At 48.9% G+C, this 71,547-nt stretch overlaps 2 protein-coding genes across 5 annotated transcripts; both read right to left on the bottom strand.

The window, feature by feature from the left end:
- Positions 1 to 383: 383 nt before the first annotated feature.
- LOC147100673 (matrix remodeling-associated protein 8-like) lies at positions 384 to 20,327 on the bottom strand. Of its 4 annotated transcripts, none has more exons than XM_085967171.1 (6): positions 19,875 to 20,327; positions 9,866 to 10,024; positions 8,434 to 8,464; positions 5,588 to 5,682; positions 3,923 to 4,018; positions 384 to 1,635 (listed from the first exon to the last, which is right to left on the bottom strand). In XM_085967171.1, the coding sequence occupies exons 1-6, from the start codon at positions 20,263 to 20,265 to the stop codon at positions 1,610 to 1,612; spliced, it is 798 nt and encodes a 265-aa protein (XP_085823297.1). In that variant the 5' UTR covers positions 20,266 to 20,327; the 3' UTR covers positions 384 to 1,609. The 4 variants fall into 4 exon arrangements, with proteins under 4 accessions (XP_085823297.1, XP_085823298.1, XP_085823300.1 ...); XM_085967172.1 differs by having other exon boundaries at positions 3,923 to 4,015; XM_085967174.1 differs by having other exon boundaries at positions 5,603 to 5,682; positions 19,875 to 20,326.
- Positions 20,328 to 23,551: 3,224 nt separating this feature from the next.
- Positions 23,552 to 51,306, bottom strand: LOC147100672 (segment polarity protein dishevelled homolog DVL-1-like). The gene is made up of 3 exons (XM_085967170.1): positions 50,988 to 51,306; positions 29,455 to 29,524; positions 23,552 to 26,020 (listed from the first exon to the last, which is right to left on the bottom strand). Exons 1-3 carry the CDS (start codon positions 51,155 to 51,157, stop codon positions 25,955 to 25,957), a joined length of 306 nt encoding a protein of 101 aa, XP_085823296.1. The 5' UTR covers positions 51,158 to 51,306; the 3' UTR covers positions 23,552 to 25,954.
- Between the last annotated feature and the right edge of the window lie 20,241 nt (positions 51,307 to 71,547).

Here is a 71,547-nt window from a genome sequence, read left to right as displayed (position 1 = left end):
TATTGTGTTTTTGTGTCAGTTATCAAAATTGTCGCAGTTTCGGATTACCTTGGGGGAGGTAACTGTTTTGCAGCACATTTTAGAAATTATTCACTACATATTGAGTGGAACTTTTCATTTCCTAAGACTTATTACTTGAATTCTAACCAAAGAAAATGAATCTATGAAAGAAAAGAAAATTCGCCTTTGATAGAGACGAGGAGCTGATCAGTAAGAAAGAAGCTCTCAGAGACTGAAGATGGAGGGATAGACACACAGGGATTGGAGATGGACGGAGTGACACACTGAGGGATTGGAGATGGAGGGATACACTGAGGGATGAGATGAGAGATAAAGTCTGTGAAACTGAAGATGTAAGGATAGACACACTGAGGGACTGGAGATAGAGGGACAAACACACTGAGGGACAAGATGGAAGGATAGACACACTGAGGGACTGGAGATAGAGGGACAAACACACTGAGGGACAAGATGGAAGGATAGACACACTGAGGGATTGGAGATAGAGGGACAAACACACTGAGGGACAAGATGGAAGGACAGACACACTGAGGGATTGGAGATAGAGGGACAAACACACTGAGGGACAAGATGGAAGGATAGACGCACTGAGGGACTGGAGATAGAGGGACAAACACACTGAGGGACAAGATGGAAGGATAGACACACTGAGGGACTGGAGATAGAGGGACAAACACACTGAGGGACAAGATAGAAGGATAGACACACTGAGGGATTGGAAATGGAGGGACAAACACTGAGGGACAAGATGGAAGGATAGACACATTGAGGGATTGGTGATAGACATATTGAGGGATTGAAGATGCAGACAAAGACAGGCTGAGGGATTGGAGATGGAGGGATAGACACTGAGGGATTGGAGATGGAGGGATAGACACGCTGAGGGGATGGAGGGATCAATAGACTGAAGGATTGGAGATGGAGGGAGAGACAGATTGTAGAAATTGGAGATGGTGGGAGAGACAGACTGATGAATTGGAGATGGAGGGATAGACAGACTACAGGACTAGAGATCCACACTGATGTTAACTGTAAGCTGCCAAGTTGCTTGGTCTTTTAACTGGTCAGAGCTGGAAAGTAACTGTGCTGAGTTAGTGCATTGAACTTGCAGCCCCCGAGTTACACACTGTGTATCATTGGGTTACGGTGATCATTCCTCCAATTCAAGTAACACCACAGCCAACTATTTTGAAAGGAGCAGCACTTACCCTTGCGATCTTCTACCCTCCCCCCAGCTAACATCATAGCGTGGACAGTTACAGCCAGCCAGGAAATCCATCGTTTCCCTTCTGACCAACAATATTGAAGCTGATTGTTACCAGTGCCTGTCTCCCTCATCAAGTAAAACCATTGCAGGCCTGGAATGGCAGAAGTGTCAGATGAATGAAAGGTTCCCAGTAAGGCAGTCCCAGGTTGTGGTTCTGCAAAATTTACCGCACAGTTTCGTGATATGTTCGTGACAGTACCATTGATATGTATACTTTAATTAAGCGCTGTATTAGGAAGGATATTGATAAAAGGCAACTGATTTTCTCATATAGACCCTTCACTGATCAGCTTCTGGATCCAGCCAGCAGCATCATTCTCTTTATTTCCAATATTTCTTCTCAAAATCTGAGGAAGTAAATCAAGAGGAATTAGTACAGACGCGTGTTTAAATTGGTACAAGAGGCGTTTGATAATTGTCAGGTTTAATTATCAGGGGGACATTTGGGAGCAGCCCTCCTTCCTTCACCTGTGGCATTGAGCAGGCTTGCTGTATGAGTCTCTCGGCCTCCAGTTATTGACTGACCAATGTCGATGTTGATGAGCTGGGATTCAGGGCTGCAACCCTCTCCTCGTCTTTCTCTCCACATGAAGGCACCAAATGTTATCAGGAAACAGGGTTAGCCCAGCATCCATTCAGCAAGTGAAAAGAGCCCATTAAAATGGAACCATTTACAGGAAACTTTGGTTTACCCGGAGGTTAACTGTCCGGAATGCTCGAGCCACCGGCAAAAATCAGGAGCCGTTTCGTTAGGTTTTTTTTCTTTTCGTTGCTTTTTTTTCACCAGTCAGGCTCTGCAAGGTCTCGCTGAAGCTGTTGCTAAGCTACAGAGACGCTTGCAAGGTACAGCCAACTGTTTAGAAGCTGTTGCTAAGGGTTTGTTGCCAGATATGGAGCTCAAAATCTCCGTAGGTTTCAACATTAGCGCTGGCTTGTCCGGCAGTTTTGATGGGACGGCAACAGCTCGGTCCCGTCGGTGCTGGATAGCACAAAGTTTCCTGTAATAGAATTATAGGGGAGGTAGTTCACTCTTCCTATGGACAAACGCCCAGCCTCAACTTATCGACTACCCACAGTGACATGACTGAAATCACCCCATGGAGAAATCACAGGCACGGGCTGCATCCCGTCACTGTGTGGGAATCACAGACATAGACCATGTCCCATCGCTGTGTGTGGGAATCACAGACACAGACCCATGTCCCGTCGCTGTGTGTGGGAATCACAGACATTGACGCATGTCAAGTCATTGGGCAGGAATTTAACTCAGGAGTTGGGTAGGAAGCGGGACTACAACTTTCGGGGTTGTAGTTCCGCCTCCATCGAGTTGCGGCCAATCATGCGATTTTAACTTGATTGACCTTGTTGAGCCCGCCCAGCGGGCTCAGCAGGCCAATTAAGGGCCAACCAGCAACAGGTGACGTCACAGACTGAAATTTTATCTGTCAAGAGATTTTGACAGATGAAATATCAGTGTTTCACAGCTGTTTGAAGCTGTCAAACACTGACAGTCTTACTTCTAACCTGAGTCCTTCTCCACAGACTCAGTTAGAAATCTCTCCTGCACAGAAAGCTGCAGGCTGTCACTTTCGACAGTTCGCAGCCATTCTGCTTTCTGTGCCGGTGAGATGAGGGACTCCCGGGACCTAAAGGAAGGAAGGCTGAAAAGGTAAGAAAAGGTAATTTACAATTCTTTAATCACTTTAGACACACCAAACACACTTACCTTTGCACTCATGCATACATCACTCACCTGAACACCGACATCTCGACCCCTCCAAGTCCTTCAACCCGACGGCCCGCCTCCTCTAACTTGGCGTGGTTTGGAGCCGTCGGGAATCCCACACTTCAACCTTAAAAATAGGGATTAGGCTAAAAACTGCCTGTTAACTACCTGTTAACAGGCAGTTAATTGGCACTAATCCCTTCCCGCCTCGGGTAGGCGGGTCCCAGTGTGGGGCGGGTACCCGCCTCCTTTGAAACTGGCATGGAGGTGGGTTTGGGTGCGGGATGGGGTCGGGACCCCTGATTTCGGGATTTTAACCCCCCCGCACGCCTCTTATCCCGACTCCACGGCACAATGAAAATCCTGCCCCTTGTGTGGGAATAGATACAGACATACATCCCATCATCGTGTGGGGGAATCACAGACACAAACTCACAACTCTTCACTGTGGGGGAATCACAGACATAGACCCCCGTCCCATCACTGTGGAGTAATCACGGACACAGACCCCCATCCTATCAGTGTTGGAGAATCACAGACGCAGACTCACAACCCATCACGGTGTGGGGGAATCACAGACCCCCCCCCGCTCCCATCATTGTGTGGGGGAATTGCAGGCACAGATCCACATCCCATCACTGTGTGGGGCAATCACAGGCACAGACCTTCATCCCATCACCCTGTGGGGGAATCACAGACACAGATCCCAGTTGCAGTCAAGGGGGGTGGGGGAGAAGTCACAGACACTGACTCATGTCCCATCACTGAGCTCCTGGCTGATTATTGCAAGGTAGCAGTAGGATTGCTGATTGTAGGAGGTGAAAGGGTGGAGTCTATAACGAGAATATTTCGAAAAGTGAGAAAAATGAAAACACTAGAAGGATCGAGGGATTTAAGCCCCAGCATACCTCTATCTAAGTTCTTTGGGGGGATCTCCCTGAGCAGCTCCACCTTCTCTATGGACATTGCAGCCTTCTCCTTTAGTATGTTGTTCTTGTAGTCTGCTAAAAATAAGAACTGCATTATTCTCACTCTGCAACAAGCACAATCGTACAGGCCAGCTGCCCTCGCTCTCCCACACAGCCGCCCTCGCCCTCCCACCCAGTCGCCCTCCCCCTCCCAAACCCTCTCACCCTCTCCCTCCCAGACGCCCTCCCCTCCCACCCAGCCCATCCCGTCTCCTGCCTCTAAACTCGTGACTGCTGCAGAAAGTCGCCTTCCCACCTGGTCAGTGATATATCTTCACCCTTAGGCAAGTGTCACACACAGACAGGCTTTCAGTGATACAGGACAGGATAATGCTCCTGTCGGTATAATCTGATGATATAATTCCTGGCTACCATGTTGCATAAACAAGTTAATTAGTAGGGGTCTGAATACTGGGACTGTGTCAGAGATATTTAAGTGAAAACCAGTCCAATGATTGAGAATAATAGTTTTGCTGAAGTGTATCAGTGTGTCCACCTCTCCTGGCAGCTCAGTCTGTAAATGCACCACCTGTTGGAGCACTGAGCCATTCAAACTATGAAGGTCCCATGTTCAATCTCTGCTGTTAGCTGATCTCAGCCTGGGCTGGGGTTAGGGTGCTATCAATTGTCTGAGTCATCTTGGGCTGGTGGGAGGGGGAATTAGCCACAGTTCCTGATCCTGATCACTGTCTGGTGGTGGAAAGTGCAGGTGTTTGGATGTTGGGTGAGGACAAGTTGGGTTTGGGTATCCTGCCCCTTGCAGCCAAATGTCACTAAATCATATAAGTTAACAGAATAAGAGGCTATTTGATCCGTCGTGTCTGTGCTGGATCTTTACTCGAGCAATAAGTATTTAATCACACTGCCCCACTCTCTCCCCATAGCCCATAGAACTATGAAGATGTTTATAGCACAGTCTCCAACTGGTACACTTTGGCTCGGTTCACACATGAAGGATGGCCATTTGGGTGAGGTACTGATATCCATGGAACACATTCCTCAGCATAAGTCAGTGGCTTCAGAACAGGGGGAGAGAAAAATCACAGGTATCTGTAATGGGCACAATGTAAGTGATACATGCATGGCTCAAACTCGTATTCTCTCCTCCACAGTGCGAGGAGTGCATGTGATACGACTGTTTTGCTCCTTGTTACTTCTTCATTGGTTTTCTGGCTTGTGCAGTAAGTGCTGATTCATTGTGTATCTTCAGAGATCATGGCATTTGAAAGGTGGGTGGAACGCTAGTCAATATAAAGCATGGTCAGTGTGGGCTCCTGGACTAGTTTTGATCAGCTCAGCGGGTTGGAGAGGAGTTTTCTTGTTTCCCCCACCACCCACGTTGCCTAAATTGGCCTTGGGTTTTATATCAGTTTTTCTGCCTCTCCCAGAAGATTACGGGGCCGCTGGGCATGGGGGGTTGTAGTGAATCATGATGCTTAAGGCATCACGACTGTGTGGGGCAGGTTCGATGGACCAGCTGGTCTTTTCCTGTCCGCCATTTCCGTATCTTTGTAAGGACAAGGAGCAGGAGATCGGGACCAGGGCTGGATGAGCAAAGGCAGTGAATGTGCACTTTGAGTGTACTGTTCAGGCAGCAAATCTTACCGATGTCACACATACCCAGTTTTATTTCCTCATTTTTGTTTGGTCTCAGGTCAGTTGTGTCAACCACAAAATCGTTGAGGGTAACTCCTGTTCTCCTGTTGATTTGAGGAGAGAGCACAGATTGAGACAGTGACCTTTAGCAGTCAATGAAGCTCCTGAGAAAAGTGCTTATTTGTATTTATTTCTGGTTTCTTTGGAATTTGCTTTACAATTCAGCCCTTGTTCTAGTATAGACCGCTATCTGTATAAAGTTAAAGAAAAATTATTTACTACCGTATATATGCCTATATATAAAGGAACATGAATGTAAAATAAACCACCAGGGAAAAACACTGAACATTCTTACATTCCCTGTAAGCTGCCCATTCTGTAAACAAAGCTCCCCAGAGAGCAGATTTTAACATGCACTGTTTCAAGCAGCACTAATATTGTACACAGACAGGAAGCAGAACATCAAGACCAGAGAGAAGGAGCAGAACATCAGGAGCCTGAGAGAGGGGAATAGGTGACTGGGGGCCTGAGAGTGGGGAGCAGGAGAGTGGGAGTCTGAGAGAGGGAAGCAGGACATCAGGAGTCTGAGAGAGGGGAGCAGGAGAGGGGGAGCCTAAGAGAGGGGAGCAGAAGATCAGGAGACTGAGAGAGGGGAAGCATGACAGAGGGGAGCAGGAGACTGGGAGCCTGAGAGAGGGGAGCTGAAGAGTGGGAGCTTGAGAGAAGGAGTAGGAGATCAGGAGCCTGAGAGAGGAGAATAGGAGACTGGGAGCCTGAGAGAGGGGAGCAGGAGACTGGGAGCCCTAGAGAGCGGAGCAGGAGAGTGGGAGCTCAAGAGAGGGGAGCAGGAGAGGTGGAGTCCGAGAGTGGGGAGTAGGAGACTTTAAAAAAAATATTCGTTCATGGAATGTGGGCGTCACCAGCAAGGCCGGCATTTATTGCCCATCCCTAATTGCCCTTGAGAAGGTGGTGGTGAGCTGCCTTTTTGAACCTCAGAGGGCAGTTAAGAGTCACCACATTGTTGTGAGTCTGGAGTCACATATAGGCCAGACCGGGTAAGGATGGAAGATTTCCTTCCCTAATTAGTGAACCAGATGGGTTTTTACGACAATCTGGTAGTTTCATGGTCACCATTACTGATACTAGCTTTTTAATGACTGGGAACCTGAGAGAGGGGAGCAGGAGAGTGGGAGCCTGGGACAGGGAAGGAGGAGACAGGAAGTCTGAGAGAGGGGTGCAGGAGACTGGGAGCCTGAGAGAGGGGTGCAGGAGACTGGGCACCTGAGAGAGGGGTGAAGGAGACTGGGAGCCAGAAAGAGGGATGCAGGAGAGTGGGCGCCTGAGAGAGGGGAACAGGAGAGTGGGAGACTGAGAGAGGGGAGCAGAAGATCAGGAGACTGAGAGAGGGGAAGCATGACAGAGGGGAGCAGGAGGCTGGGAGCCTGAGAGAGGGGAGCTGAAGAGTGGGAGCTTGAGAGAAGGAGTAGGAGATCAGGAGCCTGAGAGAGGGGAGCAGGAGGCTGGGCGCCTGAGAGAGGGGTGAAGGAGACTGGGAGCCAGAAAGAGGGATGCAGGAGAGTGGGAGCCTGAGAGAGGGGAACAGGAGAGTGGGAGACTGAGAGAGGGGAACAGGAGAGTGGGAGCCTGAGAGAGGGGAACAGGAGAGTGGGAGCCTGAGAGAGGGGAACAGGAGAGTGGGAGACTGAGAGAGGGGAACAGGAGAGTGGGAGCCTGAGAGAGGGGAACAGGAGAGTGGGAGCCTGAGAGAGGGGAACAGGAGAGTGGGAGACTGAGAGAGGGGAACAGGAGAGTGGGAGACTGAGAGAGGGGAACAGGAGAGTGGGAGACTGAGAGAGGGGAACAGGAGAGTGGGAGCCTGAGAGAGGGGAACAGGAGAGTGGGAGACTGAGAGAGGGGAACAGGAGAGTGGGAGACTGAGAGAGGGGAACACGAGAGTGGGAGTCTGAGAGAGGGGAACAGGAGAGTGGGAGCCTGAGAGAGGGGAACAGGAGAGTGGGAGACTGAGAGAGGGGAACAGGAGAGTGGGAGACTGAGAGAGGGGAACAGGAGAGTGGGAGACTGAGAGAGGGGAACAGGAGAGTGGGAGCCTGAGAGAGGGGAACAGGAGAGTGGGAGCCTGAGAGAGGGGAACAGGAGAGTGGGAGACTGAGAGAGGGGAACAGGAGAGTGGGAGACTAAGAGAGGGGAACAGGAGAGTGGGAGCCTGAGAGAGGGGAACAGGAGAGTGGGAGACTGAGAGAGGGGAACAGGAGAGTGGGAGACTGAGAGAGGGGTGCAGGAGACTGGGAGCCAGATTGGTGCTTGGGAGTCCAGAATAAGAAGGTGAATGAAACTGACACAGGAGCAGATTGAGTGCACTCCCAGGTTGAACCATAGTGTCATCCAATGCAATGTCTTGTGTGTAAGAAGACCCCTTACTCAGGCAACTAGGGTTGGGCAATAAATGCTGGCCTTGCCAGCGACGTCCACATCCCACAAATGCATATAAAAAAACGTTCCACCACACAGGTTCCTCACCCGGCAGGGTGCAACCTCTGCAGCCAGAATCCTTGAGTTCTCCAGGAAAGGAACATGTTTGCTGCAGGCTGAGATGCTTGCAGCTTCAGTATTTGGTTTTCCCTCACCACAAGATGTCCCGCCCAGGATGCAAAGGGGATGTTAAGAACTGCAAACACCATGGTTGAGATCCCTGCAGTACATGGCTGCAGACCTCTATCCAGAGGCCTTTGACCTGAAAGCTGAGTTTCTCTGGTTAGCTGCTCAGGTCATGTGATAAGTGTACAGTTTGTTTGTGCTGGTAGCGAGAAGAGAGCGAACGATGAGTCAAAACTTACGGTTGTGACGTCTTCACATTGTACTGAAGACCTGAAAAAAGGAAAACACAGTTTTGTGCCACTAGAATTCAAAGAGCAGACATGCATCCCACAGCTGTTGCCTGTTCAGTGTGTCTGTGTGACAAAGCGCATTTTGAGCCAAACTATCCAGAGTTTAGGAACATAGAAACAGGAGGAGGCCATTCAGCCTCTCAAGCCTGCTCTCTGCCATTCAATTAGATCATGACTTATCTGTACCTCAAATCCAAACTCTTACCTAACAAAAATCAATCAATCTTGAAAGCTCCAATTGTCCCCCAGCCTCCATGACAATTTGGGGGACACAATTCCAGATTTCTACTACCCTTTGTGTGAAAAAGTGCTTTCTAATTTTGCTCCTGAATGGCCTAGCTCTAATTTTAAGATTGTGGCCTCTTGTTCTTGATGTTTTCAAGATAGGACAGTGGTGCGGTGTACTGATACACACACACACACACAGCCCATGAGGTGAATCTCTGATCTCTTCCAACTTTTCAGGGGAAGGCAGAGAGCACAAGCCAGTAGCTCCCATACAGGAATGGAGGAAGGGGAGAGCAGTAGGAACCTTTCCCACACATCTCCGAGCAACTGGTGATTGAGCAGCACAGAAGGTCCTTCCCCGACCTACCTTATTAACCTTTATACCATGTGCGCTGGGCAGGGGTCTTAAAGGGGGAAAGAGGCAGGGAAATATAAAAGGACACGACTGCTGCCAACGGCATAAAGTAGTTGCGCATACGCAGTTCCAGTGGTTTTTTGTTTGTTCTCGCCGGATTTCCCACAGATTAGTGAGAAAGGTGAGGGATGGAAATTTCAGGTATTGTAAGGTCTGTAATGTGACCTGAAGGTGATATTAGGATGTTGTCAGATTGTAAGAGTTTTATTGTACTCTCACGGAGTGTGTTTATCGCTATCAGGTCCTCGGTCTGTGTCTGTTGTGGTTTGAACATGTGGCTGAACAAAATGCAGGCGCAGGATGTTAGGGTTTAATCAGCTGGGAAAAGGATCATTGAGAAAGAGTAGAGACAGTGCAGAGAGATAGAGGAGCGCTAGACAAAGCGACTGGAGAGGAAAATGAGAGGGAGGGCGGAGAAGGAACGCGAGAAGAGAGAGTGGCAGCAGTGTGATTAATTCATCAGAATGAACTGCTCAAACTTCCAGTACGATTTAACGAGGAAATGTGACTTGAAGGTGATATTAGGATGTTGTCAGCTTGTGAGAGTTTTATTGTACTCTCGCCGAGTGTGCTTATCGCTATCAGCTCCTCTGTCTGTTGTGGTGAACTTTACTTTTTCATATTTGGGACCTGACATTTATGCGCAGAATGCTTCTGCGCAGCTTCTGGTTCGTTGGCAGCAGTCACTCCGAATATAAAATAGGTAACGAGAAAAAATAAGGAAACGACAGATATCACCTCTCTTTCTCTGTCGGTGGGTAATCAGGGAAATGATGGTTATCAGAATGGCCAGGAGCAGTAGCGTTGCTAGGATGTATCCAAGTTGATGAAGGAAATGTGAAGGATGTTCCGGAATAAAAACATTGATGACTTTCGGGACATCAACTGATGTAGATGCTAAAAACACACAAAAAAAAATAGTTTCCAAAAATAAAGTCACTCATTCAAGATTGGAATTCATACATTGTCGACACTGCCTGATCCACTTGTGGCATTGGAGCTTGGTTGTGAAGTCTAGCTGCTTACGTGGCCTTTGCCTTTAAGGACTCTGCTCCAAGTAACTGTACATATTTGTAAATTGAAAGAAAGAAAGAACTTGCATTTATATAGCACCTTTCACAACCTCAGGAAGTCCCAAAGCACTTTACAACCAATGAAGTACTTTGGAAGTGTAGTCACCGTTGTAATGTAGGAAACACGACAGCCAATTTGCGCACAGCAGAGTCCCACAAACAGCAATGTGATACTGACCAGATAATCTGTTTTAGGTATTGGTTGAGGGATAAATATTGACCAGGACACCAGGGAAAACTCCCCATCTCTTCTTCCAATAGTGCCATGGGATCTTTTATGCCCACCTGAGAAAGCAGATAGGGGCCTCGGTTTAATATCTCATCTGAAAGATGGCACCTCTGACAGTGCAGCACTCCCTCAATACACTGAAGTGTCAGCCTAGATTATGTGCTCAAGTCTCTGGAATGGGGCTTGAACCCACGATCTTCTGACTCCGAGGTGGGAATGCTACCACTGAGCTAAGTCTGACACCTGTTGAAATTGCGGAGGCCAATTAGAGGCAGGTGCATTGCTTGTAAGTTTCAGACCCCAGGTTAGAAGAATGTGATGGGGACATTATTGGTTTCTATAGAATAGTGAGTGAGATTGGTCGAGTGACGTCCCTCACCTGCACTTTGTGTGCTCTGTCAATTATTCAAAGATCACTTTCACCCTACAGCAAGCGCATATATATGTATAAAATATGTTGCAGCGAATTTTTACATTGTGGTTTCGATCTGTCTATTATATAAAAGTTTTGAGAAGCATCTGTCACACTTCAAGTGTCACACATGCAGATTCCTATGCCACACTTAAAAACAAGTTATAAAAAAAGAGAAAGAAAGCCAGTTATTTCCTGCAAGTTTCGCTTGATCTCTGACTGACCTTAGTATATGCCTAGGATTGTAGAAATTACAGCAGACGGAGTAATGCGGTCGATCCTAGCTCTTCAACCGGAGCAAGCTGCCTAAGAACAGTCTCTAGTTGACCGCAGGAAGGCACCTTGTGGCCTTAAAGGGTAACAGCAGCTTACAAACAGCTGCAGCTTTGCAGCGTGATAATACATTATGCCTCGCACTCCGTATAAAACATTGTATCATCGACTAATTGTGAGCAACAACATGGGAGATCCAATAATATTGTTAACAAAATTAAGCCAGCAGTAATAGATGTGATGTAAAATTGCTTCATTGTACTGATCAGCAAATTATCACACTGCCCTTGGTTTATAAACATGGTCAGATGACCTCCCTAACCCTTGAGCCTGATGACACCACCCCTTAAACTGAGCCTGAAGCCGGGGTGAGTCTGTGCATGGCATGCTGCTATCCAGTGGCCTCCTCTTTTATAATGTTTACCAGATGGTTCAGTGGGTGAGTGCGCCATGCGGTTTGGTACTGAGCCACATGGGAAGGAAGGTCCCAGGTTTGACTCCCAGTCTAATAGCCGATCTTAATCAGAGCAAAGTGGAGGTGCCGCAATTGGACTCAGTACCCCTGGACTAGGGAGAGGGAAAAGCAGCAAGGATTCTCACCCCAATCACCATCTGGTGACCCCCCCACTGGAAAATCCAATCCATTTTGGGTGGGATTAAGATTTATCCCCATATTATTATATGGATCTGAGTGCTGGAACATGTGAAAAGTTGACGAGAAAAAGATACTAACATGAGAGATAAATTGGTTGAGAGGAATACTGGGAGTATCCAGGATGCAAACATTCCAGAATGATGTAATAAGAACATGGCTGAGACAAGAAGCAATACTTATAAGATCCACAAAAGACGACTGCAATGATTTGGGCACGTTTTTAGGTACCATGTGCTCTTGGATGAGGTATAAGAGGGGGTCCAGTTTTTGTGGAAGCATATTCCACAGAAAGTCAGTCCCTTCAGGAGAGGGGGAGAAACTGGGAATAATCATTTGAAAAGCTTATTTTGGTTATTGCCTCATTCAGTGATTAGTGTTGTTGCAATGACAGTTTTAGTTCCGGTAACATGACCCGTTGGTGCTTTGGGAGGTTAAACGCACTCAGAGCCAGAGAGATCTCACGTGACACATTTCTGATGGTCTTCAGCTGGAACTGCAACGTCCAAAATAAATAGTGCAGCTCTGCGCCCCAGCCCTCTCCCGCCAGACCATATTACCAGAGTTCATGTCTCTGTGAAACATGGCACACCAACACAGAGCAGTCTAGTGTTTGCACAGAGCATTCCCAGGTGCTGGTGCTTGGGAAATGTGAGTTAGGCTGGAAGGAAAAGGAGTTAAGGCTGTCCTACTTTTGGTTCAGACGCAAAACTATGCATGGGGGCTGCCAAGCATGAGAGCCAGGATTAAATAGGCAGCATCACAACCCAGGGAGCTTTCAGGCACACAGACTCCCTGACTCATCCCTGCACTGTAATCTCCTGCCACGTTGATGTGTTCAGCTCCGGGGAAAGTCTATGCGGTGACAATTCCTATGCTGTGGATTTTATTTTCTAATTAGTCTAAGACTTAAAAATCAAACAGAGATTGTGACAGATGCAATCGGTGGTACAGGAGTCATGTCACCAATCACAATATCATACTGTCCTCCTGGGCATTAACCTGGGCACTTTTATTGGGCAGTCAAGTGTCTCATGCACGGCAACAGGCACTGAACTGAGTAAAGGTCTTGTCAGATACTTTACCAAACTGAAATGTTCACTAATTAGAGCCTAAAGTTAAAAAAATGTTACTGACTGTTGGACAAAATGATTGTATAATGGGGTGTATCAGTCACACTGCTGCAAAACAAGGTATCAGTCACACTGCTGTATGCACACTTCCCGCACAAGGACTTTCTGGATTTCCCATTATGCGCTGTTACCTGCCTGGTTTATGGCCAGGAGGAAAGTATGATATTGTGATTGGTGACATGACTCATGCACCACCGATTGCATCTGTCACAATCACTGTCGTTCATCTGGGTGGGACTGCACTCGCCTGGTTCCATTCTTATCTATCCAGTCGTAGCTAGAGTATCACCTGCAATAGCTACTCTTCCTGCTCCCACACCATTACCTCTGGTGTCCTCCAAGAATCTATCCTTAGCCCCCTCCTATTTTTCATCTACCTGCTGCCCCTTGGCGACATCATCCAAAAACACGTCAGACTCCACATATACGCTAACGTCACCCAGCTTTACCTCACCACCATCACCTCTCTCGACCCCTCCACTGTCTCTAAATTGTCAGACTACTTATCCGACATCCAGTACTGCATGAGCAGAAATCTCCTCCAACTAAATATTGGGAAGACGCAAATCATTGTCTTTGGTCCCAGCCACAAACTTCGTTCCCTAGCCACCAACTCGATCCCTCTCCAACAACTGTCTGAGGCTGAACCAGACTGTTCACAACCTCGGTGTTGTATTTGACCCCGAGATGAGCTTCCGACTACATATCCCTGCTATCACTATGACCGCCTACTTCCACCTCCGTAATATCGCCCGACTCCACCCCTGCCTCAGCACATATGCTGCTGAAACCCTCATCCATACCTTTGTTACCTCTAGATTTGACTATTTCAACACACTCTTGTCCAGCCTCCCACCTTCCACGCTCCATAAACATAAGGTCATACAAAATTCTGCTGCCTGTATCCTAACTCACACCAAGTCCCGTTCACCCATCACCATTGTGCTCACTGACCTACACTGGCTGCCAGTTAAGCAACGTCTTGATTTTAAAATTCTCATCCTTGTTTTCAAATCCTCACCCCGCCCTATCTCTCTACCCTCCTTCAGCCCTACAACCATTCGAGATATCTGTGCTCCTTCAGTTCTGGCCGCTTGAGCATCCCTGATTTTAATCGCTCCACCATTGGTTACCGTGCCTTCAGCTGTCTAGGCCCTAAGTGCTGGAATTCCCTACCTAAACCTCTCCGCCTCTCTTTCCTCCTTTAGGACACTCCTTAAAACCTGTCTCTATGACCAAGGTCATCTGCCCCAATATCTCCTTATGTGGCTCAGTGTCAAATTTTGTTTGATAACGGTCCTTGAAGCGCCTTGGGACGTTTTACTATGTTAAAGGCACTATATAAATGCAAGTTTTTGTTGTTGTTTAGAGCATTCACTCGGAGGAGTGAAACGGCCGCCAGAAGTCTGGGTTTTAAAATTAAATTCCATTGTTCCATTTGATTACTGTGAGTTGTCCACTATTCATATTTTTGATGCATTTTCATCAGCAGTAAAGACTGGGCTCAAATCCTACCAGCCCCCCACCCCCTCCTCCTCCCCATCCCTTCCACTTTTGAACTTGGTTAAAATAGATAACACTGTTTCTTGGCAGGACACTGAGCAGGGTTGCTATTCCCAAGGGAGGGACTAAACATCTCGGAAACAATTGTGCAAGAGCCCTGGCACATCTCCCAGCAGCCAGTTACTGAGCAATCAGTAGGGCTGCTTCACCTCCAGCTGGAGGAGACCCTAGAATATTTGACCAAGTACAGCACACGGGTAATGCATTTTCTAAACCAGCCCTCAGTAAAACCAAAACACATAAGCCTCTATTGACCACTTTGAATACTGATTTATCCTAACTTGGACTAACTGTAACTAGCATTTTTAGAAATGGACACAAAAATAAGAGGTCATTCAGCCACTCGAGCCTGTTCCGCCATTCAATTAGATCATGGCCGATCTGTACCTCAACTCCATTGCACGTCAGTTACTCTGTCATCAAGTGAAAGCAACATCCTTGAATTCTTATAGTGGTCCTTTGCACAGCTAATCCTCTACTCAGACACCAAGGCCCATGTGTACCGATACCAACAGTGCACACAGTGCAGTTGAACCATCAACTATCAAATTTCTGAATGTATTAGATTTCTAAACTACAGCCACAACACCCTGGCTACCTGGAATGTCCAGCTGTGAGCACTCCCAGTCATCAACACTGCATTATCAATGGTAACTGTTGTCTTTCGCTCCAATTCAAGGAGAGTTCCTGAGTAAAGTGTAGCCTCCTAGTCTCAAAGCCTTGCTTGACCTTTCTTTTGTGTGTGCCTCTGGAACGAGAACCCAATATCCTTCACTCGTGGATTAGAACAAAGATCAATATGGACGGTGATTTGGCAGTTAGTTGTATCATGTCCAGGAGTCCTGGCTATTGAGCCACTTTTGTTTTGAAATGTTTTATGGATTTAAAAGTAAACATTAAGTTTTTACATCACATCACACTCTCATTTTACAAATTAATATGCTCAAATCATTCTTTTCTTTGTTAAAACAAATTTTCCTGATTGTTGTTTTTCCAGAAGGATGAAGAATACTGAGCTTCTGGAATGCAGCCAGTTCCACATGGTTCCCATATGCATCGAATCGACTGAACAGGATGCACTTCATGCCTCAGAAACTTCTGGAAATTCTTAGAAGCAAACTCTCATAAAACAGCTGGGGATGTAAAACACCTTTTAGAGGAACAACAACGCCATGAGGTGTGGATAATGGAAGAGTAACAGGGAGGAGAGGAGGAAGAAATAAAACCCGAAAGGCAGAGGTAAAAAGATAATAAGAACAAGCTTTGAGTGGCTGGTTGGCACAGCGCTCTCTCCTGCCGAGCCTGTACCAATTAGATGTTGGCTGGGATAAATGATCTGTGTTTTGGAGCAACAGAAGCAGTCTCTTTGATTACATGCAACAGCTTTGATGCTGACATTTTTATTTGCTTGCATTTAATTAAAATACAAACATCCTCTTTCACCTGAGGTTTATTTTTTGAAGGGTTTCTTTAAGACTGGAGCTTTGGGCTGGGGATCCTGAGCACAGTATTGTCGAACAGATGGGAAGATGTCCAACACTAGCAATAGCCAGCCCTTGTTTACTTTGGATTTGACTGCTACTTCCTTACTTCTTCTCCTTTCATAGTAGTGTTCTGGATGGAGCTGGAACAACTGATTTCCCTCATCTGGAGACTTCAGACATTTGTTGTAGCACTCTGGAGCTTGTCATAGCTTTGCAATTAATTAAATTACAATATACTCCTTCCTTGGCCTTTACTGCCCTAAATTAACATATTTCAAGGGTTGGGGTCTCACAATTAAACCCCCTGATTATTGGTGTCTCTCTTTGATGTATTTTTCTTTCTTCTCAGTCTTGCTATACACTGTTTTTGTTTCAGGAAATATCCATCGCATGTGATACAATCATTGTCACTCTCCAGTACCCTTCATAATTCTGCAGCACTCACTGAGCAGAAAGACGGATTGCTCATCTCTTAAGAATCTCTGGGGGGAGAAATGTGACCTAGTTTCACCCTTTTCTTGGGTGAAAAATGGTTTAAAAGATCCAATTTAGCAGGGCCCTGTCCCACGCCCCAAAAAACGCTTGAAATACGTCCGACGCCATATTGGCTTGGGCGGTAGCCAGGCGTTCCTGGTGGCAGCCTTAAATAGGTGCTAGGCCCCTTGCATATGTTAAAGAGAGGCCTAACGTCTGCTTAAGGATCCCTTTCTGAAATTGGTCAGAAACTCAGCTATTCCAGTTCCTTAAAGAGATCGATGAAGTCCGCCAACACAAAGTTTTTTCTTTTTAACTTACTTTAATGTGGAGCAAGAGGGGGCAGTAGTGCTCCTCATGGCTCCACACCACTTTTGTGGCCCGCTGCCAGCATGTGCTCTCGCCCCCCCGCCCCCATCCCACCCAGGACCTACCCGAGGGCCACTGCTGGCCCAAACTGGTCCAGAGGAAACTGGCTAGCTGCTTCAGGAAGCCCAACAGGTGCCCAGGCTCACCAGAATTATTTAGATGGGGCCCGATGCCAATTTCGGACAAGCCTCTGGCTTCCAGCTTCTGTCACATGCTGTGAGTGCGATGACCATTTCAGGTCCAAAAACGGGCCTAAATCTCCCCCCATCTGTCAAACTGCCCCAAACGATGTGAGGGCTGGTCCAACTTCTGATTTCTGCCATACACAACATAGCAGCAGTATTGATAATTACAGAAACTGACAACAGTGAGTTCTTACTGCATTAGAAAACATCCTGCTATTCTCACTTTAAAACAAAACTTGAGGTTTTACTAGACAGTAGATCTATTTTAAAATCTTTAACACAGTGTACTCGCAGATATTAAATCCTTCAGAGATATGAGCTCCTGCCTACTATCTATATGGGTTTTTACCTAAGGGGTATTTGTATAACCGGAGAATGACTTACACAAGAGTATGACCCGTACTTCATTCTATACTATGAGCCTCAAAACACTATAGCTGGTGAGGGATGAGAGGGCTGTCCTATGAGGAGAGATTGAGTAGAATGGGCCTATACTCTCTGAAGTTTAGAAGAATGAGAGGTGATCTCACTGAACCATATAAGATTCTGAGAGGGCTTGACATGGTAGATGCTAAGAGGCTGTTTCCCTGGCTGGAGTGTCTAGAACTAGGGAGCATAGTCTCAGGATAAAGGGGTCGGCCATTTAGGACTGAGATGAGGAGGAATTTCTTCACTCAGATTTGTGAATCTTTGGAATTCTCTACCCCAGGGGTCTGTGGATACGCAGTTGTTGAGTATATTCAAGGCTGATATTGATAGATTTTTGGACTCTAAGGGAATCAAGGGGTTTTGGGGATTGGGCGGGAAAGTGGAGTTGAGGTCGCAGATCAGCCATGATCTTATTGAATGGAAGAACAGTCTCGAGGGGCCGAATGGCCTACTCCTGCTCCTATTTCTTATGTTCTTAGGTCAGCCTGGCAGCAATGACAGTACTACATTGCACTTCCAGCCAGGAGTTCAAGCCCTGCCTGTCATTACCGTTAGTATTTAAAGTGACCCCGATCATGGAGTAGTGCAAATTAACGAGGTGTTTGAACCTCAACGGAACAGAAATGGAGAGCATGGCTGAAGCTTGTGAGTGAGTGACTGGCGCGTGCTGGTTTTTCTCCCTGGGACCCAGTGAGAAAACAAGGACAGTCGGGATTCAGCACTGATTTTTTCTGATTGATGCAATTCTCAAAGCTGCCTAGCACAACAGCGTCATCAAGTGCCTTTTATTCTCATGGTTTATTTGGAAGATCAAATATCTCTGGCACACAAACAAAAAGAATCAATCGCTTCTTTATACAAAGAGTCTTAGTGGAGCATTGTCCTTTTCTCTGAGTCTGAAGCGGTGACTGGAGAATATCATACTGCCCACCTGACATTATCGACTAAATAACAAGAAAAATTACCTAAATCTTTTCTGAACACAAAGGCAAGAAATAGTGTAAGGGTAAAGAGCAGCATGCAAATAAACCCATTCACCAATCACAGCTAGCTCACAATTGAACCCATTCACCAATCTTAGCGAGCTCACAACTGAACCTATTCACCAATCACAGCTAGCTCACAACTGAACCTATTCACCAATCACAGCTAGCTCACAACTGAACCTATTCACCAATCACAGCTAGCTCACAACTGAACCTATTCACCAATCACAGCTAGCTCACAACTGAACCTATTCACCAATCACAGCTAGCTCACAACTGAACCTATTCACCAATCACAGCTAGCTCACAACTGAACCTATTCACCAATCACAGCTAGCTCACAACTGAACCTATTCACCAATCACAGCTAGCTCACAACTGAACCCATTCACCAATCACAGCTAGCTCAGAACTAAATCTATTCATGAACCACAGCTAGATCACAATTTTCCATCTTTTGCATTGATAATCATTTGTTTGGAAAGAATAAACTAGAGTTGGTAGGAGTGTGGCAGAGAGATACGTGCAAGGAGGGAGAGTGGGAATGAAGAGAAGGAAGCAGAGAAAGGAAGGTTCAGTGAGGCTGCAGAAGAATGGTAGACACAGGAGGAGGGAGGAGAAAAATGACAGAACAGGAGGAAAGAGAAGGAAGCGGAGAAGAGAGGGCAAAGGGAAGGAGGGAGGCAAAGAGACAACACAGTCAAAGTTTCAGACTATTTTTACGATTGCTTCTAGTACATCTCTGCATTCAGCCAATAGGTTGTGCATCTAACATCTTCAACAGGGTACAGCCAATAAGATGTCATGATCTGTTAAGTCACACGCTTAACATCCACAATGAGGTCACATCAGAATACCTCCTTAATTGGTTGAAAGTTGCTAATGTCCTCTCATAACAACAACTGAATGAAGAGAGGGTGCTGCAGACCCCTGTTGATGTGCGGTAGGGAGGAGACTGCAGGAAGCTTCCTTCATATCCCGGTGCATAAAGGCACTGAATCATAAAAAAAACCAGGAACGTCGCTAATTCAAATCCCAGCCTATGTTGAGTTAGTTGCTCTCAGCCTTGACAGCAGTAGGTGTGTTACAAGTATTAGCATCCCAGAGCTCGTGATAATTCGCCCAGTGTTCCTGCTCCTAATTGCTATCCAGTGACCCCTATTGAAAATATGCATATTGGCTCAGAACAGGACCAGGCTCAACTGTGATAACATGCTGACACTCCCTGCCTAGACAAACACATGGAGAATGGAACTCTACCCAGCAAGGTTCTGTACCTTCAGGAGAGGAGGAGCATAGGAGCAGGCCATTCAGCCCCTATAGCCTTGGGAGGGGAGGAAGCAGAGAAAAATAAAACTAAGAAACAAGAAATGAGACTGCCCTGCACTTTCTTTGTTGCAGAATGTAACACCTAAAGTGACAGATGAGCTCCTATTGATGTGATGTGTACAATATTATGGAAACATGATATGAAAAAAATCTTACGTGTTTTATGTGTAAAGTTCACTTTGACTGGCTGTGTAATAAAGAGGCTGAAGATGCGTCTTTCATGAATCCCGCAGTAATGGTGGTGCAAATCGCATGAGTAGAGTCCTTCATCACCAAAGCGAAGGTTAGAAATGGTCAGCGAAAAATCACCATCATCGAATGCCGTCTCTGATATATTCATCCTTTTCCTAATAAACTGGGGGCCATAAGATCGCTGTTCCCCGGAAGCGTAGAGGTCAATCAGCCGGTCAGCCTGGTCATGCCAGACGCCAGGAGGTGATCTGTCCCAATGGACCACCTGTTGCTCTTCTTCGCTGTGTCTCTCCGTCCAAATGTGATTGTGATTTTCACAAGGCAGCACCACTGTTGTACCAAGTAAGGCCACCATCACTGCCTTCTCTCCATCCCAAAACTTCTTCACCTTTCTTGCTGTAAGCACAAAGCACACTCAGTTAGGGGTTGTATAAATAATAAATACTAGTCAATCTGTGGTAATAAAAACAGAAAATGCTGGAAATACTCAGCAGGTCAGGCAGCATCTGTGGAGAGAGAAACAAAGTTAACGTTTCAGGTCGATGACCTTTCGTCAGTTCTGTTTGAGTGCAGGTAGTGTCCGGGAATTAATTGGACCAAGATGCAGAGACATAATTCAGTCCTCATTTTAAAGTGATACATTGTGACCTTATTTTTATATTTACTTTATAAATGTCTATGTCCCCTTTTTTAAATGGAAACTGTCAATGTAAAATTATCACACTGTAATTACACTTTCCTTCCAATGGTGGCACTGTAATGCCTCCACTGGCGGGAGGTGTAATTACAGTGTGACAAGTTAACATAAGCAGTTTCCATTATAAATGTAGACATAGAAATTTATAAATGGAAAATGTTAACTGGAAGTTCACACAGAAAATAATATTTTATATATACATGGATTGTTAAAAGGTTAAAATAGGTCAGGCCAAAAGACAAAACCATGGAGAGATGTATTTGTTCCAGGATAAGGTTAAGGGTTTGTAGGTGTGCAAGTCAGCAGAATGTGTTTCGAATGCCTGAGTTTAAATGGTGTTTGATGTTGGGGAAGAACCAGGCTCAGTAGGTCCCTATGCATCATAGCTTGTAAGAACATAAGAAATAGGAGCAGGAGTAGGCCATTTGGCACCCCCGAGCCTGCTCCGCCATTCAATAAGATCATGGCTGATCTGATCTTGGCCTCAACTCCACTTTCCTGCTCAGTCCCCATAACCCTTGACTCCCTTATCGTTCAAAAATCTGTCTATCCCCACCTTAAATATATTCAATGACCCAGCCTCCACAGCTCTCTGGGGGAGAGAATTTCAAAGATTCACGACCCTCTGAGAGAAGAAATTCCTCCTCATCTCCATTTTAAATGGGCGACCCCTTATTCTGAAACTATGCCCCCTAATTCTAGATTCCCCCACGAGGGGAAACATCCTCTCTGCATCTACCCTGTCAAGCCCCCTCAGAATCTTATATGTTTCAATAAGATCACCTCTCATTCTTCTAAACTCTAATGAGTATAGGCCCAACCTGCTCAACCTTTCTTCATAAGACAACCCCTTCATCTCAGGAATTAACCTAGTGAACCTTCTTTGAACTGCCTCCAATGCAAGTACATCCCTCCTTAAATAAGGAGACCAAAACTGTACGCAGTACTCCAGGTGTGGTCTCACCAATACCCTGTACAGTTGTAGCAGGACTTCCCTACTTTTATACTCCATCCCCCTTGCAATAAAGGCCAACATTCCATTTGCGTTGCTAATTACTTGCTGTACCTGCATGCTAACTTTTTGTGTTTCATGTACAAGGACCCCCAGATCCCTCTGTACCACAGCATTTTGTAGTCTCCTTCTGATGCACTATCAATTGCTACAAAAGACTGGAGATTGAGAAAGTAATAGACAGGCTTTTATTACCAAAGAACAGAGCATGCCTCTTGTGGTTGCCTGGTATCCAAAAGGGCCGGGGGCTGCCGAGCAGCGACCTTTATACCCAGCCATGAGGGTGGAGCCAGGGGCGGAGTCAGCTGAGGCATGCACAGACAAGTACAACAATATGCAAGAGTGAACAACAGTACTAACAGTGAACAACAGTACTAACAACAGTGGTGAACAACAATACTAACAACAGTGGTTTACCACATTCACCCCTTGTTTAGAATTGAGTCCGGCGGGGTGAAGTGCACTAAAAATTCGTGTACTGAAGTCTATCAGGAGGCCTTGTAAGCCGTCCTGAGCGTCGCAGCAGCGGCGGTGATGGTGCAGCATCCAACGTTGAACCCGGTGTCTCGTTCAGAGGAGGTGTAGCAGGTGGCGGACCCTGGGGCTGCTGCATGCCGTCTACAGGGGTCAGAGCATGGGTAATGGGAGGTAGCGATGGTGGTCTCTCAGAGGCACCCGAAGGTGCGAGGTCTCGTGCGGGGACTGTGTCCTGGGGGTAGGCAGGAGTAGCGGTGGGTGGCGAAGAGGGTGTTTCAGGAGCACCCGCAGGTGCGAGGTCTCGAATGGAGACTGTGTCCTCCCGCCCGTCCGGGTACACCACGTAAGCATACTGCGGGTTGGCGTGGAGGAGGCTCACCCTCTCGACCAGGGGGTCCGCCTTATGGGTCCTCACGTGCTTCCGCAGTAGGACGGGACCTGGAGAAGTCAGCCATGTTGGTAGCGAAATCCCCGACGTGGACTTCCTGGGGAAGGAGAACATTCTCTCGTGAGGAGTGGCATTGGTGGGTGTACAGAGCAGCGACCGAATGGAATGGAGCGCCGCGGGGAGGACCTCCTGCCAGCGGGAGGTCGGAAGGCCCTTAGATTTTAAGTTTAAAAGGACTGCCTTCCAGACTGTCGCATTCTCCCTTTCCACCTGGCCGTTACCCCGGGGGTTGTAGCTGGTGGTCCTGCTTGTAGCAATGCCTCTCGCGAGCAGGTACTGCCGAAGTTCGTCGCTCATAAAAGATGAGCCCCTGTCGCTATGGATATAGCTAGGGAAACCGAACAATGCGAAGAGGTCATTCAGACATTTAATGACCGTGGTACTGGTCATGTCCGAGCAAGGGATGGCAAACGGGAGTACTCATCAATTATATTGAGGAAGTACACATTGTGGTCAGAGGAGGGGAGGGGCCCTTTAAAATCGATGCTCAGCCGCTCGAAGGGGCGCGTGGCTTTGATCAGGCTCGCTCTGTCTGGCCTATAAAAATGCGGCTTGCACTCGGCACAGATCTGGCAGTTCCTGGTCATGGTCCTGACCTCCTCGATGGAGTAGGGCAGGTTACGGGATTTGATAAAATGGAAGAACCTGGTGACCCCCGGGTGGCAGAGGTCATTGTGGAGGGTCTGTAATCTATCAACCTGCGCGTTGGCGCACGTACCACGTGATAGGGCATCTGGGGGCTCATTGAGTTTCCCGGGCCGGTACAAGATATCGTAATTGTAGGTGGAGAGTTCGATTCTCCACCTTAATATCTTGTCATTCTTGATTTTGCCCCGCTGCTTATTATGAAACATAAAAGCTACTGAACGCTGGTCAGTGAGCAGGGTAAATCGTTTTCCGGCCAGGTAATGCCGCCAATGTCGCACGGCTTCCACAATGGCCTGGGCCTCCTTTTCGACAGAGGAGTGTCGAATCTCGGGGCCCTGGAGGGTCCTTGAGAAAAAGGCCACGGGTCTCCCCGCCTGGTTAAGGGTTGCAGCTAGGGCAAAGTCGGATGCGTCGCTCTCCACTTGAAAAGGGAGGGACTCATCCACAGCGTGCATTGTGGCCTTCGCAATATCGCTTTTTATGAGAGTGAAGGCTGCACAGGCCTCTGCTGTCAGGGGGAAGGAGGCGGACTTGATGAGGGGTCGGGCTTTATCCGCATAGTTGGGCACCCACTGAGCATAGTAAGAGAAAAACCCCAGGCATCTCTTCAGTGCTTTCTGGCAGTGGGGGAGGGGGAGCTCCATAAGAGGGCGCATTCTATCGGGGTCTGGGCCGATGACTCTGTTCTCCACTACGCAGCCAAGAATAGCAAGGCGCTTAGTACGAAACATACATTTGTCTTTGTTGTATGTGAGATTCAGCCGCTGGGCCGTCCGGAGGAATTTCCCTAGATTAACGTCGTGGTCCTGCTGGTCGTTGCCGCAGATGGTGACGTTGTCTAGATATGGGAAAGTGGCCTGGAGCGCGTTCTGGTCAACCATCCGGTCCATCTCCCGTTGGAAGACAGAAACTCCGTTGGTGATGCCGAAGGGAACTCTGAGAAAGTGATAGAGCCGACCGTCAGCTTCAAAAGCTGTGTACTGGCGGTCCTCAGCCCTGATGGGGAGCTGGTGGTATGCTGACTTCAGATCAATCGTCGAGAACACCTGGTATTGTGCTATCTGATTGACCATGTCAGATATGCGGGGGAGTGGGTATGCATCCAACTGGGTGTAGCGATTGATCGTCTGGCTGTAGTCAATAACTAGGCGCTGTTTTCCACCAGTCTTCACCACCACCACTTGTGCTCGCCATGGGCTATTGCTGCTCTCGATAATCCCTTCCTTCAGGAGTCTCGCTACCTCGGATTTAATGAAACCCCTATCCCCGGCACTGTAACGCCTACTTTTGGTAGCGATGGGCTTACAGTCGCGGGTGAGGTTAGCGAACAAGGAGGGGGGGGGGGGGGGGAGACTTTAAGGGTGGAGAGGCTGCAAATGGCGCGCGGCGGGCGATTTAAAAACTGCTGGCTGCAGACCGTGAGAGGGGGGAGGGGTCCACCGTACGCTAAAGTGACACTCTTAAGGTGGCACTGAAAATCCAACCCCAGTAGGACGGCAGCGCAGAGATCGGGCAGGACCAGAAGTTTAACATTTTTGTATTCAGTACCCCGCACTGAAAGAGTCACCATACAGTAGCCGCCGACTTCCGCTGACTGGGCTTTGGAAGCCATAGAGATGCGATGACGCGTCGGCAGGACCGGGAGAGAGTAACTGCGCACCGTGTCGGGGTGTATAAAACTCTCCGTGCTCCCGCTGTCAAAAAGGCAGGTAGTGGCGCGGCCGTTTACCGTAATGTCCCTCATGGACCTGGACAGTTGATGCGGGAGAGATTGATCCAGCGTCACGGAAGCCAGCGTATGTTCAAGCGCATCGATGCGGTCGTCCGATGAGGCGGTGGTGGAGTCCGGGTCCCCCGTAACCGAAGTCGGAGGCGTCCAAGATGGCGGACAAAATGGCGGCGCCCACGGTCCCGATCCCCACGCGGCTGGGGGAGCCCAAGATGGCGGGCAAGATGGCTGCGCCCACGGTTCGCACGCGGCGCTGCTGGCGTTAGCGGTCTTCCCTTTGCAGGCGCTAACGTAGTGACCTTTCTTCCCGCAGCCGGAGCAGGTAGCATTCTTCGCGGGGCAGCGTGCTCTAGGGTGTTTAGCTTGGCCACAAAAATAGCATTTTTGTGCCTTGGACATCGCTGCAGCAGTCGGAGGTGGCGGTCCCATGGCCCAAGATTGCGGCGTCCACGGCGCGGGGCGATTAGGGGAGAAAGCGTCCATATTTCTGTGGGCCGCGTCGAGCGAGAGCGCGAGGGACACTGCCTTTGTCAGGTCTATTTCACCCTTCTCCAGCAGCCTCTGCCGGGAGTAGTCGGACCTTAGACCCGCAACGAAAGCGTCTCGTATCAGTCCCTCCGCATGTGCCGCGGCCGATACTTCCTTGCAGTCGCAGCCGCGTCCGAGTACCCGCAGTGCCCGTAGGAAGGCCTCCACCGATTCCCCGGGCTGCTGTCTGCGAGATCTTAAAAGGTGCCTGGCATAGACCGTGTTAACCGGGCGTGCATACTGCCCTTTCAGTAGGTCGATAGCCGCCGTGTAGGTCGTCGCATCTTGGATTAAAGTATAGACTTGGTGGCTCACCTTCGAGGCCAGGATTTTCAGTTTATTTTCATCAAGAGTCACGGTCGAGGCTTCCAGATACGCCTCAAAGCAACGCAGCCATTGTGCGAATTTAGTCGACGAACCCGCTTCTTGGGGGTCTAGGTCCAGGCATATTGGTCTGAGGGCTCGCAGCAGCGCCTGCTGCTCAGCGTTTTGCGCCATCGGTTGATCAGCATTCGCAGCCAACATTTAACTTTGGTAATAAAATTGATGCACTATCAATTGCTACAAAAGACTGGAAGTTGAGAAAGTAATAAACAGGCTTTTATTACCAAAGAACAGAGCATGCCTCTTGTGGTTGCCTGGTATCCAAAAGGGCCGGGGGCTGCCGAGCAGCGACCTTTATACCCAGCCATGAGGGTGGAGCCAGGGGCGGAGTCAGCTGAGGCATGCACAGACAAGTACAACAATATGCAAGAGTGAATAACAGTGAACAACAGTACTAACAACAGTGGTGAACAACAATACTAACAACAGTGGTTTACCACACAGTGCAACTAGTTACCGTTTCACTAGCTGAACTGGGATGATTACCTACTGTTTCACTGGTAAACTAGTTCAACTAATGAAGCAGTAACTAGTTATCCAGGAGCCATTAGTGAAGCAGTAACTAAAGAAATCAGCCACTCTGCAAGGCATCAATGTCTGGACCCTTAGCTTTGCCCCGTTGCAGTGCTCTGAGGCAAACCAGAGGTTTTGCTCTGGATTTCTCTCAGGCCAGGTTTCTTCTGATACCTGGGATGGCAGGAATGACGTATGAAGAGAGATTGAGTCGATTAGGCTTATATTTGCTAGAGTTTAGAAGAATGAGAGGGGATCTCATTGAAATTTATAAAATTCTAACAGGACTAGACAGACTAGATGCAGGAAGGCTGTTCCCGATGGCGGGGGAGTCCAGAACCAGGGGTCACAGTCTAAGGATAAGGGGTAAGCCATTTAGGACAGAGATGAGGAGGAATTTCTTCACCCAGAGAGTGGTGAACCTGTGGAATTCTCTACCACAGAAGGCAGTTGAGGCCAATTCATTAAACATATTCAAGAAGTAGTTAGATATATTTCTTATGGCTAAAGGGATCAAGGAATATGGGGAGAAAGCAAGGACAGGGTACTGAATTTGGATGATCAGCCATGATCTCATTAAATGGTGGAATAGGCTCGAGGGGCCGAATGGCCTACTCCTATCTTCTATGTTTCTGAAACTACTCAAAGTCTTGAGCAAACAGCTCATCTCTCATTACCTCCCATTCTATGCTTCTTGATGTGATAGTAAATGGAGACACAGACTTCCTTGTTTGATGTTCCACAAAGCTCACCACACAAAGATCTTCAGTGCCCTCTATCACAGTTAGTCTGTGTGAGTAATTACATTACATCGAGTCTACAGCACAGAAATAGGCCATTCGGCCCAAGTGTTCTAAACCAGCGTTTATGCTCCACACGAGCCTGCGCCCAATCCCACTCAATATCACTCCACTCCTGTGGGGATCGTTACTGCAACAATCCTGATGCCTCGGGGGAGCAGCAAAGCTCACATCCAATCTGCTAACGCAGTTAACACACAGTAAATTAATACACTGGTTACAGATCCTGTCAGTTTTACTGCTTTCTAACATACAGTCAGAGCAATACAATTGAAGTACCCCCACCCCTGCTCAATCCCCAACCAGTGCTAATATATGAGGGCAGTCTCTTTGGATTGGGGTGGTGGGAGGGAGAGGATAGGAGGACTGAAGAGCTCAACAGCTCTACATAAGAACATAAGTAGGAGGAGCAGGAGTAGGCCACACGGCCCCTCGGGCCTGCTCTGCCATTCAATAGAATCATGGCTGATCCGAACCTAGACTCATGTCCACTTCCCTGCCCGCTCCCCATAACCCCTAATTCCCTTATCAGCTAGGAAACTGTCTATCTCCGTTTTAAATTTATTTAATGTCGCAGCTCTCTGAGGTAGCAAATTCCATAGATTCACTACCCTCTGAGTAAAGAAGTTTCTCCTCATCTCAGTTTTGAAACGGCAGCCCCTTATTCTAAGATTATGCCCCCTAGTTCTAGTCTCACCGATCAGTGGAAACATCCTCCCCACATCCACCCGATCAAGCCCCCTCACAATCTTATATGTTTCAATAAGATCGCCTCTCATTCTTCTGAATTCCAATGAGTAGAGGCCCAACCTACTCAACCTTTCCTCATAAGTCAACCTCTAGTGCGTACAGACTAATGATTGGCACTACCTGCATTGAGTGCTTTCAGTGAAACAGATGTCTCATCGCTAATGATCCTTCCCAATTTTCTCCCCTTCTTGTCCAACTCTCTTATTACCTAGCACACAGTCTCTCATCCTCCTTCAAACAGAACAAGAAATACAGGAACTCGTAAGAAAAATCTTTCCAGTTTTGAAGAAGGGTTCGACCCGAAACGTCAACTCAAATTTCTCTCCACGGATGTTGCCTGACCTGCTGAGTTTTTCCAGCATTTTCTGTTATTAAGAAAAATCTTATACTGCAAACCCTCCCCAACAGTGTATCTTACACTAAATATCTGGGATGCCCCACGTCAACCAAAACAAATCCCACTGCCCCACTCTCTCCCTACTGTGCTGTATCAATCCAAAATGAATCTCACTGCCTCACCCTCTCCCTATAACCGAGCATCAATCCAAAACTAATCCCACTGCCTCACTCTTGTCCCATAGCACTGCATCAATCCAAAACGAAGTCCTGCTCTCTCCCCATAGCTCTGTATCTTCCTCCGCTCAAAGCTTTATTTTCCTTTAAAAGACTCAATGGTCTCTACCTCAACCTCACCCTGGGGCAAAGTATTCTATGCTCAACAACATGAAATTTCTCCAAACCTGTCTCTCCTCACTCCCTAAATTGATGATCCTTTGTCACTGATACCCCAACCAGTCTGTCCGTTATCATTCTATCGCAATCCTTCACAATTTAAAATCTCTTCTTACCCTTCTCTGTTCCAGTGGAAATAGTTACAGTATCTGAAGTCTCTCCTCATGACTTGTGGGGGAATTTGAACCTAATCCACCCAGTGGGATACTGGCAGAATCAATTCAGCCGCCTGTTTTACACCCAATCTTACTTTCCAAGCATAGTAAAACCAGGCGGGGAGTCAAACTGGTCAGTTTCCCGCCAGGCGGTTAGGTTAAAATGACCCCATAGTTTCCCATTCCGGGCATCATCCTGGAGAATCTACGCTCTGTAGCTTTAATGTCCTTTCTATAATGGGGAGCCCAAAACTGCACAGTCTCTAATTATTACTTATTTACTCTTGTACTCTATGCCCCATTCATAAAACCCAAAAGAAGTGCTGTCCTTTTCGTAGCTTTATCCAACTGCACGCACACTTTCCGCGGGTTCTGTATTCGAACCCCAGATCTCTCTGTTCGCCCACACCCATCAGTGTCTTTTCATTGTTGCTCCTCTCAAACTAAGGGCCCACACCCGAGACATTAGCTGCTCTGTTCAGCACTGGTGCTGTCTGACTTGCTGAGTGTTTCTAGCATCTTCTTTTGTTTCTGACTTTAATAAAACCGTCTTCAGGCACATTAGGAGTCCAGGACGTGACTTGGACCCTCCGTTGGGGTAACAGTTCAAACCCAGGGATGCGTCGCTCCCTCCCCATCCCACGGTCTGTGTCCTCATCGATATCACTTACCCATGAGACCACTCTCCCATTGAAGCACGGTAACTTGGCATTGTCATCTGAAATCTCTTCCTTCACAACCCTGCAATGGAAAGTAATGGCAGCATTAACCAGGGCACCGCTTACATTTATAACGCAGGCCAGAGGCCAGGGGATGGCAGCTGAAAAGTAGATCCCAGTTGCATCAATGTTGGGTGTTACAATTCCACTCCTTAATTCAATTAACAGTGTCTTCCTGGTGATGATTGGAGATGGACTCCAACAAGGGCCCAGATACCTTGCCTGCAACAGTACTAATTAGCTCCACATGTCATTTGTCAGCAAGCAGCTGCCCGTACTGTACTGTGTGTGTCGCACAGCTCTGGGCACAAGAACCCGCATCTCTCTGCACATTTCACACCCTCAACTGCAAGGCTGCTGGGAGCATTGTGCAGAGTGACAGATTAAGTGAGTGGGCAAGAAGGTGGCAGGTGGAGTGTAATGTGGGGAAATGTGTGGTTATTCACTTTGGTAGGAGGAATAGAAAAACAGAATATTTTTTAAATGGTGAGAAACTATTAATTGTTGGTGTTCAGAGGGATTTGGGAGTCCTTGTACACGAAACACAGAAAGTTAACATTCAGGTACAGCAAGCAATTAGGAAGGCAAATGGCATGTTGGCCTTTATTACAAGGGGGTTGGAGTAAGAGTAAGGGAGTCTTGCTGCAATTGTACAGGGCCTTGGCGAGACCCCATCTGGAGTACTGTGTACAGTTTTGGTCTCCGTACCTACGGAAGAATATACTTGCCGTAGAGAGGGTGCAACAAAGGTTCACTATATTGATTCCTGGGATGAGAGGGTTGTCCTACGAGGAGAGATTGAGTAAAATGAGCCTATCCCTCGAGTTTAGAAGAATGAGAGGTGATCTCATTGAAACATATAAGATTCTGAGAAGGCTTGACAGGATAGATGGTGAGAGGCTGTTTCCCTTGGCTGAAGTGTCTAGAACTAGGGGCATAGTCTCAGGATAAGGGGTCGGCCATTTAGGACTGAGATGAGGAGAAATTTCTTCACTCAGTGGGTTATGAATCTTTGGAATTCTCAGGGTTGTGGATGCTCAGTCATTGAGTATATTTAAGGCTGAGATCGATAGATTTTTGGACTCTAAGGGAATCAAGGGATATGGAAATCGGGCGGGAAAGTGGAGTTGAGGTCGATGATCAGCCATGATCTTATTGAATGGTGGAGCAGGCTCGAGGGGCCGTATGGCCTACTCCTATTTCTTATGTTCTGGTGCCCCAGTGACTGACAGTACGGAGCTCTCCGTCTCACCCATTAGGTTCCCCAGTACCCCAGTGACTGACAGTACAGAGCTCACAGTCTCACCCATTAGGTTCCACTGGTACCCCAGTGACTTGACAGTACGGTGTTCATAGACTCACCCACTGGTGCAGGCTTCATCTTGAGAACAGGAAGTCACTTATCGGGCTTATTAAAATTGTGCTGAAATCTCTGTAGTTATCGGGCTGACATGGCAGTGCGGAGGGGTAGGGTGCAGACAGATGTACCACACTCCCTTCTGAAAGGAACCCAGAGCGTCGGCACAGGAAGCCAACTGCCAACTGAGAGCCGCACAATTTTAAACTCTCATTTTTTTGCTGGAAAGCCATATGCACCCTTCTCTCCCCCTCCACCCCCTCTCCCCTCCCAAAAATACTGCCACACCCCTGCCGTCCAGCATTTTAATGGGCAGTTTGTTTTAGTTGTGGCAGATCTATTCACATTGCAAACATCACGTTAATTCCTTTCTCTACAGTCCAGCAGATTTGCCCAGGGCCGGGGTTGGACGGGCTCTGACACTCTCCTCTCGGTCCAGAACACTGACAATTTAAACAATTTGCATGTGGGCGCTTCATGCTGAGCTTTTGTGACCAGAATACAACAGTCTTTTGTTTTCCTCCTTAAGCAAGTTAAAGGCAGCGTTACCCACTGAGCAGCTCACTGAAACCCACAGGGAACACCTAACTCCTGCACGTAAAAATACTTACCGTGCTTGGGAACTGTTGTTGCTCACCGTTACCCTCAAGGATCTCTGGTGATTGGGGTTTGGTGCCCAAAACTGAACGCAGTGCTCCAGATGGGGTCTGACCAAGGCTCTGTACATGAAGCATCACTTCCTCCCCTTTGTATTCCAGCCCCTTCGCGATAAAGGCCAACATAATAACTTTTTGATAACTTTGTAGCGATTTGTTTACTGTATCTGGACACCTTCCACTGAAACCCAGAATGACTGCTTTTACAGCAGAGATGAGACAGTGCGAACACTGCACCGATTCAGTAGCTCAAGGCAGTGGGCTAGACAGGCCACAAAGTCCCAGATTTGATTTGCAGTGAGCACTGAGTTTTTAGATCGCAGGTGGGGCAGTAGAAGGGGGCAATATAGACAGCCCCAGTACTCCTGGGCTCGGGAGGGGCTAAATATTAATTCAGGCATGGTTGTCGCTCCTGATCTCACTGGAAAGTGCAACCTGGGTGAGGACAGAACCAGGCTTCGGCTACGAACCCCACCCATGGGAGGAGGACAGAAAACTGGAGGGGAAATTGTTTTGAAGCTGCCTGTCTGACAGTAGGGGTCTGTCTGTGCTTTCAACTGAAACCCGGGGTGCACATAATCTGGGAGAATGCATGTTAAGCACACACAGTAATCTAATAAGATGTAGCTTCATGTTGATATAATTAGCCAAGCAACTATTTTTTTTTATAAAAATGGTTTGCTTCACAAAAGTCTGCAGTCAGAATACTGACCTTTCCTCCGAATGGGAACTGATTCAAACTCTAAAGGTCAGCCCAGGAAAATCAGAACTTCCAGCAGCTTCTATAAACTCTCATTCTTCGCCTCGCCCTTGTTCAGCTCTCCTAATCCCTTCAGGTTTGCGGCTGCTAATTATCGGCAGTCCCGTGAAACACAGCAGGATCTTGGGCCGGGTTGTATGGAGATGAGCTCCACTGTAATGGGGTGACTGCTGATAATCACAATAAGTCAAACACATGCAACCCCATAAAATGCTCAGGCAGGGTAGTCAGTTAAACACCGAGTCACAGGAGCTGAGGGTTATAGCACTATCCTCTCAATCCGTGCGATTCAACCCACATACATGACACGGTCGTCTCTCTGTTGGGCAGGGTTCCTACATGAATTAAATCTGCTGCAATGTCTAGCGACGGGCCCACAGCACAAATCATCCTTAGTTTGGAGGGGAAGGACTTTATTCAGCAAATGGGCCCAAAGTGTTAACCTACCATTATCTGCAAATTCTGACAATTAGACCATTTAAATATTGGGAAGACTGTTTTCGGTCCCCACCACAAACTCCGTTCCCTAGCCACGGACTCCATCCCTCTCCCTAACATCTGTCTAAGGCTGAACCACACTGTTCGCAACCTTGGTGTCATATTTGACCCTGAAATGAGCTACCAACCACATATCCGCGGTATAACTAAGATCACCTATTTCCATCTCCGTAACATCGCCGTCTCCGCCCCTACCTCAGATCATCCACTGCTGAAACCCTCATCCATGCCTTTGTTACCTCTAGACATAACTATTCCAACGCACTCCTGGCTGGCCTCCCGCATTCGTAAACTTGGGGTCATCCAAAACTCAGCTGCCCGTGTCCTAACTCGCACCAAGTCCCGTTCGCCCATCTCCTGTGCTCGCTGACCTACATTGGCTCCCAATTAAGCAACGCCTCGATTTCAAAATTCTCATCCTTGTTTTCAAATCCCTCCAAGGCCTCGCCGCTCCCTATCTCTGTAATCTCCTCCAGCCCCACCCCCAAGATATCGGCGCTCCTCTAATTCTGCCTGCTTAAGCATCCCTGATTATAATCACTTAACCATTGGTGACCATGCCTTCTGTTGTCAAGGCCCCAAGCTCTGGAATTCTCTCCCTAAACCTCTCGCCTCTCTATCCTCCTTTAAGACGCTCCTCGGATCCCCACTCTCTGTTCGTTCCTGGGACGTGGGCGTCGCTGGCAATGCCAGCATTTATTGCCCATCCCTAATTGCCCTCGAGAAGGTGGTGGTGGTGAGCCGCCTTCTTGAATCGCTGCAGTCCGTGTGGCGAAGGTACTACCATAGTGCTGTTAGGGAGCGAGTTCCAGGATTTTGACCCAGCGACGATGAAGGAATGGCAATATATTTCCAAGTCAAGATGATGTGTAACTGGGAGGGGAACTTGCAGGTGATGGTGTGCGAATGCGCCTCAGTCTGCAACATAAATAACTGGCTTGCGAGTGATGTGTTACAGCAGGTCAGGGTCAGTGTTAATGTGGAGCTTTAGTTAGACAGTGTGCTGGATACTGTGACAGCACAGCAGCTTTGGAGCTGGAGAGCTCGCTCCCTTAATGCTGCAAACTGTCCATCTCCCTGGATATAACACGCGTCCTTCAAGCCACTGTCCGCCTCAACTACGTATATAAGTGTGGTAAAGAGGAGAAACAGGTTAACACAGATCGGCCAACATTGGGGATGTGTGAGGAATGAGGTTTGTGATCAGGAAGTGTGAGATAGAAGTGTAAATCCATTTAGATACACCGAGCTGTATTTATAGAGTAAGAAAGGATCGGCCACCAAACAGTCTGAGGCAGCAAGAGGGTTGGACCCTGCCCAATCCACTCTGCTCATTAGTGCATGGCAGTACATGGAAAAGCTTGTATTAACAGGGAATGTTTGCTCAGGCACTGACTCATTGCCCACATGCTCCAATGCCAGGGTTAGCTGCAAGTTGTTTAACAGGAATGACTGTGTAAAGGGAATGTTGTGCTCACTCGGAGGGTTCCAGTGCACCACCATCAGAAAAGAAAACACTATTTCCTCCTCTTCCCCCCCTAAAAGTGCTGACTCTCACTGGGGTTCAGGTCCCCTCCTCCCCTGAAGGTGCTGATTCTTGTTGGGGTACAGCCGGCCTCCATTACTAACCCACATGGCCATTCTTGGTCTGAGTCTAGACAGTAAGGGATAGTGGGCTGTTTGCCCCTGGAGCGGTCAGTCTGCGTGCACTTGACAATCACATGCTCACACTTTCCGGCAAGGGTCAGTGATCAAGAGCAGTAACCCTGGCTGGTTAATTCCCCTCCCTAACCTAGGGCAGAGGTCAATTGTAGCCCTTATTACAATCCCAGCTGAGATCAGTTAACTCAGCACAGACTAGGAATGCAAGGTGGGACTGTCCTGGTGTGTGGCTCAGTGCCACAACAGATGGTGTGAAGGGTTGTGCGCGTGTGTATGGGCTCTGCTGTGCACTGCAGTGAATCTGTAACCACGCAGGGAACACACCCAGTTTAAAAGAAAGTGAAAGCCCTCGAGAATGACACTGCGAGCTCCCTTTCCACCCCCACTCTGTATTGAGTGCAGAGCTCAGTAGATGGAAGCAAGACATCCTGGCCTTCCACAGATGGTCACCTTTTAATTCTTACTTCAGCCACTGGGCAACGGTTGGGGGAGGGGGGGGGGTGCAAGTCGCATCTTTCATATCCTCTAAAGCAGGGTGTGAGGCAAGCTGGGGACCCTTGTGCTCCAGACAATTGAATAGTGATGGTAGATGCATGGATTGCTTGATGCACTGGTGGGATCTAACTGGCCGGATCTAGCTGGCCACTCCTTCCACCCCCACCTATCTCCCCCTCCTGCTCCATGAGCTTGTCTCCAAGCCCCTCCACCCTTGCTCACTCCATCCATCAACACAGCACATAAATTGAGCTGGTTACGAGCTTGTGAGATACTGACAGGCTCCATAGATTGGGTAAATTTACTGCCGCATTTTGCAGGAGCCCCTTTTCCGCACTCCATCGTCCTCCCCATGTTAGGCTGCTGGTAATACATGGGCTCCATTGCCAAGGTTATGCATACAGAACATTTAAAAGATAAATCAATGCGAGCACACAGACCACAATCACTCATTCTTGGTAATGGGTTTAAAGAGATTGTGTTATGGAGTATCTGCAGCGAACTCCCTTTATAGCTTTAATCAATCACCATCAACATAGGCAGTATGTCACAACAGCTCTGTGTAAAGGACCAACACACAAGAGACACACAACCTGCTCCCGTCACACACCACTATTTTCATCTGATCCATTCAGTTCTGCCCCTCCACAGCTTCTAGGCATTTCCAGCTTGCAAATCTCCCACAGCACGTAATACAACACAAGGCAATATATGCAGTCTTAACACAGCACAGGGTGGAGGTGCACTGTACAAACCGGCAGCATGTGGACAGTTAGACGGGCAGAGGGCTGAGTGCATGCGGAGAGGTAGCTGGGGCCAAGTTACTGAGCTCAAGCTGACCTTGCCGTTCACGACAGTACCACGTGGCAGAAGTATCCTCATCCACACATGGGCGCAAGAGCTAAATGCCAGAGGAGAGGCGAGAGTAGCTGCCCTCGATCAAGAGAGTGTTTGACAAAGTATGGCATCAAGGAACCCTAGGAAAACTGAAGTTAAAGGAGATGGAAAGGAAACCCTCCCATGGTTGGAGTTGTACCTGACCACTTCTTTCCCCATCTGATCTGACAGACTGCAAATTTCATTGCAGGCAGCACGATATGTGCCCCCAAGCCAGCAGGGTCCTCTTCAAATATGCAGATCCAGCTCGGCTGACATCATCCGGGCCAATCTGCAGTTTTTTCCTCAATCTCTGCCGTCTCCACATTTTAAATCTTTCACATGAAGATCACCAATTTACACTTTGCCGAAACACTGTTGTTAAAAGAACAGTGTGAGGCTCGCTGGAATTCAGTTTTGTGCCGCAGTTTTAAAATGGATTTATTTATTTGGATGTCGCGGACAAGGCAGCATTTATTGGCCATCTCTAGTTGCTCGAGCAGATGGTGGTGGGCCTTCTCCTCGAGCCGCCCGAAGAGGCCAGGCCTGAAACATTAACCGGCCTTTTCTCTTTCCACATGCTGATAGAGCTGCTGTGTATTGCTAGAATTTGCTGTTTTTATTTCGGGTTTCTGCATCTTTACTTGCATTCTGCCCTGCTGTTTGGGAATGTGGGATCGATCCCTGCTCTGAGGGGGACCTGATCCATTGTGTTACATAGGAACATAAGAAATAGGAGCAGGAGTAGGCCATTCGGCCCTTCGAGCCTGCTCCGCCATTCAATGAGATCATGGCTGATCTTCTGCCTCAACTCCATTCACCGGCCCTATCGCCATATCCCTTGATGCCTTTACTAGTCGGAAATCTATCGACTTCTGTTTTGAATATACCCAATAACTCAGCCTCCACAGCCCTCTGTGGTAGAGAATTCCAAAGATTCACCACCCTCTGTGTGAAGAAATTTCTATCCCATCTCAGTCCTGAATGGCCTACCCCTTATCCTGAGGCCCCTGGTTCTAGACTCCCCAGCTAAGGGAAACATTCTCCCAGCATCCACCCTATCAAGCCCTGTAATAATTCTGTATGCTTCAATGAGATCCCCTCTCATTCTTCTGAATTCAAGAGAATACAGGCCTAGTTTACTCAACCTCTTCTCATACGACAGTCCTGCCATCCTAGGAATCAATCTCGTGAACCTTCGTTGCACTCCCTCTATGGCAAATATATCCTTCCTTAGGTAAGGAGACCAAAATTGTGCACAATACTTCAGGTGTGGTCTCACCAAGGCCTTATATAATTGGAGTAAGACTTCTTTACTCCTGTACTCAAATCCTCTTGTAATGAAGGCCAGCATACCATTTGCCTTCCTAATGGCTTGCTGCACCTGTACATTCACTTTCAGTATGTATGTTGCTGTGCGAGGTTGGCCAGTGACAGCCACATCGAGGGAGAAACATAGAAGATAGGAGCAGGAGTAGGCCATTCGGCCCCTCGAGCCTGTTCTGCCATTTAATGAGATCATGGCTGATCATCCAAATTCAGTACCCTGTCCCTGCCTTCTCTCCATATCTCTTGATCCCTTTAGTCTTAAGAAATATATCTAACTCCTTCTTGAATATATTTAATGAACTGGCCTCTACTGCCTTCTGTGGTAGAGAATTCCACAGGTTCACCACTCTCTGGGTGAAGAAATTCCTCCTCATCTCTGTCCTAAATGGCTTGCCCCTTATCCTTAGACTGTGACCCCTGATTCTGGACTCCCCGACCATCAGGAACATCCTTCCTGCATCTAGTCTGTCCAGTCCTGTTAGAATTTTATAAGTTTCAATGAGATCCCCTCTCATTCTTCGAAATTCTGCATGTTGTCTCCACACCCCACTCATGCTCCTTCAGATGGACGTCTCCGAGTGGGACTGGCAGACACCTGCCCTGAGCTCGGTGATCTACGTTGGCTCCCGGTCCGGCAGCACCTCGAATTTAAAATTCTCATCCTAGTTTTCAAATCGCTCCATGGCCTCGCCCCTCCCTATCTCTGTAACCTCCTCCAGCTCTACAACCCACCGAGAGCTCAGCGCATCTCCGATTTTCATCACTCCACCATTGGAGGCCGTGCCTTCAGCTGCCGAGGCCCCAAGCTCTGGAATTCCCTCTCTACACCTTTCTGCCTTTCCTCCTTTAAGACGCGTCTTAAAACCTACTTCTTTGCCCAAGCTTCCTGTCCTAATATCTCTAAGTGGCTTGGTGTCAAATTGTGTATGATAATTGCTCCTTTGAAGCGCCTTGGAACATTTTACTCCATCGAAGGCGCTATGTAAATGCAAATTGTTGTTGTTGCTCTCTCAGTTACACAGTCCTACGAGATCGAAGGAGAAAAGGAAGAGGGGGAGTTTACTCTAACATTTTTTTAAAAGTTGGATGAAGTTTCAGCCATCTGAACTGCGGTTGCAACTCCTTTCGCTGTAAGCTTTACGAGCTGTTTCTGAGCACCAGAGAGTACAATTGGACAGGAGTGGTCAGTGAAAGTGTGGTTTGCATCTTTAAAAACAAACATTGGGAGTTTTGAAGAAGGGTTCGACCCGAAACGTCAACTCAAATTTCTCTCCACGGATGTTGCCTGACCTGCTGAGTTTTTCCAGCATTTTCTGTTGTTAATTGGGAGTATTTTTATAACCTGAGCTGCAAAGGTATGTGTAAGAATGTTAGTGGCAGACAATTGCGAGTTGGAGAACAGAAGGCAGGGAGAACACATTATGTGGGTCCTTAGAATAATGAAAAGGTGGAGAGAAGGTCAAGGCAAGCAGGCTATCATCTGATAGGAAAATAGGAGGCTGGAATCTAATTAAAGGTTCCCTGTGAGCTAAGGAGGGTATTTAAAATGCTGAATCCAGTCAGGGTATGATGCCCTACCCAGTTGAATAGCCCGATGACGCACTATCTAGATTCACACGTGAAGAAGGGCCACTAGGGCCAAGTGCCAGAAGAGGAGAGAAAATTCATCCACCTAACCCCAAGCCCAGCACGACATTCCGTGCGCCCAAACCTCACCCAGGACAGGATCATGAAACACACCCCAACACAAACAAGCAAGACCAGGGGGAGGCAGAAGACCAGGTGGAATAGCAAATTGAAGGCAGAGATCAATACAGTGCTGTCCCTCCAACCTCCAGTCTGGGCAGCTGCTGCCAGCACTCTTTTTACATTAAATATCATCTATAATTGATTCTGTGGCCATAGTATTCTGATCCCTGCCAAGATCTTTCTTCAGGAAGCTTTTCTCCATCGTTATGGTTACAAAGGACTTATTTTCTTGTGCACATATATCATTTTGCTGCATACATTAATTTAGAATAGATTCTGGTGCTTACACTCACTGAAACACCACTTCCCCCCCAACAGCTGCTGTAAATGCTCCATTTTCAGTGACCAGAATGCATTTGTGTGCTGATGTAATGGCTCCCTGGCCACTCCGCATCCCCTGCACCAGCACTCGGCCCTTCCCAGTGTGATCCATCAATTAGATTTTCATTCACAGGAAGCTGGTTCTTGAATTTTAACTGGAGGAAATGAATCTGAAACAATTAGAACACAGCTTCATTGTGAAACTATTCATGCCCTCTTCACCTCCAGTTTTAAACAACATGAAAACAGCAAGGAGCAATGACCAACCCTGGGCTGTATGACAGTTAGATGCTGCCTTCACCAACTGAGACTTCTCAATTGCTGTCATCACTGACCTGCCCTCTACACCCTGCACACCCTTCAGTTACTCGAAAATTTGGAGCCGATGCCCTCTGGGCACTCCCAATACCCTCACCAGAGCGCCATGGAGCAGCTTCACTGCCCCCATTATCCCATGCAGTCAATTTCAAGTCACACGGCAGCCTTGTACCTTCCAACCTGACCAATTGGCTCCAACTGCACTAGCCAATCGGACGATTTGTTGCTGCTCATGCCCTCCTTTCCCACCAGTGACTAATCCATGGTACCAACCAGAGGCAGAGGCCAATCCCCCCACCCCCCCCCCCGGCAAATCAGTGGCCAATCCCCTCCCCACCCCATCAGTGGCCAATCCCCGCCCCCCCCCCCTCCCTATCAGTAGCCAATCCCCGTGCCCCCCCCATCAGTGGCCAATCCCCACCTCTGAAACTTTTGCATTTCATTCCAAAGCCTTTTAAAAACCCTCTCTTTGATCGGGTGTCCTGTACCCCACCATCCCATTCACCCATGCTTGCAGTTGTCCTCCCCAACTGTTGCCCTACAGGACGGTGCTGTACAAACGCAAGCTGTCGTTGAGGGAGTGAGAGGATTCTCCATAGGACAGTTCTTCAACTGAACACCAGTAACCAGACAGAGCTAGGTACCAGCCTGGAGCGAAAAGTTGGGGAAAACTGCAACAGGACAAGGAAAAGACAAGCCCCTGGATCTGATGTTACTCATGAGCTGAAGAGGGGTTTTAGTTTGGAGGTGGGTCAGTGAGTGCAATTACCAGCCCAGGTCTACAGTACCCGCTGTGACCTTCTTTTGAAAATGTTTATCTGCACAAGTTACCACACAGGCCAAACACAGCTGAGTGAGACTGCACTCGCCTGGTTCCATTCTTATCTATCTAATCATAACCAGAGAATCACCTGCAATGTCTTCTCTTCCCGCTCCCGCACTGTTACCTCTGGTGTCCCCCAAGGATCTATCCTTGGCCCCCTTCTATTGCTCATCTACATGTTGCCCCTTGGTGACATCATCCGAAAAAACAGCTTCAGCTTCCACGTGTACACTGACAACACCCAGCTCTTCCTCACTACCACTTCTCTTGACTCCTCCACGGTGTCTAAATTGTCAGACTGCTTGTCCGACATACAGTTCTGGTTGAGCAAAAATTTTCTCCAATTAAATATTGGGAAAATCGAAGCTACTGTTTTCAGTCCCCGCCACAAACTCCGTTCCCTAGCCACGGACTCCATCCCTCTCCCTAACATCTGTCTGAGGCCGAACGACACTGATCGCACCCTTGGTGTCAAATTTGACCCTGAAATGAGCTTCCGACCACATATCCGCAGCATAACAAAGACCGCCTACTTCCACCCCCGTAACATCGCCCGTCTCCGCCCTTGCCTCAGCTCTTCCGCTGCTGAAACCCTCATCCATGCCTTTGTTACCTCTAGACTTGACTATTCCAATGCACTCCTGGCTGACCCCCCACATTCCACCCTACGTAAACTTGAGGTGATCCAAAACTTGGCTGCCCGTGTCCTAACTCACACCAAGTCCCGTTCACCCATCACCCCTGTGCTCGCTGACCTACATTGGCTCCCGGTTAAGCAGCGCCTTGATTTCAAAATTCTCATCCTTGTTTTCAAATCCTTCCATGGCCTCGCCCCTCCCTATCTCTGTAATCTCCTTCTGCCCCCCACCCCCCCACCCCGAGATATCTGCGCTCCTCTAATTCTGCCCTCTTGAGCATCCCGGATTATAATCGCTCAACCTTTGGTGGTCGTGCCTTCTGTTGCCAGGGCCCTAAGCTCTGGAATTCCCTGCCTAAACCTCTCCGCCTCTCTATCCTCCTTTAAGACGCTCCTTAAAACCTACCTCTTTGACCAAGCTTTTGGTCACCTGCCCTAATTTATCCTTATGTGGATCGGTGTCAAATTTTGTGTCTTAAAATACTCCTGTGCAGCGCCTTGGGACATTTTACTACATTAAAGGCGGTATATAAATACAAGTTGTTGTTACTGCACAGGCCAAACACAGGGGGCCAGAAATTCGGGTCGGAGGCTTCCCGCGGGTGCAAGCCCCCGACCTGCACTTACCTTGCGCACCTGCCGTTGAGCTGTGGGCCCGCGTGGGATTCCGATCCTGGGCCTGCTCCAGCTGCGGGCGCGCAGTGCTTGCGTATCCCAGGGGCGCAGTTAGTTCGAAGCGTCCCCTGGGATCACGTGGGCCATGGAGAGCCAATCAGAGCAGGGAATCTCTATTCATAGATTTGACAGGACGACCTGTCAAATCTATGAATAGATTGGCCCCAAAACCAAACTAAAACTTCAAATAATTTTTTTTTAAAACATCACATTTTTAAAATAACTATAAATTACATAAAATAACTATTTTAAACAATAATTTAAATTTTTGAAAAAATTACAGTTTTTAATGGAGCTAAAAATAAACTTACCTTTCTTTAAAGTATTTAAAAATAATAAACCTGTGGGAAAAATGTTTTAATTTTACTTAATTCACCACTTACCTTGTTAAAAGCAGGCCTTGCGACTGCTTTTTAAACGCGCAGCTGCTGGAGACTTACCCTCCCGGAGAAACCTGTAAATAAAAAGGAAGTTCCAGGCGTACGCGCTGCCTCTCCGGTGCACGCGTTCGACCTGTGAACCCCTTCCTTCAAGGGAACGGAAGTTCCGGTTTCCAGCGCATGCGCAGTGCATGCAATAAACCGGCACTTTCGTTGGCCCTGCGCGTGAGTACCCAGCGCGTACTCACCCGTGGGGACCCGAATTTCTGGCCCAGGGTGTTACCGCACAGGATAACATCACATAGGTCAGAGTGTTACTCACAAGATAACATACAGGGCACACACAGGCCAATACTTAAGATAATGCACAGGCCGCACACAGGGTGTTGCCTACAGGATAACAATGCACAGACCAAAGCTTTATCACAATATAATGCACAGGCAACAGAGTGTTTCCTACAGAACACACAGAGTGTTGCCCACAGGCGTGATCCCGCCACAGTCACCAGCCTGTCGACACACACTGACTAGGCTCACATATGAAGAATGGTTACTGAAGCAACCAATGAGCAGTGCGAGGTATGTGGTACATGGCACTGCCGATTGGAGACAAAGACATCAGATAATAAGCACCAAATTAGAGCTTCCCGTGCAGCCCGATGGGAACGGCCACTATTTGTGGCACCACCTTACTCTCCATGTTTTATCTGACAAACTAAGAATATAATTATATATTATTTACAACTTGCAGATGCCTCCCTCACTGCCGCTGCAAACTCTCAACTTATAAATTATAAATCACAAGCACTGGTGCCAGCCCCATACTGTGCAACAGACAGCACAAGTCAGCAACTGTACGGCTGATCTTCATCGTGGGGAGGGAGGTAGAGGAGGCAGGATGGCTTCATTTGTATCAGGGGGCTGTTTCCCCAAATTACGGCACCTTTTAATCCATCGTTGCTGTAGGTATGTGTCAAAAGTTCGACAAATTATGATTTGAACCAAGTCCCATTCCCCCATCACCCCTGTGCTCACCGACCTACATTGGCTCCTGGTCTGGCAACACCTCGAATTTTAAATTCTCATCCTTGTGTTCAAATCCCAACATGGCCTCACCCTTCCCCATCTCTAACCTCCCCCAGCTCTACAACACTCCAACATCTCTGTGGTCCTCCAATTCTGGACTCATGTCCATCCCTGATTTGAATCGTTCCACCATTGGCAGCCTTCAGCTGCCTAGGCCCTAAGCTCGGGAATTCCCTCCTTAAACCTCTCCGCCGCTCTCCCCTCCTTTAAGATGCTCCTTAAAGCCTATCGCTTTGACCAAGCTTTCGGTCATCTGTCTTAATATCTCATGTGGCTCGGTGTAAAATGTTGTCCGATAACGCTCTTGTGAAGTACCTGGGGACATTTTACTATGTTAAAGGCGCTATATAAATGCAAGGTGCTGTTGTTGAAGACTTGTCCCATGCAATGTACTCTGAAGGCTGCTCAGAGGGACAGAACCCAGCAGACCTTTCCACATACCGTTAAAGAAAAGATTCTCAAATTTGGAAACAATCTTCAAATGGAAACTCCTTTTATTCAATAAACCAACTAGGACATTAATAAATATTATTATAAATATCAATGAGAATATTGGACAATTTTAAAAGCCAATACCTTTGAGAAATGAAACTTAAATAACACCGGCGAGCTGTGTAAAGGACAGGTGCTCGCACTTCATCCGATTTCTCAAATCTTGCTGCTGATCTTTTCCCCCAATCCTTGCTGACATGTAAGTTTTTCCAACTTCTACTGGTGCCCTGGCCACCATCGCGTCAGTGACCATGACTTACGTACTGAAAGATTTAAGACCCAGCAAAGAGTGGCTGATGGTGTGAAACGGCCTTCACGCAATCTGGCTCTGTTCCCAGCCCTTCTGCGAGTGTGCGCTCTCCATTAACAGCACTGAATATCGTTTCCACCCATGCCTCAGTGGGGTAAAGACAGAATGTGACTGAGCCCTACAGACGGAAAGGTCCCAGGTTTAAAGACGGTCTGGGCTCAGCTCCCCCTCATCATACCAAGAGCAAACATCAGCCAGCACTCCTGCTCCACTGCAATGTGCACAACAGATCAGCTGGGATCGGACTCAGAAGAATAAATACAGTGGAAGGGCAAATTCATCTAAAGAAAAGGTTGTGGAGAGACATACTGTAGGGTGATTAGGAATGAGATTAAGAAAATGGATAGTCAGAAAAAGAAAAAGGATAGTCAGTATAAGGAAAAAAATAAATAAGTAAAAAGATATTGGAGGAGTATGAATGGGTCAGGGTTGCTGCGTTGGTGAATACAGGCACTAATTAGAATGAAGGGACATGATGGTAGGGTCTTGAAGGAAACTTGGCTTCAGCCAGGACAAGATTGGCAATGAAATATTCCTGGCTATAACGTCTCGAAGCGAGACAGAGAAGGAAAACTGGAGAAGGGGTTGTCTTATTCATTAATTACAGCCTTGAAAGGGTTTGTTAATAGTGGTGGTCACACAGAGTCTGTCTGGCTGGATCTGTTACTGTATTGAGAGCAATGTTCCCTCCGAGCTGCGCGGCCCGCAGGCCGCGCAGTGACGGCAAAGGTCCCCCGCAGGCCGCGCAGTGACGGCAAAGGTCCCCCGCAGGCCGCGCAGTGACGGCAAAGGTCCCCCGCAGGCCGCGCAGTGACGGCAAAGGTCCCCCGCAGGCCGCGCAGTGACGGCAAAGGTCCCCCGCAGGCCGCGCAGTGACGGCAAAGGTCCCCCGCAGGCCGCGCAGTGACGGCAAAGGTCCCCCGCAGGCCGCGCAGTGACGGCAAAGGTCCCCCGCAGGCCGCGCAGTGACGGCAAAGGTCCCCCGCAGGCCGCGCAGTGACGGCAAAGGTCCCCCGCAGGCCGCGCAGTGACGGCAAAGGTCCCCCGCAGGCCGCGCAGTGACGGGAAAGGTCCCCCGCAGGCCGCGCAGTGACGGGAAAGGTCCCCCGCAGGCCGCGCAGTGACGGGAAAGGTCCCCCGCAGGCCGCGCAGTGACGGGAAAGGTCCCCCGCAGGCCGCGCAGTGACGGGAAAGGTCCCCCGCAGGCCGCGCAGTGACGGGAAAGGTCCCCCGCAGGCCGCGCAGTGACGGGAAAGGTCCCCCGCAGGCCGCGCAGTGACGGGAAAGGTCCCCCGCAGGCCACACTCCAGCTTTCACATTGTAAATACTGCGCATGCGCAGAAATTTAAAGGACCGTGCATTAAAAGAAACAGGCCGTGCAGAACAAAGCGCAGCTTATAGGAAACATTGATTGAAAGTACATTGTAGACTGACCAACAATGGGAAAGAAATTGAGGATGCGATTTGTTGGCAGGTTTGAAAAAAGTGTAATAAGGCGGGGTATGAACAATCCTAGGGTAGACTGGGATACGGCAACATTTGTGGTCATAATGTGAATTCTGGTTAATGAAGCAGGACCAGTGAGTGACCTGAAGGTGCAGGAACTTGGGAAATATTGACCATATTCCAACAAGGGTTACACTGAAAACAGATAGAGGATGAGGAGTCCCAGATAAAAGGTGTTGGGACTGGAAAACAGCCAATTCCAATGGGACCTGGTCCAGATCAATAATGTGGAAAAGAAAGGTAGATCAGACAGCAGACCAGCAGCATGAGCTATTTAAATATGAGATGTCAGTTTAACATCAGTGGTGGGTAAAGTTTTAGAAACAATAATCAAGGAAAAAATTAACAGGCATTTTGGGAGGTTTAGGCTAATTAAGGAGAGCCAACACGGGTTTGTAAAAGGCCAATCGTGTTTGACTAATCTAATTGAATTTTTTGATGAAGTAACAGAGGATTGATGAAGGGAATGCAATGGATGTTGTCTACATGGATTTTCAGAAAGCATTTGACAAAGTACCACATAGAAGGCTGGTTAACAAAATTGAGGCTCATGGAATAGGTGGGTCAGTGGCAGCTTCGATAAGGAATTGGCTTAAGGACAGAAAACAGCGAGTGGTGGTAAATAACAGAAAATGCTGGAAATACTCAGCAGGCCAGGCAGCATCCGTGGAGAGAGAAACAGAGTTAACGTTTCAGGTCTGGGACCCTTCATCAGAACTGGAAAAAGCTGGAGATGTAACCGATATTAAGCAGGTGCAGAGACAGGGGGGGTGGGTTTAGGAGGGGAGGAAGGAATAGAAAGAACACCCTGTACTTTTGTAAGAGGCAGGAAAGATAAAATGTTGCAAATGGGAATGGCCAAAAATCATACTCCTCAATCACCCCCAACAGCCCTTCTCCTTCACCTGGCACCTTCCCGTGCAAGCGCAGGAGATGCAACACATGCCCTTTTACCTCCTCCTTTCCCACTGTCCAGGGCCCCAAACACCCCTTCCAGGTGAAACAGCGATTTACTTGTACTTCTTGCAATCTAGTATACTGTATTCGCTGCTCACGACGTGGTCTCCTCTACATTGGGGAGACCAAACGCAGATTGGGCGACCGCTTTGCGGAACACCTCCGTTCAGTCCGTAAGGGTGACCCTGAGCTTCCGGTCGCCTGTCACTTTAATTCACTGCTTCACTCCCACTCTGATCTCTCTGTCCTCGGCCACTTGCATTGTTCCAATGAAGCTCAACGTAAGCTCGAGGAACAGCACCTCATCTTTCGATTAGGCACTTTACAGCCTTCCGGACTCAACATAGAGTTCAACAATTTCAGGTAATTATCCCTGCCCCCATTTTTCATGCAGTATGATTTTTGCCATTCCCATTTGCAACATTTTATCTTTCCTGCCTCTTACAAAAGTACAGGGTGTTCTTTCTATTCCTTCCTCCCCTCCTAAACCCACCCCACCTGTCTCTGAACCTGCTTAATATCGGTTACATCTCCAGCTTTTTCCAGTTCTGATGAAGGGTCCCAGACCTGAAACGTTAACTCTGTTTCTCTCTCCACGGATGCTGCCTGGCCTGCTGAGTATTTCCAGCATTTTCTGTTGTTATTTCAGATTTCCAGCATCCGCAGTATTTTGCTATTATATGAGTTGTGGTAAATGGTTGTTTTTCAGACTGGAGGATGATAGACAGTGGTGTTCCCCAAGGGTCAGTGCTGGGGCCACTGCTTTTTTTGATTATATATATAAAAATTACCTGGATATTGGAATACAGAGTAGAATTTCTAAATTTGTCGATGACACCAAAACTTGGGGGTGTGGTAACAGTGATGATGATATCAATCGACTGCAACAAGACATGGAAAGGCTAGCAAAATGGGCAGACAAGTGGCAGATGGAATTTAATAGAGAAGTGTGAGATGATGCATTTTGGCAGAAGGAACAGGGAGAGGCAATATACACTTAATGGCACAGTTTTAAAGAGCGTGCAGAGACAGAGGGACCTGGGAGTTAATGTGCATAGGTTACCAGAATGGTTCCGGGGATGGGGGATCTTCGCTACAAGGACAGGTTGGAGAAGCTGGATTTGTTTTCATTAGAGCAAAGGAGGTTGAGGGGTGATTTGATAGAGGTGTACAAGACTATGACGGGTTTGGATAGGCTAGACGGGGAAAGGCTGTTCCCACTAGTTGATGGTATGAGGACTAGGGGACACAGATTTAAGGTTTTGGGCAAGAGATACAGGGGGGATGTGAGAAAAAAAAATTTACGCAGCGAGTGATGAGGACCTGGAATTCGCTGCCAACGGAAGTGGTGGAAGCGAACACACTCAGTATTTTCAAGGGGAGACTGGATAGGCACTTGAGGGAAATAAACTTGCAGGGCCACGGGGATAGAGCGGGGTAATGGGACTGATTGGGTTGCTCTACAGAGAGCCGGCATGGACTCGATGGGCCGAATAGCCTCCTTCTGTGCCGTTATGACTCTATGAATAATGTGAAGGTTAAATACTTCTGCTAGAAGTAAAGGGCGTGTCAAAGGCAGGGTTCCAAGTGGCTGTCATAGAAGATTCTCGAACATCATTTAAAAAGGGAATTGGATAAGTATTTGAGAAAGCAGAATATAAAAAGGATACAAGGAAAGGGCAGTAAATACTTGAAGGAGAAAAAACTGCAGGGATATGAGGAACGAGTGGGGCTAACTGGATTGCTCTTCGAAAGAGCCAGCAGACTCGATGGCCGAATGGCTTCCTTCTCTGCTGTACTATTCTATGATTCTATGAAATGGGATTAGATAGTTGAAGATCAAGCATTAGCACAGACATGATGGGCCAAATGGCCTCTACTGTGCTGTAAATTCTGATTTATAGTAACATACAGTGTACTGTTATTCAAACAAGTGATTAACTTGATCCCAATTTAAGTACACCTACTCTGACTGTAGTCGGAATTTTCTTTGTGTAACATGTTGGAGCAGTAAATATATTACATTTGATTATGATTGGATGAGCATTTCCCATTATTATCCAATAATGATCACTCCTAGTGAACAAAGTGTCTCTTCACCTGATCTGATTCCACACCTCATCCTGAGACCAGCTGTACGTAGAGCAGCACTGTTTAAAAGGATTGGGGTCGAGCGAATCTAGACCCTGATCCCAGACACCCTGCATATTATTTCCTTATTTCTATCTTCTATTTTCTCTCTCTCTGTCGCTACTTATTCCCAAGTTTGCTTGATTATATTAGCAAATTACATGGTTACAAAGTATTTACAGCCCAACAGGTCCATGTCAGTGTTTATGCTCCAGACGACCCTCCTCCCACCCCTCTTCATCTAACCCGATCAACATATCCGTCTATGATAGCAAAATACTGCAGATGCTGGAAATCCGAAATAACAACAGAAAATGCTGGAAAAACTCAGCAGGCCAGGCAACATCCATGGAGAGAAAATAGAGTCAACGTTTCGGGTAAACCCTTTATCAAGACTGAAGAAGCACAGGAAATGAAATAGATTAAAAGGCCAGTATGGGGGCTGGGAGAGAACAAAAGAGAAGTGAAGAGACATTAAGAGGCATTCAAAACGAGACGAGATGGTGATAGGACTAGTGGAGACAAAAGACGGCTCTAGATTAGGTGTGAAATGCGCTGGCAACATATCCTTCTATTCCTTTCTCCCTCATGTGTTTATCTAGCTTCCCCTTGAATGCATCGATGCTATTCACCTCACCCACTCCACGTGGTAGAGTGTTCCACATTCTCACCACTCTTTGGGCAAAGAAGTTTCTCTTGAATTCCCTATTGGATTTATTAGTGACCATCTTATATTTATGACCCCTAGTTCTGGTCTCACCCACAAGTGGAAACATTTTCTCTACATCTACCCTTTCAAACCCTTTCATAATCTTGAAAACCTCTATCAGGTCATCCCTCAGTCTACTCTTTTCTAGAGAAAAAGAGCCCCAAGCCTGTTAAATCTTTCCCGATAGGTATAACCTCTCAATTCTGGTATCATTTTGTATCTAGCCAGGTGATTTAAGAGTCTATAGCGTTGGTTACCAAACCTGTCAAGATGCAATCCTGCCTCTCAGTAACCTCACAAAGCTCATCTACAATGAATTACTTTGAAGTTTGCTGACAAAAGTAGCAAGATTGGCCAACAGCAAGGACAAAGGAAGTTTATTGGACTAGGCAGGCAGGAGGAGGAGGATGTAATTTAATGCAGAAAAGAGCATTTTGGGAGGAAAAACAAGGAAGGAAAGTAAACACTCAATGGAAAGACACTGAAGGGTGTGGACGAACAGAGAGACCTGGGGTTTAAATACAGAATCCCAGAAAGAGTGTGTGCAGGTATTATAAATGGGTTTTAAAAATGGGGCAGAGTGTATAAGAGTAAAGAAGAAATTATAAATTTGTACAAAGCATTGCTTAGGCCACAGTTAGAGACTGTGTGTGCAGTTTTGAGGCCCCATAATATAAAGGACATTAATGCCATAGATAGCGTACAAAGAAGGTTGTGGCTCAGTGGGTACCACACTCACCTTTGAGTCAGAAGTGATGGTTCAAGTCCCATTCCATAGACGCGAGCCCCATAATTCAGGCTGACATTCCCAGTGCAGTATGGAAGGAGTGCTGCACTGTTGGAGGTGCCGTATTTCGGATGAGACGTTAAACCGAAGCCCTGTCTGCTCTCTCAGGTGGATGTAAAAGATCCCGTGGCACTATTTCAAAGAAGAGCAGGGGAGTCTCCTTGGTGTCCTGACCAATAGAAACATCGAAGATAGGAGTAGGCCATTCGGCCCCTCGAGCCTGCTCCGCCATTCAATGAGATCATGGCTGATCATCCAAACTCAGTACCCTGTCCCTGCTTTCTCCCCATATCCCTTGATCCCTTTAGCCTTAAGAAATATATCTAACTCCTTGTTGAATATATTTAATGAATGAATTGGCCTCAACTGCCTTCTGTGGTAGAGAATTCCACAGGTTCACCACTCTCTGGGTGAAGAAATTTCTCCTCATCTCTGTCCTAAATGGTTTACCCCTGATCCTTAGACTGTGACCCCTGGTTCTGGACTCCCCCACCATCGGGAACAACAAATAGTGAGCACCCCACAACAAATAGTGAGTGCCTCACAACAAATAGTGAACACCCATAGTGAGCACCTTACAACAAATATTGAGCACCTCACAACGAAGTGAGCAACCGTAGTGAGCACTTCAAAATAAATAGTGAACACCCGTAGTGAGCACTTCACAGCTAATAATGAGTAATCATAGTGAGCACCTCACAACAAATAGTGAGCACCGCCCCGAACACAGACCGGTTACATTCACACACACGGCCCTGGCTTTGAACAAATCGCCCCCATTTCACCCTCCAGTCCCCGGGCTACAATCCTTGGGAGCCCCGGGCGCGGTGCAGGGAGCCGGGCGGAAGCCGCGGCCCGTCCGCGTCCCCCTGGCAACACAAGCGGCCCCCACCGGACTCCGAATCCGCCTGAGGCAAGCGGCCGACCGTGACCCGGGGGGCAGGGTTTGCCGGGCCCGGTCTCGGAACTCACCCGAAGTCAAGGTCCATGGACTTGAAGAAGAATTTGAAGCTACTGCTCGGCCTGTTGTTGAGAACCTGCTTGAAGTGGCCAAGAGTGACCCGGTCCGGCGGCACCGCCACTTTCACCAAGTACGGCGTCTCCTCCTCATCCATGTGGTAAATTATCTTCGTCTCCGCCATCGGGGGTCAGAAACCCGGCGGCAAACCCGCTACCACCCGCCTTCCGTCTCTCTCACCGGCTCATGGATGTGGGAAAACCGAGAGATGTCAAACTCGACAGCGCGGCCTAGTGGACAGGCCCGGCTCCTCCCGCCCATCCGCGTCCGCACCGCCCAGTCACTCCTCCCGCCCATCCGCGTCCGCACCGCCCAGTCACTCCTCCCGCCCGCGTCCGCACCGCCCAGCCACTCCTCCCGCCCGTGTCCGCACTGCCCAGTCACTCCTCCCGCCCGTGTCCGCACCGCCCAGTCACTCCTCCCATCCGTGTCCACACCGCCCAGTCACTCCTCTCGCCCGCGTCCGCAGCGCCCAGCCACTCCTCCCATCCGTGTCCACACCGCCCAGTCACTCCTCTCGCCCGCGTCCGCAGCGCCCAGCCACTCCTCCCGCCCACCCGCGTCCGCAGAACCCAGTCACTCCTCGCGTCCGCAGCACCCAGTCACTCCTCTCGCCCGCGTCCGCACCGCCCAGTCACTCCTCCCGCCCACCCACGTCCGCACCGCCCAGTCACTCCTCTCGCCCGCATCTGCACCGCTTAGTCACTCCTCCCGCTCGCGTCCGCACCACCCAGTCACTCCTCCCGCCCGCGCCGCACCGCCCAGTCACTCCTCGCGTCCGCAGCGCCCAGTCACTCCTCCCGCCCGCGTCCGCACTGCCCAGTCACTCCTCTCGCCCACGTCCGCAGCACCCAGTCACTCCTCCCGCCCACCCACGTCCGCAGCACCCAGTCACTCCTCGCGTCAGCAGCGCCCAGTCACTCCTCCCGCCCACGTCCGCAGAGTCCAGTCACTCCTCGCGTCCGCAGCGCCCAGTCACTCCTCCCGCCCGCCCACGTCTGCAGCGCCCAGTCACTCCTCCCACCCACGTCCGCAGTGCTCAGTCACTCCTCCCGCCCGCCCACGTCTGCAGTGCCCAGTCACTCCTCCCGCCCGCCCACGCCTGCAGCGCCCAGTCACTCCTCCCACCCACGTCCACAGTGCTCAGTCACTCCTCCCGCCCGCCCACGTCTGCAGCACCCAGTCACTTCTCCCACCCGCCCACGTCCACAGTGTCCTGTCACTCCTCCCACCCGCATCCGCAGCGCCCAGTCACTCCTCCCGCCCGCCCACGTCTGCAGCACCCAGTCACTTCTCCCACCCGCCCACGTCCACAGTGCCCTGTCACTCCTCCCACCCGCATCCGCAGCGCCCAGTCACTCCTCCCGCCCGCCCACGTCCGCAGCGCCCAGTCACTCCTCCCGCCCGCCCACGTCCGCAGCACCCAGTCACTCCTCCCACCCGCGTCCGCAGCGCCCATTCACTTCTCCCGCCCGCCCATGTCCGCAGCGCCCAGTCACTCTTCCCGCCCGCCCACGTCCGCAGCGCCCAGTCACTCCTTCCGCCCGCGTCCGCAGCGCCCAGTCACTCCTCCCGCCCGCGTCCGCAGCGCCCAGTCACTCCTCCCGCCCGCGTCCGCAGCGCCCAGTTATTCCTTCCGCCCGCATCCGCTCCTCCAGGCCCCTGGCCACAGGCTAAGACTCAACCAAACTGTTTGTAACCTTGGTGTCATATTTAACCCTGAGAGGAGCATCCGACCCCGTATCTGCTCCATCACCAAGACCGCCTACTTCAACCTCCGCAACATTGCCCATATCCACCCCTGCCTCAGCTCATCGCTGATGAAATCCTCACCCATGCCTTTGTTACCTCTAGACTTGACTATTCCAACACTCTCCTGGCCGGCCTCCCATCTTCCACCCTCCATAAACTTGAGCTCATCCAAAACTCTGCTGCCCGCATCCTAACTCGAACCAAGTCCCGTTCACCCCTGTGTGCGCTGACCTACATTGGCTCCCTGTCCGATAATGCCTCGATTTTAAATTTATCATCCTTGTTTTAAAATCCGCCCATGACCTCACCCCTCCCTATCTCTGTAACCTCCTGTAGCCCTACAACCCTCCAAGATCTCTGCGCTGCTCCAAATCTGGCCTCTTGCTCATCCCTGATTTTAATTTCTCCACCCTTGGTGGCCGTGCCTTCAGCTGCCTGGGCCCTAACCTCTGGAATTCCCTCCCTAAACATCTCCGCTTCTCTACCTCTCTCGCCTTTAAGAAGCCCCTTAAAACCTACCTCATTAATCAATCTTTGGTCATCTGTCCTAATATCTCCTTATGTATCTTGGTGTCAAATTGGCCCAGAACTTCGGGTCTCCACGGGTGAGTACGCACGGGGTACTCACCCGTAGGCCCAATGGAAGTGCCGGTTTCCTGCATGCACTGCGCATGCGCGGGAAACCGGCACTTCCGTTCCCCTGAAAGCAGGGGTTAAGAGGTGGAACGCGTGCGCAGGAGAGGCTGCGCGTGCGCATCGAACCTACATTTTTTTTGCAAGTTTTCCCGGGAGGGTAAGTCGGCAGGAGTTAGACATTTAAAAAGCAGGCGTAAGGCCTGCTTTTTACAGGGTAAGTGGTGAATTAATTAAAATTAAAACTTTTTTCCACAGGTTTATTATTTTTAAATACTTTAAAGAAAGGTAAGTTTATTTTCAGCCCCGTTAGAAAATAAAATTATTTTTTTCAAAAATTTAAATTATTGTTTAAAATAGTTATTTCATGTAATTTATAGTTTATTTAAAAATGTGATGTTTTTAAAAAATTTATTTGAAGATTTAGTGATGTTTTTGGGCCCGTAGTATTTATAAGTTTTGACAGCTCTTCCTGTCAAACTTATGAATGGACATTTCCCTGCTCCGATTGGCTCCTCATGGCCCACATGATCCCAGGGGACGCTTCAAACTAACCACCCCTGGGATACGCAAGCACTGCGCGCCGACAGTTGGAGCAGGCCCAGGATCAGAATTCCACGGGGGCCCACAGCTCAACGGCCGGCGCGCTAGGTAAGTGCAGGTCGGGGGCTTACACCCGCGGGAAGTGCCTCGAAATGTTTTACTACATTAAAGGCGCTATATAAATGCAAGTTGTTGTTGACATAGTCTAGGATTTGGCCACATTGTTCCACATCTTACAGCTTTGCAGAAGGAGAAAGCCCTGTGGAAATCGGTGCATGTGTGAGTATCCCCTGAATTTCCATGCTCCACAACCTGCACTATACATTCCTCACAATACTGACATCCCGCCTGTCGCTATAACACATGGACTCTGAGTGGAAGAGGCATATGGGCTGAGTGACTCTGGAATTTGTTATGTTCTTAGGTGAATGATCTTATTATTTTCCCCCACTATCCCCAGGCGAAGTACTGGGATTCATTTCTTTAATTCCACGTTTTAATATATTATAATATGCAAACATTATCTCAGACATTTGCAGTCAAGTGCCTCAAATACAGTGAAGCCCATCCCCGTGTTATGTGTAAATATCGCCATCTTCTGGTTTTCTGAAAGTTTTCATGCAGTCTGTTAATAAAAGTCAGTGGGGTAGACCTTGGCTTTGGCTGCGATTTCGCCAGCAGAGGCGGGATCGCGGCAGGAAAGGTGGTTGGCGGATTCCGGTCCCGTTCCCGGCTGCAGCTGCTCTGTAAAAAGGATTTTCCGTTAATAGGGCTTGTTAAGCCCGCCCTGCGGGGTCCCCGGCCAATTAAAAGGAAGTGGGTCTGATGACGTCATTTGATGACGCGTCATCAGCCAGTTTCCTTAAAGGAACCATGGCCGCATTCATTTTGACAGTTGTGCTTGTGATGAAATATGCCGTTCATCAGGCACTGTATTCTCTGTGTTCTCAGGCACTGTATTCTCTGTGTTTAGTTTAGTTTCAGTTTCATTTCCCCTCCGGTACTGTATTGTGTGTAGGGCTCCGCCCATACCTGGCCACTACTTAAGCAGGCTGCACTGTCTCACAGACAGTGCAGCAGATCTTTGGATGGGAGACACTTCTCCACTGTGTATTACTTTCTTAGTTAATAAAAGCCTTGCTTTGCTCCGTTAACGTCGAGTCTCGGATTCATTGAGGCACATCAATTTTATTAACTACATTTTCAACACAGTGGATCAACTCTTGAAACCCGAACGTTTGGATTTGGACCAGCATGCTTCGGACACATCGGCACGCTTCGGACACTGGTTTAAGTGTATGGAATTCTTCCTGGACAATTCCGTAGCCGTCACAGGCGCTACGGACGCCGAAAGTATGAAACTCGGAATCCTGCGGAATTGGGTAAGCCACCGAGTTTACCCCCTCATCCAAGACGCCGACACGTACCCGGCCGCCTGCGACATCCTAAAGGCGCATTACCAGCAGCCTACGAATGAGGTGTACGCTAGGCATCTGCTCGCTACTCGCGCACAGCGACCTGGGGAATCGCTGGATGAGTTCCTAGTCACCCTGAAAACGCTTGGCAAAGACTGCAAGTGCCAAGATGTAAAAGCCGCAGTGTACACTGACGAGCTTGTTCGTGATGCCTTTATCACAGGCCTCAGCTCCACTTACATCCGGCAGAGACTACTGGAAAAAACGGGATTGGACCTGAAACAGGCTGTGGACACAGCGCGATCTCTGGATGTGGCCCAGAGAAACTCGGACGCCTACTCTTCAGCCCGCGCCGCCCACGCCGCCACGTGTGCACCAAGGGTGCCGCCATCTTGGAAGGCATCTTCCCCGCCCGGCAGCCCGACACCGTCGGGGCCCCACTCTCCCCCCAGAAGCCCTACGACAGCCGCGACGCGTCGGGGCCCCAACTGCTACTTCTGCGGGCAGCCGAAGCACACCAGAAACCTGTGCCCGGCGAAAGGCACCACCTGCTTTAAGTGCGGTAAGAAGGGGCACTTTGGGAAGGTGTGCAGAGGGAACCCCGCTGGAAAACCCGCCACCGCCGCGTGTGCGCCGTGGGAGCGGCCATCTTGGACGCCATCTTGCCCGACCTCGTGGGGTCCGCCATCTTGTGAGCAGACAGCGTGGACGTCATCTTGTCTCGATCAGGGCCCTACAGTGGACCAGACCAGACCGCACCCGCTATCCAAATCAATGGTGGACATCGAGGTAAACGGGTGCGGGGTTAAATGTTTAATTGACAGTGGAAGCACGGAGAGTTTTATCCACCCTGAACTAGCACAACAACTCTCTCTAACGGTGGTCCCTGCTCGGGGCACCATCTCTATGGCTGATAAAACCCAGACATCGACCGTTATGGGTTACTGCGCGGTACAATTGTCCGTTAACGGAACTGTATACGATAATTTTAAATTGTTAATCATGAAGAATCTATGTGCGAGCGTGATCTTGGGCCTGGATTTCCAGTGCCACCACCAAAGCATCACGCTCAATTACGGTGGGTCCCAGCCGCCCCTCACAGTGTGCGGTCTGGCTACCCTGAAGGTAAAGCCGCCTTCGCTATTCGCGAACCTTACTCCCAACTGCCGGCCAATAGCGACCAAAAGCAGGAGGTACAGCTGGGAGGACAGGCGGTTTATCGCGACCGAGGTAGACAGACTCCTGAAGGAGCGCATTATCGAACGCAGCAACAGCCCGTGGCGCGCCCAAGTGGTGGTGGTGAGGGGTAGCGAGAAGAAGCGTATGGTGATAGATTATAGCCAGACGGTTAATCTATACACCCAGCTAGACGCCTACCCGCTACCCCGCATATCCGAGATGGTGAACCAAATCGCCCAATACCGGGTGTTCTCCACCATCGACCTCAAGTCAGCGTACCACCAGCTCCCTATCAGACCAGAGGACCGCCCGTACACCGCCTTCGAGGCGAACGGACGCCTCTACCAATTCCTCAGAGTCCCCTTTGGGGTGACGAATGGGGTCTCGGTCTTCCAGAGGGAGATGGACCGCATGGTCGATGACCACCACTTGCAGGCAACCTTCCCCTACCTCGACAACGTCACCATCTGCGGTCACAACCAGCAGGATCACGACTCGAACCTCGAGAGGTTCCTGAAAACCGCACAAAAACTCAACCTCACTTACAACGAGGACAAGTGCGTTTTCAACACCACGCGCCTCTGCATACTAGGCAGCGTGGTGGAGAATGGGGAAATCGGACCAGACCCCGACCGATTGCGCCCCCTACGGGAGCTGCCCCTGCCCAACACTCCCAAAGCCCTGAAAAGGTGCCTGGGGTTATTTTCTTATTATTCCCAATGGGTCCCCAACTACTCCGACAAAGCCCGCCCCCTCTTGAAAGCATCCTCTTTTCCGCTCTCTGCTGAGGCCCACGCCGCCTTCAAAAGCATTAAGCAGGATATTGAGCGGGCCACGCTACAGGCAGTGGACGAGAACACTCCATTTCAAGTGGAAAGTGATGCGTCTGACTTTGCCTTGGCGGCCACCCTCAACCAGGCGGGGCGGCCCGTAGCTTTCTTCTCGAGGACCCTCCAAGGGCCCGAGATCAGACACTCCTCCGTGGAAAAGGAGGCCCAAGCCATCGTGGAGGCAGTGCGCCACTGGCGCCACTACCTAGCCGGCAAACGCTTCACCCTACTTACCGACCAGCGGTCGGTAGCGTTTATGTTTAATAATAAACAGAAGGGGAAGATTAAAAATGATAAGATTCTCAGGTGGCTGATCAAGCTCTCCACCTTCGAGTATGACATCATTTACCGGCCAGGGGCCCTTAACGAATCCCCCGACGCCCTCTCACGAGGGATGTGTGCCAGCGCCACCGGGGATCGGTTACAGACCCTCCACAACGACCTCTGCCACCCAGGGGTCACGCGGCTGTTCCACTTCATAAAGTCTCGCAACTTACCCTACTCGATTGAGGAAGTTCGGTCTCTGACCAGGAACTGCCGCACTTGCGCTGAGTGCAAGCCTCGGTTCTACCGCCCAGATAGAGCCCACTTAATCAAAGCTACACGGCCCTTTGAGCGGCTCAGCTTAGATTTCAAGGGCCCCCTCCCGTCAGTCGACCGCAATGTTTACTTCCTGAACATTGTGGACGAATACTCCCGTTTCCCATTCGCCTTCCCCTGCCCAGACATGACCAGCGCCACGGTCATTAAATGCCTCAACAGCCTGTTCTGCCTGCTCGGTATGCCAAGCTACATCCACACGGATAGGGGGGCGTCCTTCATGAGTGAAGAGCTACGCCAGTACATGCTGTCCAGGGGGATCGCCACGAGCCGTACCACCAGCTACAACCCCCAGGGTAACGGCCAGGTGGAGCGAGAGAACGGGACAGTATGGAAAGCAGTCACTCTAGCTCTAAGGACCAAGGGCCTCCCTATCTCCCGCTGGCAGGAAGTCCTCCCAGATGTGCTCCATTTGATACGGTCGCTATTGTGTACTGCCACTAATGCCACGCCTCATGAACGAATGTTTGTCTTTCCCCGGAAATCCACCTCAGGCGTATCCATGCTGTCATGGCTCTCCACCCCAGGTCCGGTATTTGTACGAAGGCATGTGAGGGGCCACAAGACGGACCCTCTCGTGGAGTCAGTGCACCTACTCCACGCCAACCCCCAATACGCGTATGTCCGGCACGCCGACGGAAGGGAGGACACCGTGTCCATAAAAGACGTCGCCCCAGCCGGTAACGACAACAACCACGACAACAACAGCAACAGCGATCACAGCAACTCTTACCCACCCACTACTCTTTCATCACCCCCGGAAGAACATCGACCAACGGTGCCCCCACCAACTACCCCTTCAACAACCCTGGCGGCGCCCCCGGCAGAGACCCAGGAGGCCACCGGGGACACCCAGCCGACACCCACGGCACCACGTCGGTCACAGAGGACTATCAAACCCCCGAACAGACTAAATCTATAGAAGGGGTGAATGTGATGAAATATGCCGTTCATCAGGCACTGTATTCTCTGTGTTCTCAGGCACTGTATTCTCTGTGTTTAGTTTAGTTTCATTTCCCCTCCGGTACTGTATTGTGTGTAGGGCTCCGCCCATACTTGGCCACTACTTAAGCAGGCTGCACTGTTTCACAGACAGTGCAGCAGATCTTTGGATGGGAGACACTTCTCCACTGTGTATTACTTTCTTAGTTAATAAAAGCCTTGCTTTGCTCCGTTAACGTCAAGTCTCGGATTCATTGAGGCACATCAGTGCTGTCAGTGTTCTACAGCATTGAGGCACTGCAAACACTGACAAGCACTGCATAGAGGTGCACGGCTGCACCCAGGCTCTCGCATGGCTCCCTCCATATGCTTATGGAGAGAGTCACAGCATGCAGGGAGGTTCTCTTCCCTTCCAAGGGCGGAAGAGATCTCCCCAGGACACCAACGCAGCCTGGTTGCACATTGTACAGGAGGGCAAAAGCAGGGATGTCGTCAGGAGGACCAGGCTGCAGTGGCGCAAACCTTTCAATGATCTCAGCAGACCATGAAACGTTACTGCAAAGCCACACTCAACTTCATCCTGCTGTGCCACTCATCACATCCCCATCACTCTGCCTTCCCTACCCTACTCCTGCACATCCTTACACCAACTTACCTTGCACCTCCACCCATCCTTCTCTATCTACATTAGCCTGTATTTTCCGATCGCAGGCCTTCCGCGGGCGGAGGCCTGCGATCTGGAAAAATCTGTGCCCTTACCTGAGGGCTCCCGGGACGCACACACCTCCGCTCCTGGGCCTCTCCAAACTGCAAATGCGCAGGGCCCACGTATCCCAGGGGCGCATGTAGTTCGCAGCGTCCCTGGGATCATGGGGCCATAGGGAGCCAATCACAGAAGGGAATCTCCTTTCATACATTTGACAGGAACGCCTGTCAAATATATGAAGGGAGATCAATGAAAAAACATAGTAAAACTTTAAATAATTTTTTTTTTAAAGTCACATTTTTAAAATGACTTGAAATTACAATAAATTAAGTATTTCAAACAAAAGTTTAATTTTTTGAAAAGAATAATTAAAGTTTTTTACGGGGCTTAAAATAAACGTACCTTTTTTTAAAGTATTTTTAAAGAAAAATCAATGAAAATTTTTTTTTAAAAACTTTTTTCAACTCTTATCCTGGTAAAAGCAGGCCTTACGCCTGCTTTTACCAGGCATAAGAATTGTATGGGTTTTCTGCGGGCAGAGGGTCTCCAGAAAGCGGAACTATCCGCCCGCAGAGGCCCTTCTCCAGGGCAGCCGGAGGATCTGTCAAGACCATTCTTGACAGATCAGAAATGCCGGTTTTCGGCACATGCGCTGTGCATGCCTGAAACGGGCATTTCCGATGTCCCTACGGGTGGGTACACGGCACGTACCCACCCGTAGGGATCGGAATATCTGGGCCATTATCACTTCCCCATCTCACTAGCCACCCCTCACACTCATCCTCATCCTCGTGCAATCATACCAACTAACAACACACAAGGGTAGGCACTTGGGTGTTTTAAGCAATGTTCATGTATATTTTCTGTTAATGTGTTGTCAAACATTGAAATCTTTATTTTGAACAATTTGCCTTATTGTACAGATCTGTGCTCACTTTTGGAAGTGTCTTAGTGAGTTGCAGTGACTGGTGAGTCATAACGGTATCCCCGCAATGGTGATGAGTGTGAAAGGAATGGCTTGGTCATTGTAGGAATGCTTTATGGTGATGGTGTGGGGTGGTGTTGACCTGGCGCATCAAATGGCAGCCAGGGTGTACAGCATCAAGTGAAGTAAATCTGGCCATGGTGATGCCATCGCTGGCCTCTCGGGCAGCAATGTTGTCAGGTGCTGATGCCCTGTGTCCTGTGCAGCATCAGGTGATTGCAGCGAAGGTTGGTATTGTTGTTGGTGATGTTAGTGTGCCTGGTGATGTTGGTGCTGGGACTGATCATAGAGAGATTCAGAGGACCAAGGTGAGATTTTTTCAAGGGCACCAATGTTGTTGGAATAGATGGCAGCTGAAGTTGAGATGAAAGAAGCAATCTGTCAATGGTGAGAGAGCTTGCTCCAAGGAGGTGACAGTGGATAGAGAGTTTACTCCAAACACTTAGGCCGCGATTTTGCCGGTGCTCAGAGTGCGGGTTTGGAGGCAGGCCAGAGGTTAAAGTCATTTTGATTGACAGCGGGTTCCGAATCCGCTGTCATCCCACCTCCACACAACCTTCCCAAGTGTCGAGTCCCCGATTTGCGAATGGACCCGACACCTAGCGGCGGGAAACAGATTAAAGGCAATTAACTGTCTATTAACAGGTACTTGTGAAGGATGTTCTTGCCATGGAGGGAGTGCTGCGAAGATTCACCAGACTGATACCTGGGATTGCAGGAATGACGTATGAGGAGAGATTGGGTCAATTATACTCGCTGGAGTTTAGAAGAATGAGAGGGGATCTCATTGAAACTTATAAAATTTTGTCAGGCCTGGACAGACTAGATGCAGGAAGGATGTTCCCGATGGCGGGAGAGTCCAGAACCAGGGGTCACAATCTAAGGATAAGGGGTAAGCCATTTAGGACTGAGATGAGGAGGAGTTTCTTCACCCTGAGAGTGGTGAACCTGTGGAATTCTCTACCACACAAGGCAGTTGAGGGCAATTCATTAAATATATTCAAGAAGGAGTTAGATATATTTCTTAAGGCTAAAGGGATCAAGGGATATGGGGAGAAAGCAGGGCGAGGGTACTGAGTTTGGATGATCAGCCATAATCTCATTAAATGGCAGAGCAGGCTCGAGGGGCCGAATGGCCTACTCCTGCTCCTATCTTCTATGTTTCTATGTGAGCAATTTTCAGGGTCTTTTTTTATTTTCCAGCTTCGGGTCGGGTTTTACGACGTCCGGACAACACGCCAGGTCAGTGTGGCGTGAACACCAGCGAGCTGCAGACCTCAGAGCTGCAAGTGCAGTGTAAAAGCTGCAGTCTTCAATCTAGTCATTGAGAAATCTCTAAGCTTGGTGATTGAGTCATTTGGGGCCAGATTCTGTTTTTATTCTGCAAGTCTGTGGTGGGCACTATAGATGCACTGTAACCAGTATCGCTGGATTTTAAAGGCGCACTTACCCTGAACTATGCCACCTCAAGTTGTCACCACAACGATGCCAAACCTTGGTTCAACATCAATTTATTACAAACATCGCTATGAACAAAAACTTTTCAAATAATTATATCATACCACCCTTGTGATAACTAACGTGACATCTTTGTCTTACATGTGCTTCTATGTTGTGACACCCCTGTGGCTTCAGCAAATGTGGAGGCAGCCTGCTCACTTCCCTGCTGTTCCTGCTTAGATGCCTTTGGCGGCCGTCCTCTGGTTTTGGGAGCCTTCGAGGGCCCCGCCAAAGTCTGCTCCTCCTGCGACTGTGCAGGGGCAGACTCGGCCATTCCTGGTGCCTCAGGCAGATGGGGCTCTGACCAAGGGTTCGGCAGTGGCAAGGGAATGTGAGTGCTTGGAGCGGAGCCCCCACTTCCTTGTGCTCGTACATCACTGTCCCTCTCATGTGTTACCCGCACTTCACTGCTAGCAAGTTGCTGGAGAGCACCTTGCTGGACATGGGTGGGGCCATGTGGACCCGTCACTGTACTGACATTCCTCATGACAAGGACATCCATGAACCTTTGGTTTCTCTCCTCAATATCCTCCATGGAAGACCATCTAATTAGAACTGTTACCATGTTCTCCTGAGTCTGTCGATTTATGTGCTCCATGGAGGTTGCCATCCTTTCCATTGCAGCACATATATTGCCCATAGCGTTCACCATGGCATTGCTCATGCTTAGTTTGGGCTCCTCCATTCTCTGCACACTCGCAGTTACCGTGGAAAAAACCCACTCGGCTCCTCCTGCACTTGTTCCTGAAGCTCCAGCACGGCTCTCCTTCTGGATGGCTCCAGAGGCTCAATGTCTACATGCAGCTGAGCAGAGCTTGGAGAGCCCAGCGTCCTCCGACGAGGACTCTCCACTGCTGTCCCTGCCTCCAACATCTGCTCCTGCTCACCTGTGAGCTGTGATACACCAGGTGACAACACTACTCTATCTCGCACAAAACCCACCGAGGTGTGCGTCTCTGTGCTGGGTGCGCTGAGTGCTGGTGACACTGCTTCCTCAGAGGCTGGTGGCTCCTCTGAGGAGTGCTCCTGTACAGTGCGAGCGGGGGTCTCGATGGTCCTGTGGGGGAGTAAATGCAGGAGTTAGACAAGTGAAATGTAGATTGCACATACATGCCATTGTGCAGATGCTCAGTACTCATTCTCTATGAACATCATATCCCATTTTAGTCACTCATGATTGCTAAATCAGAGGGTTGGAAATCAATTCTGTCACCATTGCTGTTCTATGCCCGTATCTCCGTCCCCCATTGCCAACTCCTCTGCATCACTAGCGATCTCGAGGGCTGCCTCCTCAGTGGTTGTAAGGTGAGCCAGGGATGGTGGTTCTCCTCCTGTCCTCCCCCTCTCCCTTTTAATGTGGGCTCTCTTCTCCTGTAGTGAGGGACACAAGTGGAGTTTGAGAGAGACTGATGGAGTGAATGTATTTTTTAATTTTTAAAAATTTGTTTATGGGAATCAGGGCATCGCTGGCAATGCCAGCATTTATTGCCCAACCCTAGTTGCCCTTGAGAAGGTGGTGGTGAGCCGCCTTCTTGAACCGCTGCAGTCCGTGTGGTGAAGGTTCTCCCACGGTGCTGTTAGGTAGGGAGTTCCAGAATTTTGACCCAGCGATGATGAAGGATCGGCGATATACTTCTAAGTCAGGATGATGTGTGACTTGGAGGGGAACTTGGAGGTGGTGGTTGTAGTGTATGTACCTTTAAGGGGAGAACTACTTTTTACAGCTCCTGTATACTGTAGTACCGACAGTGACCACACCTGTATATAAACCCTGAGTAGGGATCTGTACGTTTAGTTTTAGAGTAACCCTCATCCAGTAAATACCTGTTGATTGTTCCTGCAGTCTCGTGTCTAGTTATTGAAGGACACACAACATCAAAAATACACGGATCTAACAGTGGCGACGAGGCAGATTCAAACCTACCTGCAACTCTGCATTACCTCCCAGGGATTCGCTCCTGGAGAACAGTGGAAGAAAGTTGAGGCCAGAAGCACGGGCGTCGACCACGAGCAACCGCCCAGTCATCCAGCAGAGATTTGAGCATTGCAGGGGAGGCTGTTGAGAGCTGGGCTTGGTTCTCCAGTCACGGTGGTCCAGCAAAACGGGCTGGCAACAGGTACGGCGCAGACCCTTCCCGAACAGCGGCGGCTAGAGCCGACCGACGGCACAGAAAAGGCTGAGCAGCGTCGACGGGAGAAGAGAGAGGGTAGAGCGCACAGGGCGCAGCCGGTGTTCAAGACCGAATGGCATCGACGGGAGAAGAGAGAGAGGCGCGAAGGAAAACGCGCAGAGCGCAGCCGGTGTTCAAGGGATGAGCAGCGTCAGCGGGGAAGAAAGGGAAACGCGCAGAGCGCAGCCGGTGTTCAAGGGCCGAGCAGCCGCAGCAGAGAAGAAGGGAGAGCGCGGGAAACGCCATTTTGAGCCGCAGCAGAGAAGAAGGGAGAGCGCGAGAAAACGCCATTTTGAGCCGCAGCGGAGAAGAAGGGAGAGCGCGGAAAAACGCCATTTTGAGCCGCAGCGGAGAAGAAGGGAAAGCGCGGGAAAACGCCATTTTGAGCCAGTCTAACCACACCCAGGGATGCCGAAGAGTGGCAGTATCACAGCGTTCGACAATGAAGTCGAAGATTGAACGACATATGTCGAACGCATAGAAGTGTACTGCAAGGCGAATGAAGTGCCAGATGAGAGGAAAGCGCTGGTGTTGTTGAATTCCATGGGTGCAAAAACATATGGCTTACTGCGAAACCTAGTAACCCCAGAGAAGCCAGTGGACAAGGATTTTGGAAACATAATGGGGCAGTAATTCCTCCCCAAACGCGTGAGTACGGAAGGGGTACTCACGCGTCTGGCCGGAGGAAATGCCGGTTTTCAGCATGCACAGTGCATGCGCTGAAAACCGGCATTTCCTCTCCTCTAACCCAAGAGGTGAAGAGGCTAGCGCATGCGCTGTAGGGGGCAGCGCGTGAGTCTTGGATTTCCTCTGTTTTGGGGGATTTGCGCATGTGTAAAGGCCTCCGGTCTTTACGCTTGTAAAATGCACACGTAAGTATTTATTTTTACAGGTAAGTGGTGTTTTAGTGCAATTTAGAATTTTTTTTTCCACAGGTTTATTATTTTTAAGAATCTACAATAAGGTAAGTTTAGTTTTAGACCCTTTTTATTAAAAAAAAAAAAAATTCAAAAAAAATTATTGTTTAAATTATTTTTTTAAACTTATTTATACTTAATTTAACGATTGGGATGTTTTTTTAAATTTTATTTAAAGTTTAAGTAGTGTTTTGGGGTGCAGTACTTCTCATGAGTTTGACAGTTCTTGCTCTCAAACATTTGAATGAAGTTTCCCCTCTCCTGATTGGCTGAACAGTGCTCACCTGATCCCAGCCGGCACATCGCACTAACTACGCTGCTGGGTCAGGTTAGCACAGCGCGCCGACATCAGAACCGGGCCACTGCGGGCCAGGTTTCAGATGTCGGCGCGCCGGGTAAGTGCACATCGGGGGCTTGCACGCGCGGCAAGCCCCCGACACCAAGTTCTGGGCCAGTGTCAATCCTACAGAACCACTTAAACCCCACACTGCAGCTGATAGCAGAAAGATTTAAGTTTCACAAAAGGAACCAGCATAAAGATGAAAGTAATGCTGAGTATTTAACTGAACTGCGCAAGCTATCGAAACACTGCCAGTTTGGAACGGGACTAGCATATACTTTAAGGGACAAGTTTGTGTGTGGGCTTCAAAGTGAAGGAACCCAGAAACGGCTTCTATCAGAAAAGGATCTTACGCTGGACAAGGCTTTCAGCATGGCAGTATCACACGAAGCAGCCGCACGGGGTGCTGCAGAGATACAACGGAGACCGCAAGAATATGGCACCAATGAAATGTCATACGGAACAGTGAAGTGCTATCGCTGCGGCAGAACAACACACGACCATAATGATTGCTGGTTTAAGGACAAAGTGTGCAGACAGTGTGGAAAAGTAGGACACATAGCAAGAGTCTACAGGTCGGGAAAGAAAACCAGCAGCAAGAAATCTCCACAGGAGAAGTACAAGAAGGTACATAAGGTGACGGAGAGTAGTTCAGACGAACAGAAAAGTGATACAGACTCCGGAAGCAAGGAGCTGGGTTGTCTGAAACTACATAAGGTGATCCAAACGGAGGATCATCAAACTATCTGGGTCACGCTCAAGATAGCTGGAGTCCAAATGAAAATGGAATTGGACACAGGATCAGCCCTAACAGTCATAAACCGAAGGGACGACAAGCGGTTATTCTCACATATACCCTTGAGAGATACAGAGATTGTCTTGAAGACGTACACGGGGCAAAAAGTCTACCCCAAAGGAAAAATAAGGGTGAACATTGTATATAACGGTAAGGAAACACCAGAAATGGACCTATATGTATTGCCAGATGGAGGACCACCACTACTAGGACGTGAATGGATCCGGAAGATACAGCTAGATTGGCATTCCATACAAGCACTGACTGTAGAAGCCAAAAAGGATGATGACGCCACACCTGGACGACTGTCAAAAATGCTAACTGACGCACAAGAAGTGTTCCAGGAGGGACTTGGAACACTAAAAAGGCATAACAGCGACAATCAAAATAGAGGAAAATGCAAGCCCAAAGTTTTTTAAGGCCAGACCAGTGCCTTATGCGATCCGCCCAGCCGTCGAAGCAGAGCTGGAAGGTTTGGAACGTTCAGGAGTACTGTCCAAAGTGGACTGGAGCGAGTGGGCCACACCCATCATTCCTGTAATGAAGAGGTCGTTGAGTAATATGCCTGGGGAACCAAAGAAAGTTCACATCTGTGGGGACTTTAAGGTGACAGTGAACCCAGTCCTTCACAAGGTACAATATCCGCTTCAGCGGATTAAAGATATTTTCACCTCGCTATCTGGAGGGAAACGCTTCACTAAGATTGATCTGGCCCAGGCGTACCTGCAAATGGAGGTAGAAGAAGCCTCGAAACAGTACCTCACGATCAACACTCATAAAGGTCTCTGCCAATACAACCGGCTGGTGTTCGGGGTAGCATCAGCTCCGGCTATTTGGCAAAGGGCAATGGATCAAGTCCTGCAAGGGATCCCAGGGACCCAGTGTTATTTGGATGACATCCTGGTCACAGGCGAAAATGACAGTGCACACCTTGCCAACCTGGAACAGGTGCTCACTAGATTGAAGGAATATGGGCTACGAGCAAATCGCCACAAATGCGAGTTTTTCCAGAAGCAGATCTCATATTGTGGCCACGTTATTGATGAAGAGGGGTTACATAAGTCCCCTGTAAAGATTGAGGCAGTAGTCAAGGCTCCAGCACCGGAAAATGTGTCACAACTGAGGTCGTTCCTCGGGCTGGTGAACTACTACCATAAGTTCTTACCGAATTTGTCTACAGTACTACACCCACTGAACGCCCTACTGCAAACGGGGGTACCATGGAAGTGGAATGACGAATGTAAACAAGCTTTCCAGAAGTGCAAAGAATTGATCACATCAAAAGAGGTGTTGGCTCATTTCAACCCAGCACTACCAATTCAGTTGGCGTGTGATGCATCACCCTATGGCATTGGAGCGGTGCTGTCGCACAAGTTCCCGGACGGCTCAGAGAGGCCGGTAGCCTTTGCGTCTCGGTCACTAACCTCAGCCGAGCGTAACTACGCCCAGATTGACAGGGAGGCCCTCAGCCGAGTGTGGGGAGTGAAAAAGTTCAACCACTATCTGCACGGGCAGAAGTTCACCTTGCTGACGGACCACCAACCACTTGTCTCCATCTTTAATCCAAAGAAGGGCGTGCCGGTGATGACTGCGCAACGGCTACAAAGATGGTCGCTTTTTCTAGGGGCGAACCAATATGAAATCGAGTATAAGGGCATGAAACAGCATGGAAACGCTGATGGGCTATCACGCCTGCCACTGCCTACTGCGGAGGAAGCACCAGCAGTGGACCCTGTCGAAATATTTCATTCGACTATAATTGAGCGCTTGCCAGTAACTAACGCTGATAGAGAAGGAGACCAGAAATGACCCGACACTGTCTCAGGTATATGACTTGACGGTGAAGGGATGGCCAACACATGGCAACTCACTGTTGCCAGCATTCTCATCCAGAAGAGAACAGCTGTCAGTATGCCAGGGGACCTTGATGTGTGGATCCCGAGTGGTAATTCCACCCAAGTTAAGGGAGAGAGTGCTCAATGAGCTTCACGAAGGCCATCTAGGAGGGGTGAAAATGAAAAGCCTTGCTAGGGCTTATGTGTGGTGGCCGGGGATCGATCAGCAAATCGAGGACCTGACAAAGAGCTGCTCAGGATGCCAGAAGGTCCAAAATGCACCACCACATGCCCCTCTACACCCATGGGAGTGGCCCTCATCTCCATGGCAATGGGTGCATATTGATTTTGCTGGTCCATTCATGGACTCAATGTTTCTAATAGCCGTGGATGCGCACTCGAAATGGCCTGAGGTGATCAAAATGTCGTCCACCACCACAGAGAAAACTATTGCAGTCCTACGGACCATATTTGCCAGGAACGGCTTGCCAGAGCAGATTTGCTCTGATAACGGACCACAGTTTGTGTCCGAAGAGTTTCGAAGATTCATGAAAAGGAATGGGGTAAGGCATTACACATCCGCCCCGTATCATCCAGCCACAAATGGATTGGCAGAGAGGTTCGTACAAACCTTTAAGAAAGCAGTAAGAGCCATGTGCGATGACGACATTCCACTGCAGCATAAGGTGGACAATTTCCTGTTAGCCTACAGAAATGCGACACATGCAGTCACCAACCAGACCCCGGCCATGATGTTCTTTAACCAAAGGTTGAGATCTCGTCTGGATTTGCTCAGACCAAATGTACGAAGAGATGTTGAGAATAAGCAATTCCAGCACATCAATGAGAAGCCGACAAGGAGCTTCAATGTAGGGCAACCAGTCTTGGCCCGCGACTACCGAACAGAGAAATGGCAACCAGGAACGATATGCACACGGCAGGGGCCACTAATGTACACAGTGGATGTTGGGGAGAACATTGTGAGACGCCATGTCGACCAGATCCTAGAGTCACAGGAACGAGTCAACCCCATGTCTCGCGCACCTGGTGATGAACCCGACATACAGGTAGCACCTACCCCAGAAACAGTAGCATCGGAAGCTGATGAACCAACTGACAACAGGGGGCCTCCACACCAAGAACAAGACACTCAGGAAAGGCGCTATCCAGAAAGGATCAGGAAGCCGCCCCAAAGACTGAATTTATAAATGGACTATTTTCAGTTAATGTGCATGTTAAAAGTGTTAATTGTTAAATGAATGTTATGGTACTGTCAATCGAAAAGGGGAGGAATTGTAGTGTATGTACCTTTAAGGGGAGAACTACTTTTTACAGCTCCTGTATACTGTAGTACCGGCAGTGACCACACCTGTATATAAATCCTGAGTAGGGATCTGTACTGTTAGTTTTAGAGTAACCCTCATCCAGTAAATACCTGTTGATTGTTCCTGCAGTCTCGTGTCTAGTTATTGAAGGACATACAACATCAAAAATACACGGATCTAACAGTGGCGTTCCCATGCGCCTGCTGCCCTTGTCCTTCTAGGTGGCAGAGGTCGCGGGTTTGGGAGGTGCTGCCGAAGAAGCCTTGGCGAGTTGCTGCAGTGCATCTTGTAGATGGTAAACACTGCAGCCACAGTACGCCGGTGGTGGAGGGAGTGAATGTTTAAGGTGGTGGATGGGGTGCCAATCAAGCGAGCTGCTTCGTTCTGGATGGTGTCAAGCTTCTTGAGTGTTGTTGGAGCTGCACTCATCCAGGCAAGTGGAAAGTATTCCATCACACTCCTTACTTGTGCCTTGTAGATGGTGGAAAGGCTTTGAAGGGTCAGGATGTGAGACACTCACCGCAGAATGCGTAGCCTCTGACCTGCTCTTGTTGCCACAGTATTTATGTGGCTGGTCCAGTTAAGTTTCTGGTGAATGGTGACCCCCAGGATGTTGATAGTGGGGGATTCGGTGATGGAAATGCTATTGAATGTCAAGGGGAGGTGGTTAGATTCTCGCTTGTTGGAGATAGTCATTGCCTGGCACGTCTGTGGCGTGATTGTTACCTGCCACTTATCAGCCCAAGCCTGAACGTTGTCCAGGTCTTGTTGCATGCGGGCGTGGACTGCTTCATTATCTGTGGAGTTGTGAATGGCGCTGAACACTGTGCAGTCATCAGCGAACATCCCCATTTCTGACCTTATGTTGGAGGTGTAGGATTCATAAAAATCTAGGAAAATACAGTCTACATTGTAAAACCCCTGAAATGGCCACATTTTATGAACACAAGATGGAGTTGGCAGATCACATGACTCATTTCAGAAGGACATACCACTGCAGTATCTTAAAGAAACCTGAGTCACCACCGATTAGAAGATTCCAGAACTGACTGCAATTGATATGGAAAAATGGTTGCAGTAGTAACGAAGTCAAAACAAAAGTATTTACACCTCAAGGTGTGTTAATTGCTAGCAAAACGCAAACCCATCTCTGAAATCGCAGAGCACAGATAAAACCTATTATCTGTACCAAACTCAGAGGGACACAGGACAGATCCCATTAGTTTCATTTACAAGACATTAAAATAAAGTACCCGCTTTTGTCAAAGCAGCCTGCCCATTACTTTAACAAAAGAAAACCCCTGATTTGGCGCCAAGATTAGGGCAAGAAAACAGTATAACTGTTGGGGGGAAAAGAGACATTAAAAAAAAAACACAGTTTCATACAGGAGCACCAAGGTCAAGGACAGTTTTAAAAACCCTGGTGAGGTTCGAGGAGCACGGAGGGCCTACAAGTTCGAGCAGGAGAGCAGGTTCAGGAGCCGATCCCATAAGGAAGATTGGAGATCCCGGACGATACAGGAGCACCAAGGTCAAGGACAGTTTTAAAAACCCTGGTGAGGTTCGAGGAGCACGGAGGGCCTACAAGTTCGAGCAGGAGAGCAGGTTCAGGAGCCGGTCCCATAAGGAAGATTGGAGATCCCGGACGATACAGGAGCACCAAGGTCAAGGACAGTTTTAAAAACCCTGGTGAGGTTCGAGGAGCACGGAGGGCCTACAAGTTCGAGCAGGAGAGCAGGTTCAGGAGCCGATCCCATAAGGAAGATTGGAGATCCCGGACGATACAGGAGCACCAAGGTCAAGGACAGTTTTAAAAACCCTGGTGAGGTTCGAGGAGCACGGAGGGCCTACAAGTTCGAGCAGGAGAGCAGGTTCAGGAGCCGGTCCCATAAGGAAGATTGGAGATCCCGGACGATACAGGAGCACCAAGGTCAAGGACAGTTTAAAAAACCCTGGTGAGCATAGGGGCCCAACTCCACCTAGCTGATCTAGTTGAGGTATACTGTAGAGACGGGAGGGTTTTTAATATTAAGGGCTTTGTAATT

The sequence above is a fragment of the Somniosus microcephalus genome, chromosome 25 (assembly GCF_052327205.1).
Source record: "Somniosus microcephalus isolate GS21.2 chromosome 25, FLI_Smic_1.0, whole genome shotgun sequence".
Classification (NCBI taxonomy): Eukaryota; Metazoa; Chordata; class Chondrichthyes; order Squaliformes; family Somniosidae; genus Somniosus; species Somniosus microcephalus.
The sequence above is the reverse complement of the archived record's forward strand: the minus strand, read 5'-3'. Positions and strand labels throughout refer to the sequence as shown.

Coding starts and splice junctions, on each gene's coding strand:
- LOC147100672 (XM_085967170.1), bottom strand. CDS start 51,157: ATGGCGGAGACGAAGATAATTTACCACATGGATGAGGAGGAGACGCCG. Junction 29,525..50,987: donor TCCATGGACCTTGACTTCGG/GTGAGTTCCGAG, acceptor TTTCCATTGCAG/GGTTGTGAAGGAAGAGATTT. Junction 26,021..29,454: donor ATGGGAGAGTGGTCTCATGG/GTAAGTGATATC, acceptor CTCAACTTCCAG/TCTTTTGTAGCAATTGATAG.
- LOC147100673 (XM_085967171.1), bottom strand. CDS start 20,265: ATGGTGGCCTTACTTGGTACAACAGTGGTGCTGCCTTGTGAAAATCAC. Junction 10,025..19,874: donor GAACTTTACACATAAAACAC/GTAAGATTTTTT, acceptor GTGTGTTTTTAG/CATCTACATCAGTTGATGTC. Junction 4,019..5,587: donor ACTGGGTATGTGTGACATCG/GTAAGATTTGCT, acceptor TCTTATTTTTAG/CAGACTACAAGAACAACATA.